The sequence below is a fragment of the Hyperolius riggenbachi genome, chromosome 8 (genome assembly GCF_040937935.1).
Source record: "Hyperolius riggenbachi isolate aHypRig1 chromosome 8, aHypRig1.pri, whole genome shotgun sequence".
NCBI classification, from domain to species: domain Eukaryota; kingdom Metazoa; phylum Chordata; class Amphibia; order Anura; family Hyperoliidae; genus Hyperolius; species Hyperolius riggenbachi.
In genome coordinates, this window is record NC_090653.1 from 76,570,548 (window position 1) to 76,642,636 (window position 72,089).

The following is a 72,089-nucleotide window of genomic DNA, read 5'->3' on the forward strand; positions in this document are numbered from 1 at the left end:
GGAGACACGAGAACAGGTTTGAAAAACATTGCATTAGGAGATTGAGACTCCGCAGGTGCTAAGAAATCGACTTTAGGTTTGTCACAGCTACGAAGGAGCACCAAAAGTACCTATACTTTGGTAGTATTATTAACTTGGGTTGAACGTTCTTTGTTACAGGTGTGCCTTCTATAAAATCCAAGGTTCATAAAACTCTGTGTAAGAAAACATATTTCTTTGGCATTAGCACCGGTAAAATTGCCGTGTTCTGCCTGAGCATGGAAAAAATTAGAGGCCTTTCATGCATCAGGCCCCATATTAGATCAGATACTTTGAAACTGAGAATCCTCCTTTACGTACATGAGGCTCCCATCCTTATAGGGTATGTAAGAGAGCGATATACAGATTAATGTTGTAATATAAGAATTTTTTGGAGTAAAAGTACAGGACAGAAAAGTAAGAAACCTCCTAAGATTTTTCTCTCTCAAAATATTGCTAAATCTGGCCCTGAAACTTTACAGGTGCAAAGAATTTGGCTACTAAGGAGCACAAAAGTACCTGTATTTTGGTAGTATTTTTAACTTGGGTTGAACTTTTCTTTGTTACAGGTGTATCTTCTATAAAATCCACAGTGTTAATAAAAGTAATTTGAAGCGAGCGCTGTAATCACAGCGCAGGAGATTTGGGTGCACACTGAGTAACTTCGGCGCCGCCAGAAGACGGAGTAGAAGTTACATTTTAAGACACTATAATTCCCCACTATCCACGTGGACCTAGAGGGGGAATAGTAATTAACATCGCCGGGACTTGTGCAGCAGCAGGATAAGCCATATACCAGCTCTATCCCAAGTCTGCCGGCGGCGATTACATATGTACCCATTTTAAGAGACCTTTCTCATATGCAATTAACTTTTTCTCCTGAGCTTTCTCCTAGGAGATAATTGTTCATCTTCTATTTAAAATAACTTTTCAGCATTTTGAAACTGAAAAAGTACCAAAAAGTAGGTGAAAAGGTACTAGCAAAAAATATTTTGAGTATTTTCTTGCTTGCTGGTGGTTTAAAAGGCATTTTATTGGCAATTTTGAAAATATCACCCAATAGAAAACTAAGGAGAAAAAGTTAATTGCATATGGGTCCATAGATTATCATGGTTAATCATTTCATAAGCATTTTACACAGCATCTTCTGTGTTTTTTGTATCGCTTGATGATTTTGACTTCTTGTAAGATGATTCATCCATATCTTCCTCCAGGGCAACCTTAAGACGAGCACTGACAGATCTTCTAAATGTCCCTTTGTAATCCTGACCCATGTATCCATAAATAACTGGATTGATACAACTGTTGACAAAGGCTAATGCAATAAAGCTTGAATTTATTTTAGCTGTGGCTGTGAATAATGCTGACGTGGATTCATTGGTAGCCAAAATGACTGTTATCACTTGGTATGGAAACCAGCAAATGAAAAACCAAACGATCACAATTAGTGCAACTTTCAGTGATTTGTTACACTGATTAAATCGTATCATAATACGTCTAAGTAGCAGGCTGTAGCAAACAGTGATGACCAGGAATGGAATGACAAAGCCCAATAGAAGTCTGTAACTGGCAATAAAATTCTCCACCTTCTGTTTGTGTTTGTGAACCAAAACATAATTGTATCCACAGATGACATTCCTTCCTGTGTCTTGATTTGTATAGCGAAATACAAAGGATGGACTGCTCATAAGGAATGCCAGGAACCATATGACCACACAAATTACATACGCTTTCTTCAGTGTTCTGTTTACGTGACACCACATAGGTATGAGGACCATGATACAACGGTCAATGCTGATCACAGTAAGGAGAAGGACACTGGCATACATGTTGACCAGCAGAAAGCTAAGAATGGACTTGCAGGCAAATAGACCTAGAGGCCAATGTTCCAGGATAGTGTCCATTATGGCAACTGGTGATGAGAGACAACACAGAAGGTCTGCCACTGCCAAGTTTATGAACCATACTGTGTGTACTGTCCTTTTCATATCAAAGATGGTAACCCACAAAACAAGGCCATTGCCAGGCACACCAAGCAGAAACACTATAACATACATGGCAATAGCAACCCAGTCAGTGGGGGAAATTTGATGAGGTTCTGGCTCGTCTTTCTTCCAAAAATTTTCATCATAGGTACCATAGTCATCTGTAGTGTTCATAGCGAATCAACTGAGTAGATCTTGTTGTGTCTTTGATAACCTGTATAATATTGATAAAGAGTAAAGGTTATTTAGGGAACTGTGAACAGTTACATATAATGATAAACAAGTCATGACTCTAATACCTAATTATCCAAAAACAGGAGTCAGGAACTGAGATTGGCAAATCACAACTTCTAGTAGCTGATCTAGATAACCAACTGCCTTGCACGCATGAAATAGTGGCATGGTGAGAAAAGGGCACAGGGTGAAGCTGAAATCATTGTTATTTTGCAATGATTAGGAAAATATCATTTTACAAGTAAATATAGGTTAAAATTAGCATTTGTTTATAACATATTTTTTATGATTTGAAGTATTGCGAAGTCAAATAGTTTAGGTGTTTTTTTAATAATTTCTTCATCTTTATCTGAAATAGAATAATACATATATTAAAATGACAACAATAAAAGAGGGTGCAGGGTGAAACCGAAATAGCAAAATATAGTATATAACAATGAAAATGAAAATATATTTATGATCATAATAAGCATAGTAAAACATTGGTAAATATTACCACTACTAAATCTAACCTTCCTCTCACACAGAACCCTCCCTCTACCAATGTCTAACCCTAAGATCCCCCCCCCCCCCCATGGTGCCTAACCCTAAGACTAACCCTAAGACCATCCCTGGTGATGCCTAACCCCAAAACCCCCCTGGTGGTGCCTAACCCTTAGACCTCCCTGGTTATGCCTAGCCCTAAATCCCCCCTTCCTGATGCCTAATCCTAAAACCCCTTTCTTTCCCTTTCTTAACCCCCTTTTTTAAGATGCAGTAATACATTTCAAAACTATAAAAGATACATTTCTAAGATAATACATTTCAAAATTATAATTTACAAAATTATAATTCTCAAAACGAATTTAAAAATGTTAAAACAGTTAAAACAGTAATTAATATTTCAAAACGAATTTCAAAATGTTAAAACAGATAAAAATGACATCATTTACATTTCAAAATGAATTTCAAAATGTTAAAATGACAATTTACATTTCAAACTGATAATTTACAAAATTATAATTCTCAAAACAAACTTCAAAATATTAAAACTGTTAAAATGATAATTTACAAAAATGATTTTTGCCAAAATGAATTTGAAAACAATATTTTACAAACCACTAATTCTCAAGACTAAAAATTTTGGTTAGACTATTTAACGGGCACCCAAATCGTCCAGATTTGGGCACGATTTAGGCACCCGTTAAATAGTTTTGCACCCAATAGCTGATATTTACCACTAGGGTTAATGGCGGCATCCAAATTGTCCAAATATCATATGCTCCCAAATTTCCTGCTTCCAACTGCTATGTTAATTGTTCAGTGATTGTCTAGCCTCTACTTCCCTTTTCTGAGTAAGTTAATTAGTACATTAAGAGATTTATTGCGTCATCACTAGATATACAGTACATACCTTTCAAAAACATAATTCTTCAACAGGCGTACATAGCTTTACTTTAGTTCAGTGATGTCATCAAACAGCTAACTAGTCCAACTAGTACATTTTCATTAGCTCTGAAAAAGTTCAACAAAAAGCATATACAGTTGCTACATAACTTCTCACCTAATTAGTGGACTGGTTCTTTTAAATCCCAGTAAATTGCCAGGACAATCTAAGAACCATCACTCAGAAGATTCGTTTAAAGAGCCGGGGTATGTGCATATTATTATTTTAAAGGATTTGATACCAACTGTTATTCGCTGCTCTGCTTACCCCACAACTATGCATATTGCCCCACAACTGTGTTTTATTAGAAAAAAAACAACAAGATTTCTGAAACTCAGATGTCATAAGCATGTTCTGTTGAAAAGGATGTTATACACCTAGACTCGAAAATAAAACACATCATTGAACATTTCATTAAAATATTTTGTTGTTACATTAGGAGATTGGAAAGTTAAAGTCAAGAGCTCCCTCCCATTCAAAAAACGTGTGTACCAGCACAGGGCTGAGGGTTGCTGTAACGATCGGTGAAGCACAGAGAGGATCTGATTACCGGTGATCTGCAGTATCACGGGGAATACAGATGTATACCAGATTATAAGTGATCTGCAGTATCACCGATAATCCGATATACCAGCTAACCTCTGTTCACCTGAGTAGAGTGTAGTGTTTGGTGTAACAGTAACACTAAGAGGACTAGGCCTCAGTGCAGCAAGGAGTACTGCACAGATTCCTTCCGCAGACCTGAGCTCTCCAAGACGGGAGGAGTCAGACTGACAGTAGGAAGGATTGTCTGAAAGTGACACTCAGGAGGAAGTGTCACTGACAGGACGGGGAACCGCCTCCAATAGTAAGGTCGGTTCTCGAGGTCGGACAAGCCAGGTCGTACACACACGGACAGATAAAGTACAAGATCAGGAGGCAAAGGCAGAGTCTAGGTACAGGCGAGGTTCGGCAACAGGGTATCAGATATATCGAGGTACAAAATCAGGAGGCAGAGGCGGAGTCTAGGAACGAGCCGGGGTTCGGCAACAGAGTATCAGAAATATCGAGGTGCAAGATCAGAGTTCAGGAGGATAGTCAGGCAGGCAAAGGGTCATAACAGATAATCACAATCAAACTAGTACTTTAGATATCAACAGAATCTAGCTAAGTGTAGGATTAAAGCTCCAGTTTACGGATCTGACTACGGATCTGGGTGCTCCCACATATGTGATCGCAATGCCAGACACCAGAGGAATGACCAGCTAGTAGTATATATACACCTGTACCTCTCCAGCACCTCCCACGGTGCTGGACCAATGAGTAATGGAGCCAGAGTCAGCTGACCAGCCTGGTCAGCTGACTACTTCTGGCTGTCATATAAACCCTGCCTGAGTGCGCGCGCGTCACTCTAAATCTAGAGGGACTACGTGTCCCAGCCACACCAGCCCCGCTCTGCGGTACCTCCGCAGCGGGGGCATGCGCACTAACCGCCGCGTCTGACACGGCGGTTTCTCCGCGCTCCGTTGAGCCCTGCACGGAGACAGCCGCCTCATACTGAGAGGAGGCGGCTGCTTCTCCGTGTGTGGCGCCACTATGCGCGGAAAGAGCCGCCTGCCGCTGGCTCATGGCGGCGGCTCTTCCGCGTTTTCTCACAGTTGCACTAACAAATTTAACAAAATATGGGACCGCTGGCTGACAAACGCCAACTCATAACTAAAAGTCATATTTTGAACTAGTGATTCCCTCTCTATATGTCTCTGCTGTTCTTGAACATAAAGTGGACCTGAACTCATAACATTCTCTCTGCTCTAAAAGATACACAACAGCATAATAGCCTTTAAACAAAAGAACATTTCTTTGTTACATCTGATACAAATCCTAAAATAAATATGCACTGTTTCTACTTCCTGATTCATGGAAGCAGACATATTGTTAACATCCTGTGCTTTCAAATGAGCTTGTCTGCCATCCCTGCCATGGCAGTCATGTGACACAGGGGAAATATCAAATTACAACTTGTGATTAGACACAGATGAGGGGGATTTAGACAGGCTAAACTCTCTAAATACATACAGGGTGCATTTCTCTCTGTTTTCCTTCTATCCTGTTCAGGTCCACTTTAACCTTTTGTCTGAGACTCTGGCTATGCCAAACTTACCTAATATCTGTCATTCCATTGAGAAATATTACTCATGCTCGGTGCTTTACTATTCTGGCTATATCAAAATTGTATACTGGACTGATTTGTATCATCATTATTTTTAACTAAAACCTTTGGTTGCTGAAAAGAAAAATATGTTGTTGTATTATCATTATTATTAATATTTAGTATTTATATGGCGCCGGCATCTTATGCAGTGCTTTACAATAATAATAATAATAATAATCCAAAACATTTGTATCGCGCTTTTCTCCTGTTGGACTCAAAGCACTCAAGAGCTACAGCCACTGGGACGCGCTCAAGAGGCCACCCAGCAGTGTTAGGGAGTCTTGCCTTGAACTCCTTACTGAATAGGTGCTGACCCTGGCCAGGATTCGAACCCTGGTCTCCCATGTCAAAGGCAGTGCCTTTAACCAGTACACTATCCAACCACTGCTTATAGAGTATATAGTGATGTCACTAACTGTCCCTCAGAGTAGCTCACAATCTAATCCTTACCATAGTCATATGTCCGTCGTAGTCTAAGGCCAATTTAGGTAAGTCAATTAACTTATCAGTATGTTTTTGGGATGTGGAAGAACATACAAATGGGGAGAGCATACAAACTCCATGCACATAGTGATCTGGCTGGGATTTGAACCAGGGACCCAGTGCTGCAAGGCGAGAGCGCTAATCACGACGCCATTTATTTCCATGGACAGTCCTGTGATTCAGTCTGGTTCTCTAGCTTCTTGACATTTGCCTTTGCACATCTTGTCCACTTTATCCCTTGACTGAAATAGTGGATATGGATATGCCCCCCCCCCCCCCCCCCCCTCTGTTTTGCCTGGGTTTCCTCTCACGTAGACTTTTTCTCAGCTGTGTAACTACAAATCACGGGGCACTCAGAAACACTCAGATCTTGCCACAATCCCCTGTTCCTGAAGTTTCTGAAGTCCCCTCCCACAATAAAGCCAGACCCCGCCCGGCCGAGCAGGGCCGCCTCACTCGTGAAGTACATAGATTTCCCCCTTACTTAGCAGTGCCACCATCCTCCCCATCTTGCAGTAAAGCCATGGATCTTCAGCAGCAACACCCATTATTCTATCAGCATCCCACACAATACCCAGGTATTGCTGTCAGAACTCTTGCGGTTTGTTCATACAGGAAAAGCTGCCATATGTATATGTTTTCGTTCATTATAAGTTTGAGTGTGCTATGCAAGATTTCTGTATAAAACTGTGAGGTTAGGATACTTCTTTAAATATGACTCTTAAACTAATGAAAATGTTAATTTGAGGCTGAGAACATTCCCAAGATTCTTTACATGTACCATACTTTCGTTACAAGGTCTCACAGCCCGCAAAAGTAAGTAGCATTTCCCAGGCAAAACATGAATGCATAAACAAATTGAAACGTTTAATACTGATGTCTTATGAAGCACTTATGCAATTTTTTATTGCAGAGAGATAAAATAATCAATAGCTCCTTATAAAAAAACTAAATAATTATTGTTAAACCCTACAATTAAATATACATTTTAATCTATATATATAAAATCAGATGTATGTGTGTATGTGCCGCGATCACTCGAAAACGCCTTGACGTGGTATACAGATCCCTTACTACCTGGGGTGATATTTTCTGGGGGTTTCATGTCCCCCCTTTCACACCTGGGCGGAGCTACAAACAGCCAATCAGATTTCACCCATTCATGTCAATGGAAAAAAATGTAAAAGGCTGCCATTCTCACAGTAATCAAGCCAGAGTCCCCACACTTGGCACAGTTGGTCACTTGGTGACAGAGGTTACAAATTCAGAAAAAGTGGGCGGAGCATAAAACAGCCAATCAAATGTCAGCCTTTCATTTTAAATGGGAAACTGTAAACTGCAGCCATAATCACACTGTTAATGGCAGGGTTTTCAAACTTGGTACACTTGGTCACTTGGTGAATGAGATTAAGATTCAGGAAAGTGGGTGGAGCCTGCAACAGCCAATCAAAATTCACCTATTGATTTTCAAGGGGAATATTTAACCTGCTGCCATTCTTACACTGTTAATGGCAGAGGCCTCAAACTTGCTAAAGTCAGTCATTGGATGACTGGGGTTCAAATTCACTAAAGGGGCGGAGCCACAAGCAGCCAATCAGATTTCCTTGGTGGATAAACTGCTTCCATTCACACATTTATGATGCCAGGAACCTAAAAGCTCACAAACTTGATCACTGAGTGACTGTGTATCAAGGTTACAAAAAGTGGGTGGAGCCAAAAACAAATTTCACTGGGAAAATATAAACTGCAGCCATTCTTACACTGTTAATGGCAGGGTTCTCAAACTTTGCACAGTTGGTCACTGGGTGACTGGGATTAATATTCAGGAAAGTGGGTGGAGCCTACAGCAGCCAATCAAAATGTGCCTGTTGATTTTCAAGGGGAATATTTAAATTGCTGCCATTCTTACACTGTCAATAGCAGATGCCTCAAACCTGGTACAGTTGATCACTGTGTGACTAGGGTTCAAATTTAAAAAGGGGGCAGAGTCACAAACAGCTATTCAGATTTGTTTAATTTCAATGGGAATATACAAATGATTGATATCAAGGACCCCAAAGCTCATAAACGTGGTAATTGAGTGACTTTATGTCAAGGTTAGAAAACGTGATAGGTGCCAGCAACCAGGGATGAGCGACGGATTAAAAACAGATGAAATCCAAATGGGTTACTGGGTGACTACAAACACTTCCCTCTTCCGGGTTGAAGGAGGAAGTGTTTGAAGTCATGTGACACAGCTTGGAGCGCAGCGTGGGAGGCACAGTGGGACGGATGGAAGAAGATGCATGCTGGGTACGTTTAACCCCCCCCCCCCCTTACACACCCGCTTAGCTGCAGTAATTAGGAGGATGAAATTTGAATGAAACTCATTCGGATTTCATCCATTTTTAATCCGTCTCGTATCCCTGCCAACAACTACATTTTTTGCATGGAAAAATATAGACTGCAGCTATTCTTACACTGTTAATGGCAGGGTTGTGAAACTTGACACAGTTGGTCACTGGGTGACTGGGATTAATATTCAGAAAAGTGGGTGGAGCCCACAACAGCCAATCAAAATTCACCTATTGATTTTCAAGGGCAATATTTACATTGCTGCCATTCTTACACTCTTAATGGCAGAGGCCTTAAACCTGATACAGCCAGTCATTGTGTGAGTGGGGTCCAAATTCACTAAAGGGGGTGGAGCCACAAAAAAGCCAGATTTATTACATTGATTTCAGCCATTCTGTTATTGGCAGGGTTCTCAAACTTGACACAGTTGGTCAATGGGTGGCTGGGATTAATATTCAGGAAAGTGGGCAAAACCTACAGAAGCCAATCAAAATTCACCTATTGATTTTCAAGGGGAATATTTACATTGCTGCCATTCTTATTTTCTTAATATCAGAGGCCTCAAATCTGGTACAGTCAGTCACTAGGAGACTTGGGTTTCAATTCTGAAAAGGGGGTGGGCCACAAACAGCCAATCAGATGTGTTTAATTGCAATGGGAAAATACAATTTATTGATGCTAATGACCCCAAAGCTCATAAAGTTGGTGATTGAGTGACTGTATGTCAAGGTTAGAAACAGTGGGCGGAGCCAAAAACAACTAACTTTTTACATGGGAAAATATAAACTGCAGCTATTCTTACACTGTTAAAGTGGAATATAACCCAGTATTTCTTCTTTGCTCTAAAAGATTATTTACAGCATATAATATACTAACACAATGTTTTTTTTTTAGTAAAACAGCATTTAAAGGGTTACATCACAGGACTGACTTTTCCTGCAGGGGCTGCGGCATCCGAACTGGTGATTAGCTTATCTTCTGTATACATTCTTTACTTGAGACAATTAAGTAAACATTCTCTGGCTGTGCAGCAACTTATGTTAATGAGTCCTGGAGTGAAACACAGGTCATAAATCACTGATGGCTGCATTTATAACAGAATTACAGCAGTTATGAATAAAATGCACCAGCAGCTTTCAAAGTAAATAAACTGAACTTTGGGAAGTTATAATTTATAAATGAATTATAATACTTGTGCACAAAAGCAAATATGATAATTGTATGGGTTATAAAAAGTAGGAAAACACATTTTTGTTGAATATTTTGTCAAAGTTTTAAAAGCAGGGTTCTCAAACTTGACAGAGTTGGTCACTGGGTGACTGGGATTAATATTTAGTAAAGTGGGTGGAGCCTATAACAGCTAATCAAAATTCACCTATTGATTTTCAAGAGGAATATTGAAACTGCTGCTATTCTTACACTGTTAATGGCAGAGGCCTCAAACTTGCTACAGTCGGTCTTTAAGTGACAGGGTTCAAAACAACTAATCAAATTTCTTTGCTGGATAAACTGCTTCCATTCACACATTTTGGTTGCCAGGAATCCGATAGCTCACAAACTTGGTCACTGAGTGACTGTGTGTCAAGGCTACAAAAAGTGAGTGGAGTCAAAAACAAATGTCCCTGGGAAAATTTAAACTGCAGCCTTTCTTCACTGTTAATGACAGTTTGCACAGTTGATTACTGGATGACTGGGATTAATATTTAGAAAAGTGGGTGGAGCCCCAAAAAGCAAATCAAAATTTGCCTGTTCATTTACAAGGGGAATATTTAAATTGCTACCATTCTTGCATTTTGTCAATGGCACAAGCCACAAACCTGGTACAGTTGGTCATTGGGTCACTGGGGTTCAAATTCATAAAAGGGGACTGAGCCACAAATAGCCAATCAGATTAGTTTCAGTTCACTGGGAAAATACAAATTATTGATGCAGGGCCCCAAAGCTCACAAACTAGATCATTGAGTAATTTAGTAATTGTGTGTTAGTGTTAGAAAAAGTGGGCAGAACCAACAGGAGCCAAAGCTAGTCCTATATAATTAAACCACAGGTGTCCCTGCATAATCAGTGTCTGTGTGTTTTTACTACTGCGCATGTGCGCATCACAGACAGCCTGGGACAGGAGCTGGATGTTCCAGGGGACTGGCCGGGTGAGCGTGTGCGCACGCAGGGAGTGCACGCGCATGCGCACTGGCATGTGCCGGCGATGACTAAAGCCCATTTTTAAACGGACTAAGGTCACTAGTGTTATATAATTTATAACTTCGAAGACATTTAAATGCTGGATTTTGTAAGTAAAGCTTGAAACACATTATTACAGCAAGAAATTGTTTATATTTCTAAGATAGTTTATAATTTCAGCTAGGACAGTACAAGGCCAAAGCACAGATTGTAGTTCAAAACAATAAGGGTTTCTCCTATTGTTTACCGGTACAGCCGATACACATAACTTCCAGTTTACAGCCTGCGCAAGCCTGCGACCCCCTGTGGCAAAGTACTGATCGGGAAATAGAAACATGTGTTCCTATTCACTAATCAGAGTGCCAGTAGTGAATAATCATCTGGCATCAATGAGATGCCAATGGTCATTCACGAAATGAAAGCAAAATACACCGTTTTATACTACTTCCTGTGTATTGAGCAGTACACGGGATAGTGTGGAGACAACTAGTGGCCAGAAAATTAAAATAAACATACATCTGTTAATACATTAAAATAAACATACATCTGTTAATACATATATTAAAACAATTTTTTTTAAATCCCCCATTTATTTTAACCCTTTATTTCCCTCTCCACTATAGTTGCCAAAAAAGGAAAGAAAGAAAGTGACAGCATAAAGAAAAAAAATAATAAATAGTCACCTTAGGGATTTAGCTTTTTTGATATGTATGTCATAAGGGTATATCACTATTATTTTTGCAGATTAAGGCTTTTAATTATAGTATAAAGAAACACAAAACTGAAAAATTACACCTTTATTTCAAAATAAAATATTGTCACCATACATTGTACATTGTACTGGGAACATAATTTTAATGTTGTAATAACCAGGACAGAATGTTGTAATAACCAGAATAAATAAAAGTATGGGTTTTAACTATAATGGCTAAAAAAATTGAAATAATATTGGTTTCCCTTTAAAATGCATTAAAAATAAAATAAATCTTAGCAAAAAAAAAGAAAAACACCCAAACAAAGCCTCATTTAAGACAAAAAAAAAAAATATATATATATATATATAGTTCATTTTGGTGTGATAATAAACAGCGATAAAGTTATTGGCGAAATGTTAAAATTGCTCTGGTTTTTAAAGGATACCCGAACTGAAATGTGACATAATGAGATAGACATGTGTATGTACAGTGCCTAGCACACAAATAACTGTGCTGTGTTCCTTTTTTTTTCTTTCTCTGTCTGAAAGAGTTAAATATCAGGTATGTAAGTGGCTGACTCAGTCCTGACTCAGACAGTAAGTGACTACAGTGTGACCCTCACTGATAAGAAATTCCTCTTTTTATCTCTTTCTTGCTCTCAGAAGCCATTTTCTGCTAGGAAAGTGTTTTATAGTCTGAATTTCTTATCAGGGAGGGTCACACTGTAGTCACTTCCTGTCTGAGTCAGGACTGAGTCAGCCACTTACATACCTGATATTTAACTCTTTCAGACAGAGAAAGAAAAAAAGGAACACAGCATAGTTATTTGTGTGCTAGGCACTGTACATACACATGTCTATCTCATCATGTCACATGTCAGTTGAGGTATCCTTTAAGGGGAAATAACCTGTGGCGGGGGAGTGATTGATAGTGGTTAATAGTAGTATATCTGCCGGCGGAAATTACTAAAGAATTGTTTGTAAAAAAAAGACAAATATACTGTATATAATGGTTTTAATGACTAATCTTATTATATGCATTTATATCTTATATGATTAATTGTTTTAAGAAGATGAATATAATTGCTTTGCATTTAAAAGAGTTTATTATAAATGAATTGAACTATAGACTATAGTTTAAAAACCAGACAAATGGAAGCTAGTGAGGGCTAAATGTTTCCCAAAAGAACATTTCTCACGCCATGAAAGACAGGATAAACATTGTTTAATATTTGAAAGTGCTAATGTTTGGGTAATTAAGTAATCAGCAGGTCAGATGGAAAGGAGTGCAGACAAGATGGCTGGTGATGTCCATTTTTAATTAACTACTTCAAACACACCTGATGGTGCCTAACCTTAAGACCCCCTAGTAGTGCCTAACCTTAATATCCCCCGATCCCTGCTAACGATAATACGATAAATTTCAATTTATTGGCAGCCACTTGCTAAATAGCGCAATGGCTTTCTATATTACGATAAGTAACAATTGTGCCCACATATATCGATAAATAAAATTGAGCCCATTTTTGGCCGCGAATTTTTTAACTGCTCCGGTTTAAAAGGCGTTGTATTGACAAGTTGTGAAAATATCACATAGGAGAAAACTCAGGTGAAAAAGTGAATTGCATATGGCCCCGGGGATTTCTTCTGAAAGACACATGCTCAGCTACAAGCCAAAAGCTACCTTCCCGCACGTGGTTCTAGATGCTGAAGAGATGACAGAGGAGAGATAATATGTTTAATACTGTATATACTCTAGTATAAGTCTAGAAATTTAGGTCTTATTCACTTCATAAAAGTATAGGTGTCAACTTATACACGAGTCATGGGCAACACTGAGCACACTGAGTAATGTGCGTCTTAATAGCAGTGGCGTAGGGACCGGGCCCGGCTCCTGAAGAGGCGGGGGAGGGGCCCGGGGGGGGCCATGTCCGTTCGGAGGGCCGTGCGGCCCGTGCGCGCTATTGGGAGGGGGGAGCCGCAGCCGCGGGGAGGGCAGCCCGACCTCTCCCTCCCTTCCTCTCCCCGGGCCCCCCCCCCCTTCAGATGCAGAGTGATGCATCTATACAGCGGGAGGAGATCAGCGGCGATTGGAACGCAGGGACGGAGGTGAGTTCTGCCTACAGCGCTTCCCGTGCGCCGCTCACTCTGCATCTGAGGGGAGGGGGCCCGGGTAGAGGAAGGGAGGGAGAGGTCGGGCTGCCCTCCCCGCGGCTCCCCCCTCCATTATGTGGGGGCAGCTACCTACCTAATCTATCCTGGGGGGAGGGCAGCTACCTAATCTATCCTGGGGGGGCAGCTACCTAATCTATCCTGGAGGGGCAGCTACCTAATCTATCCTGGGGGGCAGCTACCTACCTAATCTATGCTGGGGGGCAGCTACCTAATCTATCCTGGGGGGCAGCTACCTAATCTATAGTGGGGGGCAGCTACCTACCTAATCTATCCTGGGGGGGCAGCTACCTAATCTATCCTGGGGGGCAACTACCTACCTAATCTATCCTGGGGGCAGCTACCTAATCTATCCTGGGGGGCAGCTACCTTCCTAATCTATCCTGGGGGGGGGCAGCTACCTAATCTATCCTGGGGGGCAGCTACCTAATCTATCCTGGGGGGCAGCTACCTACCTAATCTATCCTGGGAGGCAGCTACCTAATCTATCCTGGGGGGCAGCTACCTACCTAATCTATCCTGGGAGGCAGCTACCTAATCTATCCTGGGGGGCAGCTACCTAACCTATCCTGGGTGGCAGCTACCTAATCTATCCTGGGGGGGCAGCTACCTAATCTAACCTATCCTGGGGGGGTCAGCTACCTAATCTATCCTGGGGGGGCAGCTACCTAATCTATCCTGGGGGGCAGCTACCTAATCTATCCTGGGGGGGCAGCTACCTAATCTAACCTATCCTGGGGGGGGTCAGCTACCTAATCTATCCTGGGGGGGCAGCTTCCTAATCTATCCTGGGGGGGCAGCTACCTAATCTATCCTGGGGGGCAGCTACCTAATCTATCCTGGAGGGCAGCTACCTAATCTAACCTATCCTGGGGGGCAGCTACCTAACCTATCCTGGGGGGCAACTACCTAATCTATCCTATACTGGGGGGCAGCTAACTAATCTATCCTGGGGGGCAGCTAACTAATCTATCCTGGGGGGCAGCTAACTAATCTAACCTATCCTGGGGGGCAGCTACCTAATCTAACCTATACTGGGGGCAGCTACCTAATCTAACCTATACTGGGGGGCACCTACCTAATCTAACCTATACTGGGGGGCACCTACCTAATCTAACCTTATACTGGGGGGCACCTACCTAATCTAACCTATACTGGGGGGCACCTACCTATCTAACCTATACTGGGGGGCACCTACCTATCTAACCTATACTGGGGGGCACCTACCTATCTAACCTATACTGGGGGCACTTACTTATCTAACCTGTATTGGGGGCACCTAGCTAGCATATACAGGTGGCAACTATACTGGCTACCTATATTGGAGGCACCTACCTAACTAACCTATACTGGGGGCACCTACCTATCTAACCTATGCTGGGGGCACCTACCTATCTAACCTATGCTGGGGGCAACTATTCTGGCTACCTATATTAGAGGCACCCACCTAGCTAACCTGTACTGGGGGCACCTATCTATCTAACTTATACCGGCGGCGCCTGCCTATCTAACCTATACTGGGGACAACTATACTGGCTACCTATGCTGGAGGCACCTACCTGGCTAACCTATACCGGGGGCAACTATACTGGCTTACCTATGCCTGGCTACCTATACTGGGGGGACCTATAGCTGGCTATAGGGATTCGGATATGTGTGTGCGTCGGGTGTTGCCGGTGGAGGGGGGAGCTGTTGTTGCCGTGGGGGGGCTGTTGTTGCCGGGGGGGCCCACATCCAGATTCCGCATCGGGGCCCAGAGGTTTGTAGCTACGCCACTGCTTAATAGTGACATTCCCATTTGCAGCAATGTACCAGTGATAAGTGATACTTTGAGGAAAGGAGTTACCAAGAAATCAGGTCGGAAAGTCCTGACCACAACAATTAACAAGGGAAGGGGTAGCGGGTGAAATACTTGGCTGCATAAAAAGGAGTGAATAATTGCAGCACTTAGGGGCCTGGAGGAGATATTGGCTACACCTAAGAGCCAGGAGGGGTTAATGGCTGCAATACTGAATGCAGTGCATTCATTAACCCCTCCTGGTACTCAAGTGCAGCCATTCACTTTGCTGGGTAGACTTATACTTGAGTCAGTGAAAAATTCCTGCTTAAGAGGGTTGAATATTGGAGTAGACTTATACATGAGGTTGACTCGTATTCGAGTATATACGGGTATTCTGGTGATTTAATTTATTAATATTATTTTTTTGCATTAAGTTCTGTTTAAGAGTAACTGTTAGGCATTACATATAAAATCAGTTTTCTATTTCTTGGTGTTACATAGCTAAAAAAAGGATGCTAACAAGGCAATGCAAATGTTTAAAATCATTCTTACTTTTTTCCTAAGAGGTTTTCTCTCCCCATGCCCCCAGGCTCTAACATGGTACGCAGGCGAAAAAGATAAGTGACAGGCATGCTGAATAAATTAGAGGGAAGTGCTACTTAGGATTGTTCATATTTTGTATATATGCTGTACGATAGGCAAATACATTTTTATATAAAATCAAATACTGAGTGCTCTGATTTCTTTTAAGGTATACCATCAACCTATAATTACTGTTATAGAGGGTTCAGACACAGTGGTCTATTCCAGATTTATGATAGCAACACTATAAAGGCTGGTTCCTTTACTGAGTAATCGATCATGTATAAAGGCAAGAACCCCACAGGCCTTGCTATGGTAACGCCCTTTATGCAGCATGTTACCATAGCAATTCACGCATTATCCCGATAAAGTAGAGTAATGGGCGGTGCACCTTTGGCATAAACACTGGAAAACTTGCCATGTTCTGCCTGTGCATTATAAAATTAGATTCCTTTTGTGTATCAGGCCCCATATTAGATCAGATACTTCTCAGAAACTGAGAATCCCCCTTTATGCACCTGAGGCTGCTATCCTCTACATCAGTGCTGTCCAACTTCATGGGCATGGAGGGCCATTTTTTTTTCAGACCCCATGGTGGAGGGCCGAAGGTTCTTGCTAGAGCCCCCCCCGGAAAAAATGCAATTAAAGGATAATTAGATTGGCAGCACTTTTCACAAAATGCAATTTAAAATAATGGTGAAGTTACGCGCGCCAGAAAACATGAGGGGTCCATTGGCCGAAAAATGGGTGTGGCCATGGACCAGAATGCAGGTGTGGCCACGGGTGGAGACAAATTTACATGAACTTAGCAATGTGGGACATTAGATTAGGACAGTGGTGGTGAACCTTTTGGAGGCCGAGTGTCCAAACTGCAACCCAAAAGTCACTTATCGCAAAGTGGCAACAGCAATTTAAACTACATACAAACGTTTTAACTCATACATGAACATTATGGAAAATCCAAGTTGAAAATAAACTGTGAAGATAAACAATTTCATCCATCCTACTCCTGAAAAATGTGGGTTTTTTTTAAAAAAAACCTCCCAGTTTTATTTTCCGTTTTAAAAAGCTAAAAAAGTAGGTTTAATGCTATTGTCTCATGATGACGATTCAGCTTTTCCATAGTCTCAGAGTTCGCAATCATGTGACCCCCAACAAGACAAATTCAGCAATCATGAGGCCCCCAACAAATCATGAGGCCCCCAACAAGACAAATTCAGCAATCATGATGCCCCCAACAAGACAAATTTAGCAATCATGAGGCCCCCAACAAGACACATTCAGCAATCTAGAGGCCCCCAACAAGACAAATTCAGCAATCGTGATGCCCCCAACAAATCATGAGGCCCCCAACAAGACAAATTCAGCAATCATGAGGCCCCCAACACGACAAATTCAGCAGTCATGAGGCACATAAATAGACAGCATTTCACATAAATAAGCAGAATGCCCCTTTAATATGGTAGACACCTCTCACCTGGCTTCTAAATTCTCCTCTACTGGCTGCTGTGCCTGGCAATTGTGTTTTGGGCCGGATTGGGGATGATGTGTGGGCTGAAATGCCAGGTGACAGGTGTCCCCCCAGTTGAGGTAGTGACAGGTGTCCCCCCAGCTAGATAGTGACAGGAGCACCCCCCCAGGCTAGATAGTGACAGGAGCACCCCCCCAGGGTAGATAGTGACAGGAGCACCCCCCCAGGCTAGATAGTGACAGGAGCACCCCCCCAGGCTAGATAGTGACAGGAGCACCCCCCAGCTAGATAGTGACAGGTTCCCCCCACTTAGATAGTGACAGGTGCCCCCCCCCAGCTAGATAGTGACAGGTGCCCCCCACTTAGATAGTGACAGGTGCCCCCCCCCAGCTAGATAGTGACAGGTGCCCCCCCACTTAGATAGTGACAGGTGCCCCCCACTTAGATAGTGACAGGTGCCCCCCCCAGTTAGATAGTGACAGGTGCCCCCCCAGTTAGATAGTGACAGGTGCCCCCCCAAGTTAGATAGTGACAGGTGCCTCCCCCAGCTAGATAGTGACAGGTGCCCCCCAGCTAGATAGTGACAGGTGCCCCCCACTTAGATAGTGACAGGTGCCCCCCACTTAGATAGTGACAGGTGCCCCCCCCCAGCTAGATAGTGACAGGTGCCCCCCCAGTTAGATAGTGACAGGTGCCCCCCCAGTTAGATAGTGTCAGGAGCCCCCCCAGCTAGTGACAGGTGCCCCCACCAGTAACGAGCCCGTTACCTCGGTGTCCCCGCTGGCCTCTCCGGTGTCCCCGCTGGCCTCTCCGGTGTCCCCGCTGGCCTCTCCGGTGTCCTCGCTGGCCTCTCCGGTGTCCCCGCTGACGATGCCGCTGCTGCCTCACAGATCAGACCTCACAGATCGCGGCGACTGAAGCAAGCAGAGCGCGCGCATGACACCCGCGCGGCAGAACGTCACATGCGGAAATGACTAATGATTCACTTCCGCATGTGACGTACTCCGTGCGGGTACCATGCGCCCTCTGTTTACCTCAGTCGCCGCGATCTGTGAGGTCTGATCTGTGAGGCAGCGGCAGCGGGGGGACATAGGAGAGGCCAGCGGGGACACAGGAGGCCACAATACGAGGGAGCAGGCATGGCGCCGATAGCGCAAGCCATGCCTGCATCCCAGGGACACGAGCGGGCCGCAGCAGGTGGCCTGGCGGGCCGGATGCGGCCCGCGGGCCGCCAGTTGGACAGCACTGCTCTACATATAGGATATGTAAGAGAGCGATATACAGATTAATGGTTTAATATATGATTTTTTGGGAGTAAAATTACAGGACAGAAAAGTAAGAAACCTCCTAAGATTTTTCTCTCAGACAAAATTGATAAAACTGACCCTGAAACTCCACAGGTGCAAAGAAATCATCTTTAGTTTTGTCACGGCCACTAAGGAGCACCAAAAGTACCTGTAGTTTTATTAACTTGGGTAGAACATACTTTCTTACAGTGCCGTCTATAAAATGTTCATAAAAGTCATTAATATTACCAATATATTACCATGGTTTTTCATTTCATGGGCATTTTACACAGTATCTTTTGTGTTTTGGGTATCGCTTGATGATTTTGACTTCTTGTCAGATGATTGGTCCATATCTTCCTCCAGGGCATCCTTAAGACGAGCATTGACAGATCTTCCAAATTTGCCTTTGTAATCCTGACCCATGTATCCATAAATGACTGGGTTGATACAACTGTTGACAAAGGCTAAGGCAATAAAGCTTGTATATATTTTATTTGTGGCTATGAATAATGCTGACATGGATTCGTTGGTAGCCAAAATTAATATTACCACGTGGTACGGGAGCCAGCAAATGAAAAACCCAACAATCACAATTAGGGCAACTTTCAGTGACTTGGTACACTGGTTAAATCGTATCATAATACGTCTAAGTAGCAGGCTGTAGCAAACAGTGATGACCAGGAATGGAATGACAAAGCCCAATAGAAGTCTGTAACTGCCAATAAAATCCTCCACCTTCTGTTTGTGTTTAAGAACCAAAACATAATTGAATCCACAGGTCACATTCTCTCCTGTTTCTTGATTTGTATAGCGAAATACAAAGGATGGACTGCTCATAAGGAATGCCAGGAACCATATCACCACACAAGCTACATACGCCTTCTTCAGTGTTCTGTTCATGTGACACCACACAGGTATGAGGACCATGATACAACGGTCAATGCTGATCACAGTGAGGATAAGGACACTGGCATACATGTTGACCAGCAGCAAACTTGGAATTACCTTACAGGCAAATAGACCTAGAGGCCAATGTCCCAGGATAACTTCCATTATGACAACTGGCAATGAGAGACAACACAGAAGGTCTGCCACTGCCAAGTTTATGAACCATACTGTGTGTACTGTCCTTTTCATACCAAAGATGGTGACCCACAAAACAAGGCCATTGCCAGGCACACCAAGCAGAAACACTATAACATACATGGCAATAGCAACCCAGTCAGTGGGGGAAATTTGATGAGGCTCTTGCTCGCTGACATTCCAAAAAACATCATCATAGTCACTGTAGGAAACTGTAGAGTACATAGTGAATCAACCAAGTGGATCTTATTGTGTCTTTGATAACCTGTATAATATAATTGATAAAGAGTAGAGGTTACTTTGGAAACTGCAAAATTATATACAGTGATAAACAATATTTTCCTCTAATGCTGGATACACACGGTGTGTTCCCGCACTCGATTTCCCGCTCGATTCCCGGCCGCTCGATTATTTCCGACATGTCCGATTCGCGTTTCGATGGATTGTTAGGTCGATTCGGCATACTTTACATGAGAATCGCCCTATCAATCATCAAAACGTGATCGGAAATGCTCGGAAATCATCGAGCGGACGGGAATCGAGCGGGAAATCGAGTGTGGGAACGCACCGTGTGTATCCAGTATTATACTTAATAATCCCAAACCGGGAGTCAGGAACTGAGATTAGTAAATCACAACTTCTAATAGTTGATTTAGATAACCAGCTGCTGTGTGAATTGTTCAGTGATTTTCTAGCCGCAACTTCCCCCTCCTGGGTAAGCTAATTAGTATGTTAAAGTGGACCTGAACTCTTGCACAGGACAGAAGAAAAAAGAAAGAAATGCACCCTGTATATATTTAGTGAGATTATCCTGTTTAATACCCCTCATCTGTGTCTAATCACCATTGTAATTTGATCTCTCAGCTGTGAAAGTTCAGGAATCTCCTCTGCCACAGCAGAGCAGCTAATTTGTAAACACAGGATGTTAACAATACAGTATGTCTGCTTCCATGAAAGCAGGAAGTAGACACACAGCAGATTTATTGCAGGATTATATCAGCCTTAAAGAGACTTTGTACTCAAATAAAATGCCCTTGTTGGCATACTCACCTTGGGAGGGGGAAGCCTCTGGATCCTAATGAGTCTTCCCAGTCCTCCTCCGTCCTACAGTGGTCTTTTACTGCCCCTTCGAATGCACAGCCGACAATTTGTCAGGCTGTGCAATACTTACCTTTTCTGGCTCCAACGGTGGCGCCGTTGTGGCTCTCCGCTTGGAAATAGCCAATCCCAGTCAGGTCCGCTCTACAGCGCAGGCTCAGGCCACTGAGATCGGCTATTTCTGCCTATCTCAGAGCCGAGAGCCGCTACTGCGCCTGCGCTAGAACCGGGAAAGTAAATATTTACATGCTCACTGGATTTTGCTGCTCATGGAGGCAGAGCTTTGAGGATGCAGCTCTGCCTCCATGTGCGTCAATCACCGCATGGATCTCCGCCTCCTCTCCCCCTCTCAATCTGCCTTCACAGAGAGGGGCGGGGAGAGGCGGCGATCAGCGGGGATTGACGCGCTAAGAGGCAGAGCTATAGTGCTAAGCTCTGCCTCATCAGGAAGCACTCCCCCGAGTTTGCAGAGCGTATTTGGGGGGTATAAACCCCTCATTTTGCTGCGGTAATGCAGCGGTTTAGCACTATCTATAGTGCTTCACAGTAATGACATGCTTCAAGACTTGCTTCAGAGTCTCTTTAACCACTTGACGTCCACAGTGCTAACCCCCCCTACAGACCTGGCTGTTTTTTTCAGCACTGGGCTGTGCAGGCTTTTCAGCCTCCTGCACAGCCCAGCTAAGGAGCCCAGCGATCTGACTCACCTCCCTTTTTTGTCCCTATGAGGACATGCCGCCGGAGGGGTCTGATCGCTGCAGCAGTTTGTTTATTTTTTTCCCCCAACCTCTATGAGGTTCTCTCTCTCTCCCTCCCTACCTCCTCCCTCCCCTCCGTAATCTTTATGGAATAGGACGGTAATCCGTCCTGTTCCGCCTCTCATAGGCATCAGCCTATGAGAGGACGGCGATCCCCGGCCAATCAGAGGCCGGGGATCGCTGATCTCGTACAGCGCTGCCGGAGACCGCAGGGCTGTACAGTTGTAAACAAAGGGGATTTCTTTCACCTTTCATTTACAAACAGCCTGCTAGCCACGATCGGTGGCTAGCAGGCTAATCATGGAGCTCTGCTTCATGAACTGGCAGGGAACGATTGCGCATGCGCACGGGCTGTTCCCTGTGAAACTGCAGCCCCAGGACTTGACGCCAATTGGCGTTAGGCGGTCCTGAGGCTGCCGCCGTGGTCACACCCATTGGCGTGAGGCGGTCTTTAAGTAGTTAAAGTGGGCCTGAACTGTAGTTAAGTAGTTAAAGTGGGCTGTTTCTGAACGATCCGCGCTTATCAGTCTGCAGACAGACTGTACACACGCACTACTGTCGGGAGAACGACCACCCAGCGGGAGAGTCTGATGGGCCCGTCGTTCTCTTTAGTAGTGCGTGTGTACGCACCTTTAGACTTTTTCTCAGCTGTGTAACTACAAATCATGGGGCACCTTTGTAAGACAGTAAGTAATTCACACATGCTCCCCCCTCACTTCGGATATTGCCCTAACTTTCTACATCAGGCCTGCTGTACCTCTATATATAGCGCTACATGCACACACAGCAATGAATATATATTCATTTTTTGAGGGCACTTCACACGTTTGAATATTGTCCATATAGAATACATAGAATATAGTAACTATGCAACCTCTGCACGGGGGACTGTGATAAAACTACGCAACCCTAGGACAGGGGACTATGATAAAACTACGCAACTCCAGGATGGGGGACTGTGATAAAACTATGCAACCACAGGACGGGGGACTGTGATAAAACTACGCAACCCCAGGACAGGGGACTGTGATAAAACTACGCAACCCCAGAATGGGGGACTGTGATAAAACTATGCAACCCCAGGACAGGGGATTGTGACAAAACTATGCAACCCCAGAACGGGGGACTGTGATAAAACTATCCAACCCCAGGATGGGGGACTGTGAGTAAAAACAGTGCGGACATTGTGCGCAGGACGTGATTAGTGCATCTATGGGTGGTACTTTTAAAGTTCAATTTAATTGAATTATATACATCGGAGGATATTACCTTATATACTTGCGTATAAGCCTAATTTTTCAATACAAAAAATTTGAAACGTGAGTACCACAGCTTATACACGGGTCAGCTTATATGTGAGTACATACGGTAATTATTTTATCTATATTAACTTAGAACATTGGATCCATTGTGAATCAGCCTTATTTTGTGAATCAGGTCCACCACCCCTGACGAAGATCCCCGTGGCCGATTCATGCCCTCACCTGTACTCCAAACACACAATAGCCTTAGAGTGGCACGCTTACCTTGCCACTATGCTGCCCCAACCCACAGGTGTTTTTCTCTCTTTTTCATCAATATGTCCCTGAAGATTTAAGGTGGACCTTGTGGTATATCTCAAGAGAAGAGGAATCATAAGAAAGGAAGCGCCCTAAAAAAATGTATATAAATACTCAGATCTTGCCAAAAAAAATCCAGTGTGTGAAGTCCCCTCCCACGATAAAGCCAGCAGCGGGAATTGCACCGATTTCCCCCTTAGCAGTGCCACCATCCTCCCCATCTTGCAGTAAAGCTATGGATCTTCAGCAGCACCGCCTGTTACTCTATCAGCATCCCACACATTACCCAGGTAATGCTGTCAGAATTCTTGCAGTTTATTAATGCAGGAAAAGCTACCATATGTATTTGTTGTAGTTCATTATAAGTTACAGTGTGCTATGCAAGATTTCCGTATAAAACTGTGAAGTTAAAGGGAACCTTAACTGTCACATAGAAAAAGAGTTTCACTTACTTGGGACTCCTACCAGCCCCCTCCAGCCTCCCTGTCCCGCGCCGGTCTTCAACAATCCTCCATTCCCCGCCGTGGGTTCGTTTTTGTTCTGCTGACAGATCAGTTGGCGGTCCACTGCGAGAACCTCTTACTGCGCCTGCACAGGACACATTCACTGACGTGAACACGTACAAGAATGCGTGTGGCAAGGGCCACACAGTCGCAGTGGACCGCCAACTGATCAGTCGGCAGAACCTAAACTAAGCCACAGCGGGGGAATGGAGGATCGTTGCGGACCGGTGCGGGAAAGGACGGCTGCAGGGGGCTGGTATAAGCCCCAGGTAAGTGAAACTCTTTTTCTATGCTACAGTTAAGGTTCCCTTCCCTTTAAAGAGAAACTCCAACCTAGAATTGAACTTTATCCCAATCAGTAGCTGATACCCCCTTTTACATGAGAAATATAATGATTTTCACAAACAGACCATCAGGGGGCGCTGTATGACTGATTTTGTGCTGAAACCCCTCCCACAAGAAGCTCTGAGTACCGCGGTACTCTGGGCAAACTGCCACAATGTAACAATGTTCACAGACAGGAATTAGCTGTTTACAGCTTTCTCTAACAGCCAAAACAGCTAGGAACAGCTACATAACCTGCCCACAGTAAAAATGTCACCATGTAATGCATGTCAGAATGTGAATCTGGGAGAGGAAAGATTTTACAATGAGCAAACACTGACTAAATCATTTATCCATAATTATGGTAAAAAATGAAGCACTTTTTTTACTACATTATTTTCACTGGAGTTCCTCTTTAAGGTACTTCTTTACCCTTTTACCAGACACATAAAGTAAGACTTTATGTGGCTGCAGGGCCAAATGTTTTCTGCCACTGGGGAAGTGTGCCATGGCAGGGTACGCAGGCTATGCAGAGCCGCTCCGGAAACTGGACCGGCTTCCTCTGTTCATCCACCTGCGGAGTTGCACTCCAAACATCCTCTTCTGATTTCCGATCACATGTTGTTACATGTGATCAGGGCTCAGAAGGTAGTGTCACAAGTGCAGCGCCACCCGGTGGTTGAAGAGGGGTAATGGCAGAGAACCAATGGGCCTGGGAATCTGAAATTTGACATGGGAGCAGACTCACAGTTCCCCATCCTACCCTAAAAATCTGGGGTCTTTAACACAGCACAAACTAATAAAATTTCCTCAGTACATGTGTACCCAAAACAGTTAGTGATCAGCTGTTTCAGAGAACACAGTGCAACTGCGCGTGACGTCATGCTTCATATTGCGCATGCTCCTAAATCCTAGCAGCGCAGGATGCTACATCAAAATCAGACATGGCCTTCCATCACATAGAAATAAGCAATCCAACAACTCAACAAAACATTTCTCCATGAAAAGATACTGCATCAAACATATATTAGACGTGACTAATGTGTTCATATGTACACAGATAAGGACAGAAAAGTACACTGACCTTGCCCTCACAGATCGTACAGCTCAATGTTTTGGTCTTTGGATCTGGTAGTATTGATGGGTGAATTTCCGATGGTGCAATTTGCCATGTGACCGGTGAACATGCTGAGGTCCATTCACAAACGATGCTGGAGAATTCACATGCAAACAAACATGCATAAAGGATGCATGCAACTGTACATGCACATATGACCTTGATTTCCCCGTGATGAGCTCCATCCTTGCTAGACTCGTGGCACTGAGAGAGCATCTCCAGGCCATATTGCAGAAAGCAAGAGCTTTTCTAAGTGTAAAACACAGCGTTCTGACTCTGAATTCTATTGCTCTATTACTGTATTTGATACTTGTATTTGGCTAGCTAGCCAGTGATTAACTAAAGTTAGTTGTAGTCAGTGTAGTCTTTAGTGACAGTCTACTAAGTGCTGTGCAGCTTAGTGCAGGGCTGCACGCAGGTGTACACTGATTTTACTGCTCTATTACTGTATTTGATACTGGTATTTTGCCAGCCAGTGGCAGTGAGTGATCAACTTAAGTTAGTTGTTGTTATTCAGTGTAGTCAGTGACATTGTACTGTGACAGCGTGCAGTTACTTTGCTGTGCGTAGTGCAGGCAGACCTGTGTTCACGGTTCACTGATTTTCATGCTCCATTACTGTTGTTGATACTCGTATTTAGCTAACCAGCCAGTGATCAACTTAAGTTAGTTGTAGTCAGTCATTCAGTGTAGTCAGTGAGATTGTACTGTGCCAGCGTGCAGTTACTTTGCTGTGCGTAGTGCAGGCAGTCCGGCGACTCTGTTAACAAACTCACCTTCCTCAAAATTAACCAGGCATGGGTGGAAGGTGATTTCCTGGCCCCTTCTGTTGGCGGCAGGGGGACATGAATTTGAATAATCCCTGCCTTTCCAACCTACTCCTAATTGGCCTGGTTCATTAAATTTTTTGCTGTGGTGCCACCCGTCATGTCCCATGGCCTCATATGCTGCTGCTGACACATGCTGCTCCTCCTGCTGCGGCATTTCCTACTGGCAGGGTCCACGGATGCATATCATTTTTAGGCAGCATTATTATGCTGTGGTACCACCAGTGATGTGCCACAGTCATCTGTGCTGCCACTGACTGCTTAGTCCTCCTCCTGCTTCCGCTGATGTTGTAATTCACTACTAAAGTCTGTGTTCACACTACCAAGGCCACTCTGCTGCCATGGAATTGCTGTAACTGCAAAAAGAAAAAAAAAACGATGTTTTTTTTTGTGGTGTCGTCCGCTCATCCACCCCCAGTGGTACCACCGCCAGGTGCCATTGGGACTCATCACCTGCTGCATGGTTGTAGTTGCTTAGGGACTCCCTGTTTAAAACCATTTATTAGCAATTAATAGCCACATTTAAAGTGTTAATTTAACTTTAAAATCGATTTTCTCAAAAATTAAAAGTTCGTTTTGAATCTTCTTTTTTTAAGTTGTAGCCACTGCTCTCCTGTATAATCCATGCAATTTCAGTGATTGTAGCATGTATTGTGGCTTTGCTATTAACATTAAAGCCAAATCCGTGATCCCGGCGTGATCACGGATTCTTCATGCAATCACATCTAAAATCCGCATCGAATTAGGAAGTCCGCATCAAACCCGATCACTATCATGGTTTATCCGGATTTGGATTCCACCGTGGCCGGATTTACTCAAATCTGTGATCAAGGGGTATCCGAGCAACACTAATTGTAGCACATTTTATTTTAATACTATAATGATTGAAAACTGAGAAATAGTGTTTTTTGTTTTTTTTTCATTTTTTTTGTCTTCTTCTTCCCTTTAAAATGCATTTAAAATAAAATAAATCTTAGCAAAAAATATTACACAAAGAAAGCCTAATTTTTGACAAAAAAAAACAAAACTATATAGATCATTTTAGTGTGATAAACGGTGAATGAATGGGAGGAGCATGAAATGTTAAAATTGCTCTAATTTTTAAGGGGAAATAATGTGACACCTGCCAGCGGAAATTACTAAAGAATTGTTTGTTCATAAAAAAAGAGAAATATATACAATGGTTTTAAATGACTGATTTTATAATATGCATTTATTTACTGTATATCTTATATGATTAATTGTTTTAAGAAGACAAATATAGTTGCTTTGCATTTAAAAGAGTTTATTATAAATGAATTAAAGTATAGACTATAGTTTCAAAACCAGACTAAATGGAGGCTAGTGAGAAGATAATTGTTTCCTAGAGAACATTTCTCACATCATGAAAGATAGAATAAACATTGTTTAATATTTATAAGTGCTAATGTCCAGGGCAATTAAGTTAATCAGCAGGTCAGAGAGAAGGAAACGCACACAAGATGCCTGGTCAAGTCCATTTTTAATTAAATACGTCAAGCACACCTGATAACCAAATGTCAGCATGTGTAAATATACCAAACTATGCAAATTCCCACTGATAAGTTAAATAAGGAATTTCTAAATTAAAAATAGTATGGCTGAAAAACAGTATGGCTTAGATGTCAGATATAAAAAATAAACAATTATTGAAACTAGGGAAATTTCAGACAATCAGTACTAGATATTAATGGAAATTCAAAATGATTCAGCCATATTGAATGAATTGCTTTAAAGAGATACTGAAGCGGAAAAAAAAATTTATGATATTATGATTTGTATGTGTAGTACAGCTAAGAAATAAAACATTAAGATCAGATACATCAGTCTAATTGTTTCCAGTACAGGAAGAGTTGAGAAACTCCAGTTGTTATCTCTATGCAAACAAGCCATTAAGCTCTCCGACTAAGTTAGTCATGCTCTGTCTGCTTCTAATGACGAGCAGTCCTGTGACGTCGACTGAGTATGGGAGAGGAGCTGGACGAGCATCTTATTGCACAACGATGTCTGCGCTGTGCTGAAAGCTATCTACTGAATTCTTGGGCAGAGAGTGGGGGCTGCGGGGACCTGGTCAGCCGAGAGATAGCAAAGAATTTATGGCAGTTGGGAAAGACTGGGGCCGAGGGAAGGATTATACCATCAGTTACTTAGTTTGGTTACAACATCTGACCAGGCTTCCCCTGTGATGGATTTATAGATACAGAAGTCCGTCAGCGGGAGTGCAGGGATTGACGTGTGCAGTATACAGTGTCATATGGATCTTTAAAGAGACACTGAAGCGAAAAAAAAATTATGATATTATGATTTGTATGTGTAGTACAGCTAAGAAATAAAACATTAAGATCAGATACATCAGTCTAATTGTTTCCAGTACAGGAAGAGTTGAGAAACTCCAGTTGTTATCTCTATGCAAACAAGCCATTAAGCTCTCTGACTAATGCTGGGAATACACGATGCGTTTTTGCGTTCGTTTTTGCCGTCGTTTTCGCTTTCGTTCGATTCTACTCTCGATTCACTGCTCGATTCTCCTCTCGATTCCTTATCTTTTCTTATCAATTACATTCACTTGAATGAGGAGAATCGAAACGAAAGTAGAATCGACCAGATCCAACAGGTTGGAATTTATCTATCGAACCCATCTATCTAAAGTAAAAACGTAACGTGTATTCCCAGCATAAGTTAGTCGTGGAGAGGGCTGTTATCTGACTTTTATTATCTCAACTGTAAGTGAACTGTTTACTTTTTCTCTGCTAGAGGAGAGGTCATTACTTCACAGACTGCTCTGAAAGACTCATTTTGAATGCTGAGTGTTGTGTAATCTGCACATATTATAGAATAATGCAATGTTAGAAAAAACACTATATACCTGAAAATAAAAGTATAAGAATATTTTCTTTGCTGCTAATCTTCTAGTAATTATTCATAGTACACAACCAATTCATTATATCATATTTTTTTTTTCGCTTCAGTGTCTCTTTAAAGCGGAATATAACCCTGCATCTCAACTTTGCTCTAAAACATTATTTACAGTATATTATATGCAACCAGCATTTTTTTTTTTACTAGACCAGCATTGGAAGGGTTACACAGAGCTTTAAAGTTCCTGGACAGAACTGCAGACGCATCCGAAGCTGACATAGATACATTTTGTTTACATAAATGTATCTAAGTGTGGCATGTGACTCACTCTCTCTGACTGAGAAGGAGTTGGAGGACAGCCAAAGAGTGTGTAACATTTATCACTTGTTACATTCTATTTAGTTAAATGTATCCATCTGAACTTCTGCATATCTCTCCAAGGAAATCTTTAAACCTCTGTGTTTAACCCTTCCAATGCTGGTCTAGTAAAAAAAAAAATGCTGGTTGCATATAATATGCTGTAAATAATGTTTTAGAGCAAAGTTGAAATGCAGGGTTATATTCCGCTTTAAAATAGGTGGTTTGAGAGTTATTAACATCCTGCGCCGCTCAGGAGGTTTTGCAGCCTAGAGTCCCCCAGTATAAATGTAACAGATCCCATGCCTGTAAAAGCTTTAGCTAGCACTAAGCTAGCTAGGCTGCACTGATCGCTGGATCCAGGCTGGGTAATGTATTAGCGGGGGGATCAGGGGGGATTAGTAGCGATCGGGGGATGCCGGCCACCTGTACTATTCAGCCTAGTGCTAGCTAAAGCTTTTACAGGCATGGGATCTGTTAAATTTATACTGGGGGACTCCTAGTACCAGCGAGCGTTGGGAATACCACTAAGGAAGAACTCCTAGGGCCACAGTGTTGGGTATACCGCTAAGGAGGGACTCCTAGGGCCACAGTGTTGGGTATACCGCTAAGGAGGGACTCCTAGGGCCACAGTGTTGGTTATACCGCTAAGGAGGGACTCCTAGGACCACAGTGTTGGGTATACCGCTAAGGAGGGACTCCTAGGGCCACAGTGCTGGGTATACCGCTAAGGAAGAACTCCTAGGGCCACAGTGTTGGGTATACCGCTAAGGAGGGACTCCTAGGGCCACAGTGTTGGGTATACCGCTAAGGAGGGACTCCTAGGGCCACAGTGTTGGTTATACCGCTAAGGAGGGACTCCTAGGACCACAGTGTTGGGTATACCGCTAAGGAGGGACTCCTAGGGCCACAGTGTTGGGTATGTCGCTAAGGAGGGACTCCTAGGGCCACAGTGTTGGGTATACCGCTAAGGAGGTTAAAAGGCATTGTGTTTACAGGTTGCAGAAATATCACCTAGGAGAAAACTCAGGTGAAAAAGTGAATTGCATTACATGTGGCCCTGGGGATCTCTTCTGAAAGACACCTACTCAGCCACAGGCCAGAAGCTACCTTCCCACACGTGGTTCTAGATGCTGAAGAGATGACAGAGGAGGGATAATATTTAAATATGTTTATTTACTTTATTATCTTTTCAGCATTAAGTTGTTTTAAGATGTTAGCAAAACGATCTGCTGGGAGTTTTTATTTTATGGTTTTTTTTTCTTCAAGAAGATAAGTATAAATATGACACAGCTACTAGTACAGCTTAGACAATTTTTTTTATCCTATTGTACATAGCACAGTTGTTATAATTCTTTTTTTGAATGTGCTTAGAAGGTTCATGATTGCTTTACTATAAAGGCCTGATCAGATGGAAAATTATTAGAGGGAAGTGCTACTTGGGACTGTTCATATTTTGTATATATGCTGTATGATAGGCAAATACATTTTTGTATACAATCAAATACTAAGTGCTCTGATTCCTTTCAAGGTAAATCGTCAATCTATAATTACTGTTATAGAGGGTTCAGACACCACTATTCCAGATCTATGAATAGCCAGGGCCCGTTCTCTCATGAAGCAAGGTAAAAGATTTGCATCAGGCGCAGAGATTTCAGGGCCCCGGGGCAGCATTTTTGTACTGTGTGTACCTTCTCAAGGAGGAATGGAGTAGCTGAGGGTGAGCAATGTGTTTGTCACAGACTCACAGCCAGCCTGTGTGATTGTGTTGAGCTGCAGCAAGTCATGTGAGAACATTAAATGAAGCAGAGTAAATTGTTGGGTGCTATGCGATTATTCCAAATCGGTTGGGGGGGGGGGGGGCGCATCCTCACAAGTTTGCCTCAGGCAGCAAGAAGTTTAGAACCGGTCCTGATGATAGCAACACTATTAGGGCTGGTTCCTTTACTGAGTAAGGGATTATGTATAAAGGCAAGAACCCCACAGGCCTTGCTATGTTAATAACGTGCATTATGCAGCATGTTATCATAGCAATGCACACATTATCCTGGTAAAGATTAATGGGCGGTGCTTCTTTGCCATTAGCACAGGTAAAGTTGCCGTGCTCTGCCTGTGCATGGAAACATTTGATTCCTTCCGTGTTTCAGGCCCCATATTAGATCAGATACTTTTGCACTGAGAATTTGCCTTTATGCACCTGAGGCTCCTATCCTTATAGGATATGTAAGAGAGCGATACGCAGATTAATGGTATAATATATGAATTTTTGGGAGTAAAATTACAGGACAGAAAAGTAAGAAACCTCCTAAGATTTTTCTCTCAGAAAATATTGATAAATCTGTCTCTGAGACTCCACGACTACTAGGGAAGAACCAAAAGTAACTGCTCTTTGGTAGTATTATTAACGTACGTTGAACATTCTTTGTTACAGGTGTGCCTTCTATAAATTCCACAATGTTCATTAAAGTCATTTTAAGAGGTCATATATTACCATGGTTCATCATTTCATGGACATTTTACACAGTATCTTCAGTGTTTTTGGTATTGCTTGATGATTTAGACTTCTTGTCAGATGATTCATCCATATCTTCCTCCAGGGCAACCTTAAGGCGAGCACTGACAGATCTTCTAAATTTCCCTTTGTAATCCTGACCCATGTATCCATAAATAACTGGGTTGATACAACTGTTGACAAAGGCTAATGCAATAAAACTTGAATGTATTTTAGCTGTGGCTGTGAATAATGCTGACGTGGATTCATTGGTAGCCAAAATTACTGTTACCACGTGGTATGGAAGCCAGCAAATGAAAAACCCAACTATCACAATTAGGGCAACTTTCAGTGATTTGTTACACTGATTAAATCGAATCATAATACGTCTAAGTAGCAGGCTGTAGCAAACAGTGATGACCAGGAATGGAATGACAAAGCCCAATAGAAATCTAGAACTGCCAATAAAATCCTCCACCTTCTTTTTGTATTTGTGAACAAAAACATAATTGTATCCACAGGTCACATCTCCCCTTAGGTCTGGATTTGTATAGCGAAATACAAAGGAAGGACTGCTCATAAGGAACGCCAGGAACCATATGACCACACAAGCTACATACGCTTTCTTCAGTGTTCTGTTTACGTGACACCACATAGGTATGAGGACCATGATGCAACGGTCAATGCTGATCACAGTGAGGAGAAGGACACTGGCATACATGTTGACCAGCAGCAAGCTTGGAATAACTTTACAGGCAAATAGACCTAGAGGCCAATGTTCCACGACAGTGTCCATTATGGCAACTGGCGATGAGAGACAACACAAAAGGTCTGCCACTGCCAAGTTTATGAACCATACTGTGTGTATTGTCCTTTTCATATCAAAGATGGTAACCCACAAAACAAGGCCATTGCCAGGCACACCAAGCAGAAACACTACAGCATACATGACAATAGCAACCCAGTCATTGGTGTAAATTTGATGAGGTTCTGGCTTGTGTTCCTTCCAAAAATGTTCAGGATATTCACCATAGTCATCAGTAGTATTCATAGCGATTCAACCAAGTGGATCTTATTGTGTCTTTGATAACCTGTATAATATAATTGATAAAAAGTAGAGGTTGGTTTAGAAACTGTGAACAATTACATACAGTGATAAACAAGATGTTCCTCTAATACCTAGTTATCCCAAACCAGGAGCCAGGAACTGAGATTGGCAAATCACAACATTAATTGTTTAGTGATCTAATTAGTATGATAAAGTGATAAAGTGGGCCTGAACTCTTGCACAGGACAGAAAGAAAACAGAGAAATATACCCTGTATTTGTATTTAGAGAGATTAGCTTGTTTAATCCCCTCATCTGTGCCTAATCACCAATGTAATTTAATCTCTCAGCTGTGTAATGCTGGATCCACACGGTGCGTTCGCGCACTCGATTTCCCGCTAGATTCCCGTCGATTACCCTCGATTTGTTTATTTCCAACATGTCCGATTTGGATTTCGATGGATCGTTAGGTCGATTCGCATGCAAAGTATGCCAAATCGACCTAACAATCCATTGAAATCCAAATCGGACATGTTGGAAATAAACTAATCGGCGGGAAATCGAGTGCGCGAACGCACCGTGTGGATCCAGCATAAGATCAGGAATCTCCTCTGCCACAGCAGAGCAGCTAATTTGTAAACACAGGATGTTAACTATACAGTATGTCTGTTTCCATGAAATCAGGAAGTAGACACACTGCAGATTGATTGCAGGATTTGTATCAGCTGTAACAAATAAATGTTTTTCTGTAAAGGTTATTATGCTAAAATATGCTAAAATATAAAAATATGGTAATTCACACATGCTCCCCCTCACTTCTGATATTGCCCTAACTTTCTAGATCAGGCCTGCTGCACCTCTATATAGCGCTACATGCACACACAGCAATTAATATATATACAGTTTTTGAGAGCGCTTCACACTTTTGAATATTGTCCACATAGAATACGTAGAATACGTAGTAACTACGCAACTCCAGGATGGGGGACTGTGATAAAACTATGCAACCTCAGAACAGGGGACTGTGATAAAACTACGCAACCCCAGAACAGAGGACTGTGATAAAACTACGCAACCCCAGAACAGGGGACTGTGATAAAACTACGCAACCCCAGAACAGGGGACTGTGATAAAACTACGCAACTCCAGGACAGGGGTCTGTGATAAAACTATGCAACGACAGGACGTGGGACTGTGATAAAACTATGCAACCCCAGGACAGTGACAAAACTACACAACCCCAGGACGGGGGACTGTGATAAAACTATGCAACCCCAGGACAGATGACTGTGATAAAACTATGCAATCCCAGGACAGGGGACTGTGATAAAAGTACGCAACCCCAGGACAGGGGACTGTGATAAAAGTACGCAACCCCAGGACGGGGGACTGTGATAAAACTATGCAACCCCAGGATGGGGGACTGTGATAAAACTATGCAACCCCAGGACGGGGGACTGTGATAAAAGTACACAACCCCAGGACGGGGGACTGTGATAAAACTATGCAACCCCAGGACAGGGGACTGTGATAAAACTATGCAAGCCCAGGACAATGGACTGTGATAAAAGTACGCAACCCCAGGACGGGGGACTGTGATAAAACTATACAACCTCAGGACAGGGGACTGTGATAAAACTATGCAACCCCAGGACAGGGGACTGTGATAAAAGTACACAACCACAGGACGGGGGACTGTGATAAAACTATGCAACCCCAGGACAGGGGACTGTGATAAAATTATGCAACCCCAGGACAGGGGACTGTGATAAAACTATGCAAACCCAGGATGGGGGACTATGATAAAACTATGCACCCCCAGGACAGGGGACTGTGATAAAACTATGCAACCCCAGGACAGGGGACTGTGATAAAACTATGCAAACCCAGGATGGGGGACTGTGATAAAACTACGCAACCCCAGGACGGGGGACTGTGATAAAACTATGCAACCCCAGGACAGGGGACTGTGAGAAAAAACAGTGCAAACTGTTTTTTTGTAGCACTATGAAGGCGGACACTGTGCGCAGGACGTGATTAGTGCATCTATGGGTGGTACATTTAAAATGCAATTTAATTGAACTATGTACATCGGAGGATATTACCTTATATACTCGTGTATAAGCCTAATTTTTCAGAACAAAAAATGTGATGAAAAGTTTCCCCCTCGACTTATATGCAAGTCAGTGGAGCAGAACGGATGTTGGAGCAGGTTTTGTTACTGGCAGAGGAGAGTAAGGATTGTACTATCATCCTTGGGTCACATTTGGCTATGGGGAGGGGGTTGACTTGTACTGGGGGAACATCTGGCTTCTGTGGGGGGGGGGGGGCTATACTGGGGAGGGCTTATATGTGAATCAATCATTTTTTCTTAGTTTCTGAGGGAGAAGTGGGTACCTCGGCTTATACACGGGTCAACTTATAAGCGAGTTTATACAGTATTTATTTTATCTATATTGACTTACAACATTGGATCCGTTGTGAATCAGCCACATTTTGTGAATCAGGTCCACCACCCCTGATGAAGTCTCCCGTGGCTGATTTATGGGATCACCAGTCTTCACCCGTACTCCAAACACACAACAGCCTTAGAGTGGCATGCTCACCTTGCCACTATGCTGCCCTGACCCACAGGTGTTTTTCTCTTTTTTCATCTATATGTCCCTGAAGATTTAAGGTGGACTTTGTGGTATATCCCAAGAAAAGAGGAATCACAAGTCTCTGGGCACACCTATTCTGTGTGGACAATATTCATAAATGGGAAGCACCCTAAAAAAACTGTATGTAAATACTCAGATCTTGCCAAAATCCTGTGTCTGAAGTCCCCTCCCACGATAAAGCCAGCAGGGGGAAATCAGTGAATTGCACCGATTTCCCCCTTACCAGTGCCAACATCCTCCCCATTCTGCATTAAAGCCATGAATCTTCAGTAGCACTGCCCGTTACTCTATCAGCATCCCACACATTACCCAGGTAATTATGTCAGAATTCTTGCAGTTTATTAATGCAGGAAAAGCTGCCATATGTATAGGTTTCAGCTCTAGGACACGGCGGACAGGTGAGCCGTTAGGGAGGGATCCCCGTGGGAGGGATGCCTTCTCGGCGCAGTCCTGCTAGTGACGCAACCTTGCGATTGCATCCAACTGAAGACTCCCACCTGAATGCTAATGGCTGCTAGATGTGGTATGGCAGGTAAAGGGTGTATGACAGTGCATCCTGATTGGCTGACGAGCGCCTGCTAACCATTTAAATGTAGCTGGATGCATGTACTGCTGTGTTCTATTGCTTGTGTGTGTCGAATTTAGCATTCAGTATGGAGGCAGTGTTGGTGGGTTTTCTGGATGTGAGAGGTCCAGAGCCTGGGTGTGAGAGGTCCGGGCCCACCTGCACTCCCCTCCAGGTATTGCATGTTGGCCTTGGGGCCCCGGCCAGTGAGAGAGGTCCGGGGCCCCTGGCCATCGTGTGAACCAATCTTGTGTTTTTATATGTATAGGTTGTAGTTCATTGTAAGTTGCAGTGTGCTATGCAAGATTTCCGTATAAAACTGTGAAGTTAAAGGGAACCTTAACTATCGCATAGAAAAAGAGTTTCACTTACCTGGGGATTCTACCAGCCCCCCGCAGCCGTCCTGTCCCGTGCAGGTCTTAAACAATCCTCCGTCCCCCGCCGTAGGTTAGTTTTGGTTCTGCCGACTGATCAGTTGGCGGTCCACTGAGAGAACCTCTTACTGCGCCTGCACAGGACACGTTCTCTGACGTGAATGCGTACAAGAATGCGCGTCGCAGTGGACCGCCAACTGATCAGTCGGCAGAATCGAAACTAAGCCACAGCAAGGGAATGGAGGATCGTTGAAGACCGGTACGGGAAAGGACAGCTGGTAGAAGCCCCAAGTAAGTGAAACTCCTTTTCTATGCGACAGTTAAAGTTCCCTTCTTTAACCTTTTACCAGACACATAAAGTAAGACTTTATGTGACTGCAGGACCAAATGTTTCCTGCCGCTGGGGAAGTGTGCCATGGCAGGGTACGCAGGCTATGCAGAGCGGGCGGCAGGGAGCGGTTATAGTTACCTGTTGCAGACACTGGACCGGCTTCCTCTGTTCATCCACCTGCGGCATTGCACTCCCAACATCCTCTTCTGATTTCCGATCACACGTTGTCAGTCGTGCAGCGCCACCCGGTGGTTGAAGATGGGTAATGGCAGAGAACCAATGGGCCTGGGGATCTGAAATTTGACATAGAAGCAGACTCATGGTTCCCCACCCTACCCTGAAAATCTGGGGTCTTTAGCACAGCACAAACTAATGAAAATTTCCTCAGTACATGTGTACCCAAAACAGCTAGTGATCAGCTCTTTCAGAAAACACAGTGCACCTGCGCCTGACGTCATGCTTCATATTGCGTATGCTTAAATCCTAGCAGCGCAGGAGGCTACATCAAAATCAGACATGGCCTTCCATCACATAGAAATAAGCAATCCAATAACTCAATAAAACATTTCTTCATGAAAACATACTGCATCAAACATATATTAGAGGTAACTGATGTGTCCATATGTACACAGATAAGACAGAAAAGTACACTAACCTTGCCCTCACAGGTCGTACTGCTCAGTGTTTTGGTCTTTGGATCTGGTAGTATTGATGGGTGAATTTCCGATCAGGTGACCGGCGAACATGCTGGTGTCCGTTCACAAACGATCCTGAAGAATTCACACGCAAACAAACATGCATAAAAGATGCATGCAACTGTGCATGCACATATGACCTTGATTGCTATTGTCCATTCCTGCCCAGATAACCTTAATTGAAAGGTCTTGATGGTCATTATAGGAAAAAAAAAATCTTGTCACTGACCCGTGAAACACACGCATCAGAAGGCAAACCTATCCCTATCAAGTCGCTCCTCAAAAACATACTGAAGCAGTATCCTTTAGTAAAGCATGGCATCCATTTTTCCCATCCTTTAGCAGAACGGCAGCAAATCTAGTGAAACTCAGCCATAAGCTCTTGGCTGAAGGTTTGCTGTCTCACGAGAGTAAACAGCGTTTTATTTTTCTTTGGAAATACTCCAATAGCTTTATTGGGCAAACAACTCTGGTTGAACTCGATGGACGTCTGTCTTTTTTCAACCAAAATAACTATGTAACTATGTAACCAAGGCAAAGCAAGCATAAAGGTAGCCAGACATCTAGCGATGATGGGAAGATTCGACCAAGAGACCAATCTCTCTCTAATCGATTCTGATTAGAGAGAGAGATCTGTTGCCTGTCCATACACTGCAGGCCAATTCCCGTACGATTTCAGCATGAAATATCTCGGGAATCGGCCGAGTCTGCCGCATCCTCTGCCTCGTCGCTGTGTGTGTATGAATGTATGGGTGTGTGTAATGTATAAAGTGCTGTAATGTGCGTTTACACATTACCTGTCCTGTGTCACGGTACCCGTCCATCTTTCGCCTCTCTTCAATTAGCCACATACACACTTCTAGCATGACGCGTGTGACATCACGCGTGCTGTGCGCCGGCTGCTTGTATGTGGCTAATAGAAGAGCAGCAGAAGATAGACGGGCACTGCGACACAGGATAGGTAATGTATAAACGCACATTACATCACACATTACAAACACACATACACATTGTGGTAACAGCACATGGATTGTCCCGATATCGCTCGCTGTTACCGCTGCGCACCCGATCGAGCAAGTCGGCCCGACATCTGTCAGAATGTCTCACCGATTAATGTGACCAATGTCGAAACAGGCATGCACTTGGTTGCACCAATTTTTATCCGATTCCGATTGTAATAATTGAATTGGATGGTTGATCAGCCACCTGACGTATGGCCACCTTTACTCCCCCTCAGGACACAAAGCTCCACATGCTATAGGAAAAAAACAGCTACTCAAGCTAGGTACACACGGTGAGATTTTCTGTCAGATTTACTTTATTTCCGACAGGTCTGATCTGATTTCCGATTGATTTTCCATAGATGTGATAGGAAATTGATCAGAAAATCTATCAGAAATCAGATCTGACCTGTCAAAAAAAAAATCGATCTGACAGTAAATCTGGCAGAAAATCTCATTGTGTGTACCAGGCATAAGGCTCCTTTCCCACCCTGGCCTCAATTCACTAAGCTTACCTCCTGTCTTTAACCACTTGAGGACCGCAGTGTTAAACCCCCCTAGTGACCAGGCCATTTTTTACTAAATGGGCCACTGCAGCTTTAAGGCCTCTCTGCAGGGCCAACTCAGCATACAAGTGATTCCCCCCCCCCCCCCCTTTTCTCCTCACCAACAGAGCTTTCTGTTGGTGGGGTCTGATCGCTCCCCCACTGTTTATTTATTTTTAAATAAATATTTATTTGATTATTTTTTATTTAATTTGCCTATTTTTTTTTCTTTGTTTAAATCACCTCTCCCTCCTCCCCCTGCCAGCCAATCAGCGTGATCAGCTGTCATAGCTTCAGCCTATGATAGCAGATCACTTCCCGGCCTCTAGAGGGGACAGCCGTGTCATCCGGCTGTTTCCAGTACAGCGCTGCCTTAGATTGTAGCACTGTACAGGGTTTTGCCATCTAACAGTCTCTGCTGGGAGACTGAAGGCGGAGCTCCGTCATCAAAGCGGAGATTTCCTGCAAGTCCCATAGAAAGTCACTCACACCAATCGGCGTGGAGTGGTCCTGGGGCTGCTGCCACATTCACGCCAATTGGTGTGGAGCGGTCAGCAGGTAGTTAATAACATTTATGAGCTGTTTCTAGAGTTATCACCATAATGATGAGGCATGTAGTAAACTTAACTCTTCTGTCTTTAAGGACCACTATCGTGAAAAAAGTAGGCAGTTAAAATCTGACAGAACCGACAGGTTTTGGGCCAGTCTATCTCTTCATGGGGGATTCTCTGGGTTTTCTTTGTTTTCAACAGCATTTCCTGAAAATCAGTTGCAAAGTCTAACTGACAAAATAGTGTGGAAGTGATTAGGGAGGCTGGCTGGTATCTTACTATTTTGGCAGCAAAACTGCTGTTCAGGAAATGCTGTTGAAAACAAAGAAAATCCTGAGAATCCCCCATGAAGAGATGGACTGCCCCAAAACCTGTCAGTTCTGTCAGATTTTAACTGCCTACTTTTTTTACGATAGTGGTATTTTAAGAAGAGATCTCTAAAGTTAACATTTCAATCCTTAAAAGATACCCGAAGTGACATGTGACATGATGAGATAGACATGTGTATGTACAGTGCCTAGCACACAAATAACGATGCTGTCTTCCTTTTTTTCTTTCTATGTCTGAAAGAGTTAAATATCAGGTATGTAAGTGGGTGACTCAATCCTGACTCAGACAGGAAATGACTACAGTGTGACCCTCACTGATAAGAAATTCTAACTATAAAACACTTTCCAAGCAGAAAATGGATTCTGAGAGCAAGAAAGAGATAAAAAAAGGGGAATTTCTTATCAGTGAGGGTCACACTGTAGTCACTTCTTGTCTGAGTCAAGACTGAGTCAGCCACTTGCATACTTGATATTTAACTCTTTCAGGCAGAGAAAGAAAAAAAGGAACACAGCATAGTTATTTGTGTGCTAGGCACTGTACATACACATGTCTATCTCATCATGTCACATGTCACTTCGGGTACCCTTTAAAATAACTACCAAATTCTAAAGTTAAAGACAGGCTGTTAATGACTGCATGTGAAAATAACTACAGAGAAGGTAACTTAAATAGACTCAGAGATGAGTCATACTGCCATTTTTTTTACTTACCCAGGGCTTCCTCCAGCCCCATAAGCATGGATGTGTCCCTCGCCTTCCTCCTTAGCGCCTCTGCTAAGACGCTATGTTCTCTGGTAAGCGGCTCAGTGACGTCAGCGGGGGGCGTTCTGCGCAAGCACAGAAGGCCCCGACTGACGTCACCCAGTCAGATTGAGCCCAACTGTGCCGCGTCCCGAGGGTTGACTGCGAGAGGAAGGCGAGGGACACAGCCATGCTTATAGGGCTGTAGGAAGCCCCGGGTAAGTAAAAAACGGCAGTATGACTCATCTCTGAGTTTCTTTAACCACTTGAGGACCGCAGTGTTAAACCCCCTAAAGACACGGCCATTTTCTGTAAATGGGCCACTGCCGCTTTAAGGCCTCGCTGCAGGGCCGCACAATTCAGCACACAAGTGATCCCCAAACCCCACACGGCTGTCCCCAGTACAGCGCTGCAGTAGATCGCAGCGCTATACAGCAATAAAAGACGGCGGTTTCGCCGTCTACCAGTCTCCCAACAAGATCGATGTGTGGTGGTAAGTTTTCTCTTGCCTTACTATCTCCAGCATGATCTTAGTGAATTGAGGCCAATGTCCATTGTGATACTTCCTAACAGACAATATCATTGCATCACAACACGATGTAATGATATTCCTATGGAGCTATCACACCGATTGGGTGCAATGTGAGGGGTTACATCAGGATAATGTGCTGCATGCAGTGGGTTTACAGGGTAACGTGCGTGTTTACAGTGGCAGTGAGGCATACTTTCATTACACTGTATGTTTCACTGTATAGTTGCACGGCAACAATAAACATGCAATGTAGTTTTTCAGCTGTGTGATTCAAACACTACTGCAGCATGAAAGATCAACAGGAGGCCAGGCAACTGGAAATAAATATGGCAGCCTCCAAATCCCTTTCACTTCAGGTGTCCTTTGAAGGACACCCAAGGTGAAAATAAACTAATGAAATAAACAATTGTATCTATCTGCCTTCTCCTACAAATTACTTTTTAAAATATTCCACAGTTTTATTTTGTTTAAATCGACTTTTCAAGTTTTAACTGTTTTATTGTTTTTGCTCAATGACACATTCATTGAAGTATGCAAGAGCTAAAATCTATGAACTATTGACCCTTTTTTATCTCTTTCCTGCTCTCAGAAGCCATTTTCTGCTAGAACAGTGTTTTATAGTTGGAATTTCTTATCAGTGAGGGTCACACTGTAGTCACTTCCTGATTTTTAACTCTTTCAGGCAGAGAAAGAAAAAAAAGGAACACAGCATATTTATTTCTGTGCTAGGCACTGTACATACACATGTCTATCTCTTTATGCCACATGTCACCTCGAGTATCTATTAAATTTAAAAGACGAAAATAAATACCTGACTAAACGAACATTATTAGGTAAAAAGCAAGAGTTTATTCAGGCACTTTGCAATGATATGCAGGTAATACATACACAGACAGACACAGTGATATAGCAGTGATATACAGTACGTATAATAATAACAAATTACAAATATTTTCCCTCCTTTAGGGGATAAAACTTAACGTTCATAATAATAATAACAGGCAGATATTGCCAAAGTAGACAAGTTACAATGATATGCAAATAATACCAATGACAAGCAGATAACACCAACAAAGTACAGATAGCAATGACATGAAGTTTACTTCATCAAAGCCAGGTTGCTGTCCCTACTTTAAGTAACTGCACTCACTGTGACTATTATGTTCCTGGCTGCATGAAAACACACAAAAGCCAGCTTAGAAGTAATGTTATGCTCAAGCAAAGACACACAAGCTAGCCATTGCTTTCTGTCTAATACATTTAAGCAGTGCCAAGACAAGGTCTTCCAGCACCCAAGGCTGAGACACCAGAGTGCGCCCCTCCATCCCTCCCTCCCCAGCCTTCACACACTGATTGCGATTAGACTTATGCTGGGCACACACAATACGTTTTTTCCGCTCGATTTTCCACCCAATCGTTTTTTCCGCTCGATTCTGCGCTGGATTCTCTTATCTTCCACTAATTTTTCTTATCTTTTTCTATTTACTTCTATGGAAATCGAGCCAAAAAATGATAGGAAGGAAGGATTATCGGACATGTCAGAAAGTATCTATCGAGCCCACCTATCGGTGGTTAAAAAGGTATGGTGAATTTCCAGCATAAGAGGCACCCCAGAGCCCCCCCAACCCTTTAATCTCTAGTTATCTGGATTACAGTCACTGCCATGTATCCCTTTCTCATATTTCTCTCTTCTTCAAACACAATAGGGGAATGATAGCTGAGTGAGTTGTGTGCCCCCTCCTACACTGCTGGAGCCTCTCTCGCCTCTGCCTCGCCCTGGCCCTTGCATTTAAGCCCCGTTCACAGTGGTGCATTACAGTGTGGGATAACGGCCACTCTGTATCATGGCTTGTCGCACTGCAACGCACCACCTATGCGACGTTCACAGTGCAGGGGGTGCATTACAGTACAACCGGTTGCTGTATGGTAAAGCACCAACAAAGCAGTACATAAACTACAAATATCCTTCTCTTGAACAACCAAACAGGTTGGTGGCTTAAAGTCTGTTGCATATGCGCATATTTTAACAAAGCATCACCTTAAAGGCGCGTACACACGCCGCATTTTAGCAAACTACAGGTCCGTCAGACCCTTCCTTGGAGCGGTCGTTCTGCCGAAAGTAGGACGTGAGTACAGGCTGTCGGCAGACTGATAAGACTGTTTTTGCTCAAAAACGTATTAGTCTTATTAGTCTGCCGACAGCCCGTACTCCCGTCCTACTGCTGGCAGAACGACCTCTCCGCGGGAAGGTTTGACCGGCCCGTCGTTTGCTAAAATACGGCGTGTGTACGCGCCTTAAGATTCTAGGGTTCAAATGAAACGTTGCTTTTCCATTGTAACACGCATTGCAATGGAAACATTGTTTTGCTTTTCATTAGAAGTTGTATCTTATCTATGCTAACAATGTCCATGTGGTTTTGAGGGCTGGCATGTAACAACAGTAGATAAAGTTACTGCATACTAGGCTTCTAATTTTAAGGAAGACACTCTGAAAACTGAAATGTTAAACTACAAATTCATGCAAAATAAGACTACAATGTATGCTTCAATGCAAAAAATAAACATTGACATGTGAGACCTGATAGATCATTGATTGTGACTGTACTGAAATATGTTGCATAAGACATAGATTTATACTGTATATGTTGTTGAGCATTACCTTCTCCATGGATTTGTGTAGGACCTCATAAGCAATGGTTGGCTCAACATAGGATATAACATGATGTTGTAGTAGATATTCATATATTATGAACATAGAATGTAAAGGTTCCAAGGAAAACCATTTCTTGCTATTTCACTCATTTTGTTTAACTTTTTTTATAAGGACACTGGGGAGGGGTGGAAAGAGTAAATTCTATATTACACGCTGGGCTTGAAGGAACTAGACAGGTAATTATGGTAAGACTCAGGGACACCAAGGATCTGTAAAGATCCAGGGCACCAACAAAGGAAGGAAAGTACGGTGTGTGAAGCGTGTCGCATGTCGCATTAAAAAACTGGCCATATCCATGACAGTATTCCCTGGTGGTCTATTGGCCCCCCATCCCTGTATAGCTTCACTGGTTGTCTAGTGGTCCCTCCTCCCCTTACAGTAGACCCTGGTGGTCTATTGGCCTCCCCATCCCTGTATAGCTTCACTGTAGTGTAGTACATCCCCTATCCCCAATATCATTCCCTGGTAGTCTACTCTAGTGGACCTTTTATCCCCATATCACTTCCCTGCTGGTCTAGTGGCCTCCTTCTGAGCTCACCTTTAAGCAAAGTAGCAGCAGCTGTGGTACTTTAAGAAGAGTCTTATCTGCTCCAGCACAGGGGTCTCCCGTCTGATCCATCCTCCACAACAGCTGTGCGCTGTTTTCCTGCCTTGGTCTTCTGCACATCACAGGAATAAATGGGGGGCATACCGTGATTACAAAACCAGGTACTGTGTTTCCCCTAAAGTAAGACATCCCCTGAGAATAAGACCTAGCAGGAATTCCTAGCATGCTTGAAATATAAGACATCCTCCGAATGTAAGCCCTAAGAGCAGCCCACATAACACCAGCAAGTTACGCTCAATGCAAAGCCTGGATACAGGTGAGCAGCAGTATAATGTGAGTTCTACAGGCCTGAAGCAAAATTAATATAAGACAGAGTCTTATTTTCGGGGAAACACGATAGTGGAGAGTGAACGGCATCTGTAGAGGATAGATCAGATGGGACACCCAGCTCTGGTGAAGGTGAGACTCTTATTGAAGTACCATCACTGACACTACTCTGCTTATAGGGGAGGAGGCACGCTTTTTACATGCATTTCTGAAAGCAGTGCACGCAAACGCATGCCAATACAAGTCTATTGATGCTTAGCAAAAGGGCAAGGTGTTGTGCTTTTGCATGCGCTTTGGAGGCGCGTTTAGCTGGATATATTGGTGGTTTCCGGCATTATGTACTTGCATACAAATCTTGCATACAACCCCCATCACCCCCATATATTTCCTCGTTAGTCTCCAGATATCTCCCCGCCTGGTTCCTCCGTTCCTCACAGGAGACCCTTTTGTCCTCTAGCCTAGTCAACTCCTCTCACTCTCGCATTCAGGACTTCTCATGGGCTGACCCTTTCCTTTGGAACGCTCACCCTCAGCCGGTTCTTCATGCCCCGAGTCTGGAAACCTTCAAACATACAGTACTCTGAAAACAAACCTGTTCAAACAAGCCTCACCCAGACAAGGCACACTGCCTCACCCACTAACCCCTGTGTTTCTTTCCCTATTGTTTCCTCCCCACAGAATAAATGGAGGTGCCTAGGAAGAGCTTTTCGACTGAGGAGCTCATAGTGAAGGTGCCGGAGCACCCCAAACTGTATGACAAGGGCCAAGCTTTATATAAAGATGTGAAAGAAAAATACAAACACATCTTTATTACCTACACATTCATAATGTACAAAGCGCATTCAAGCGTAAGGTGAAAACTTGTACCAACATGTGCGTTTTTCTCTGTGAATTTTGATGCTTTTATCTGCGTTTTCAAAAAGCAGACAATGTGATTGAGGCCTCAAGGTGTCCATACATGGTACAACGTTTTCATTTTTTTCCGACTAGATAATTTAATTTGATTATTTTATTAGATTGAATATAAGGGCCAGTTTCCACTATCGCGAATACGCATGCGTTGCCCACATGCGGATTCGCACAGCCAGTACAAGTGGATGGGACTGTTTCCACTTGTGCGTTTTTCTGTACGTTTTTCTGTGCAGAAAAAATCTGCATGGTAGGGCCCTCAGAATTTGCCTGCGTGTGGAATGCAGGCGAATCGCACGCAATGTATTTAATAGGGAAATCGCATGCGTTTTCCCCATGCGTTTTTTGCCGCGATTTCGCATGCGATTTCGCATAGGTACCCATGTTAATTCACACAGGCAGTGACATGGTTAAAATCGCATTACCCTAACCTATGCGAAATCGCATGCGAAATCGCGGCAAAAAACGCATGCGGAATCGCACCCGCATGCGATTTCGCCTCCGGTGATTTGCCAGCGATTCCCCAACGCAATAGTGGAAACGGGCCCTAAAGACTTTTCCAACTTCTGATCAGATTTTTATTGAAACGATGGGATCATCGTTCGTTTTTCTTTGATCGAAAAAAATATTCTTTTCAACTTTCATTCGGTTAGATCATTTTGGTCAAATACATGGGAAAATTGAAAACAAAAATATATATTTTTTTAGATTAGATCATTTTGTTTGATAAGTCTATTAGGTCGAATAGAAAGATTTTCCAACATGTCCAATCGAATTTTTATAAAAAAAAAAAAAAAAAAAAATGAGGTAATACATCTTTTTTTCTTGATCGAATAAAAGATTATTTTTGACTTTCCTTCGATTTGATCTTTTTGTTTGAATAAATGGGAAAATCAAATGTTTTTATTGTACCGTGTATGGGTACCATTACATCCATATGTAAATTCCCCAGAAAAAAACATTTATTCTGATTCCCATTTACTGACCACCTAAAGACATAAAAAATAAAAAAAAATAACATTCGGGGGGTCTGTTTTCGCAGCAGTGAATGTTAGATGTGCTAGGCATCAGATTAGACTATTTATCATCCATGAATGATGATGCTCTAAAGAATTCAACAAGTGCCTTTATAAATAACAGTGAATTTTGGCAGCGAATAGCAGCAAATATAAACTAGAGAGTTTAAACTGTCATCATGACATGTAAACGGTACAAGTCAAAATACTCACCAAGCAAGAGAGTGCGCAGTGTTAGCTTTCCAGCTGAAGGATAAATATCTCTCTTCCTAGTATGGTCTTCTGTACACCAGAGTTTGGGAGTTAGTTTTAGAGGAAGGTTCTTAATCCACTGTGTTTACATTTCATCTGCTGCTATTTGCCAAAGTATACAGAAGAAAAAAGTAGCTTGAGGAATGGGCTGAAACCAGCGTGCAGCCAATGAGGAGGGGGTTAGAGAGATGGTTGCTGTGACTGCTGAGGGAAGTGCTGTGGGAAGATAAGGGAATGTGATGAGCACCAGAGGTAGGAGTTAAAGTGGACCTGAACTCTTGCACAGTACACAAGGAAAACATAACAAATGCACCCTGTATGTATTTAACCCCTTCAGCGCCACAGGGTTTTTTGCTTAAAAACCAGAGCAATTTTCACATTTCAGCGCTCCTCCCATTCATTCACCAATAACTTTACTGCTACTCATCAGATGTAAATGATCTATATCTTGTTTTTTTTGCCACAGATTATGCTTTGTGAGGGTGACATTTGCTTTTAGTAATTATGTTATTATCTGTGCATTTTAAAGGGAAAAATGAGAAAAAAAAAGAAAAAATACACTATTTCTCTATTTCCATCCATTATAGTTTTCAAATAAACAATGTTACCATAGGTAAAACCCACACATTGTATTTGCTAATTTGTCCTGGTTATCTCAACATTTAAATAATGTTCCTAGTACAATGTATGGCGATAATATACGGTATTAGTTGGGAATAAAGGAGTATTTTTTCTGGTTTGTGTTTTTTGTTTTCTCATTGTACTCTATCAGTAATTAAAAGCCCTTATCTTCATGATCAACAGTAATCCACTCTCATGGCATACATATTTTAAAAGCTAAGTCCCTAGGGTAACTATTTATGTATTCTCTTTTCAATAGTGTCACTTTTGGGTATTTTTACAAGTATTTATTTGGGGGTACAGAGTATATGAAAATAACAGTTTTATTGCTTTTCATTCAGTTTTCTGGTAAAAAAAATCACATGACTTAGCCCTCAGTTGTCAAACACCACAAAATCTATTCTCTCACTTGTCACGGTTAAAATGATACCCTATATACATAATCAGATAGCTTATTGGGCATACAGCACACTGTTAACCACAAGTAGCGCCAATGGATTTTTCAAGGCCATTTTTTGCATCAAAAGTAATACAGTCACTCTTTCTTTGCAAAGCCCATGGAGCGTCTGAACAATCAAGGAAAGCCATAAATGTTACCATTCTGAAAACTAGAGACCCCGGCCTATACAGATATACATATTTTGTAACATTTGAACTTATGTGGTTTTGCTGAAATTGCACCATAACTTTGAAAATTGTATTTGTTTGCGTTTTTTCCACTTTGGCACTTATAAAAATTCATATGACATAGGGCCTCAGCCCTCAAACACCACAAATTCTATTCTCACACTTGTCACAGTAAAAATGATATACCACATACATAATCAGATAGCTTTTTTGGCACACAAGTAGCACCAATGACTTACTCAAGGTCGCTTTTTTACCAAAGTGTCAATCTTTTTTTTTACCACAACCATATAGTATGAGGGCTGATTGTGAATACTATGAACAGATTGTGTAGGCAACCTCTCATACTAAATAAGAATACAGAAAAGTTTCCAAACATAAACACAATTAGTACTCACCATTTTAGAAGCTGTAGAAAGGTGTTCAGCAGTCATGCCAGAGGGTGGTTCGACATCCATGCCGGGAGGGTGGTTCGACATCCATGCCAGAAGTCAAAGGGTTCTTTGGCATCTATGCCAGAGGTCAGAGGGTGGTTTTACATCCACGCCAGAAGTCAGAGGGTTGTTTGGCATCCATGCCAGCAGTCAGGTGGTTATTTGGCATCCATGCCAAAGGGCAAAGGGTGGTTCAGCATCCATACCAGAGGTCAACGGGTGGTCCGGAATCCATGCCAGAGGTCAGAGGGTAGTTGTTATGCCAGGTGGTCAAATTGTAAAGAGTGGCTAGCCATGCCAGAGCTCAGATCCGGAAGGTGATATTAAAGTCCAGTGGTAAAATAAAAATGTGGGCAGTGAAAGAAAGAATAAGAACAAAAAAAAAAAAAACTAATAATTTACAGCTGTGTGGTATATTTCAAAGCAGGGATTGAGGCACAATCCTGCTTTTGATGGGCATTTCGGACAGTGGTACCGCGTTTCCCTTCTAACTCCACTTCTCCGGCAAATTTTGCACCTTTTTGGGGGGAATTTCTTTGATGCAGTCGGGGGGATTAGGGCAAGAAAATGATTCCTCTGAAGTCTTATGACATTTTCGGACTGAAGTTGGTCTGGGTTTGGGGCAGGGTGTCCAGATTTGTAGATCAATGTCTGTATAATTCTCCGCTGGTACTGTAAGAAGCTGTCCCTGTGCCCGGATTTTTCATAGAGAACAAAGGCCTTCTGGAGACAGATCTGGAACAATTGTAATGCCACCTTTTTGTACCAGGTCTTACTCTTTCTATCCATCCTGTACGGTGCCAGCATCTGGTCGGCCAGGTCTACTGCCCCCATAGATTTATTGTATGCAACAATGGCCACAGGTTTTATTATGTTCTCTCTACGACTACGAGACCTGACGGTTGTTGTGGCCTCGGAGTGGATGGTGGTCAGGACGAATACATCCCTCTTGTCTCTAAATTTGAGGGCAAACAGCTCGTCACTCCGTTGGCTGACGATCTCTCCTTTCTTCAGCTTTTTGCTGACAACTTGTGGTGGCAAGCCCTTCCTGTTAGATCTAACTGTGCCACATGCTGGAGTCTGGGCAGAAAACAAAAATTTGAAAAGTGGGACACTTGTATAGAAATTGTCCACATACAAGTGGTAGCCCTGGTGGAGTAAAGGGTGGATTAAGTCCAGGACAATCCTCTCACTTGTGCTCATGTAGGGAGGGCATACAGCAGGCTCTATCAAACTGTCTTTTCCTTCATAGATGGTAAATTTGTAAGTGTACCCACTCCCACTTTCGCACAGTCTGTAGACCTTTATGCCATACCGGGATCTTTTGCTTGGAATGTACTGTTTGAAAGAAAGTCTGCCATGGAAAGGGACTAGGGACTCGTCAACGGCTATGTTCTGTTCTGGGGTATATACTTCAGAAAATGTTTTATTTAGGTGGTCAAGGAGGGGCCGCAATTTAAACAATCGATCGTGGGCTGGGTTGTCACGGGCGAGTTGATGTGCATTGTTGTTGAAATGCATGCAAGACATCAGCAATTGAAAGCGGCATCTCGTCATGGTGGCAGAGAAAATGGGCATGCTGTCAATTGGATCTCTTGACCAATACATTTGTTGTTGTGGTCTTGGGCAAAGGGCCATGTTAAAAATCAAGCCCAAAAAAACCTTGAACTCAGGGGGTGTTGTAGGGGTCCAATGTGCCGCTAGTGTTGAGGTGGGCTTTTTTGCTATAGATTGGAGGGCATAGATGTTTGTCTGCTCGCAAACATGCTGCAGAAAATTTTCCGGGAAAAACAAATAAAAAAAATCAGTTGGCTGCATGGCGCTAGTGTCCACTTGTATGCCACTCCTGGCTGTGAAGGGAGGGAGATTAGGGGCCTCCATATTGGGTGGTGACCACTGTGGGTGGAGTAGTTTATAGGGTAGCGGTTGTTGTCTTCCCTGGCGTGCTACCCTCGCTGGCATGCTCTGCCTTGGCCTGGCAGCCCTCTGACCTCTGGCATTGTCACTGCTGGTAGTAGCCACAGGTGATCCCTCTTCCGATGCTGAGTCGCTGTCACTAGTGGCCCTCATCTCCCCCTCTCTCCTAGGTTGCTGAGCGGTTGACGGCCCAGCAGAATCAGTATCTGAGTCACTTTCTGTACAGAAAGACGACTCTGAGTCGGGTATCCAGTCAGCGTCTGACTCCTCCAACTCCTCCTCTTCGCTGCTGCTGCTGCTGTCCTGCTGCATTATGTCGGCCACCTCCTGTGCGGAATAGAGCCTCTTCGCCATCTTGCCCCCTTGCTCCCAAATAGCCAATATGGTGATAGTGGCTATAGTGGCGTAGTGGCTAGGCAGGTCAGGTAGGTGATAGTGGCTATAGTGGCGTAGTGGCTAGGTAGGTCAGGGGTCAAATTATTATTATTTTTTTAAGTACCACAGTTATATCCCACAGATGTATGTCTGTGGTATAAATATATATATTACTGTATAGGGGGAAGTGCCTGATTGGCAAAAAAAAGTGCCTAAATGTAAAAAAAAAAAAATGACAGGTGGGAGAAGGGAGTCAAAGGGAGGCAGGGGTTAATCAGGGCTGGCAGGGGTTAATAAATGTAGTAATTTTAATAAAAATGCTGTTTGTCAGAACACTCACAGTGAGCAGATGCAGTTCTCTGAGATCCCTCTCATGAGTGATCTCAAAGAAACTGTATCTGCTTCACTACAGATACATTGTTTATAAACATTTCTAATGAATGAACTCTGCCATTGGCTTTTGGCAGAGCTCATTCATTATAAGGGGGGCTATGATTGGCTATGGGAAGGTCTCTTCCCACTTGCCAATGTTTGACTTTAGAGGCCGGGGGCGCGCATGCGCACGTGAACGCGCGCGATAGCGCGCCAGCCGCACATAAAAGTGCATTTATTGTAATGTTTACATTAAATGAGCTCTGCCATCGGCTTTGGCAGAGCTCATTCATACTGTGGGGCAGTACAATTGGCTTTGAAAAGGTTTCTTTCCATTCGCCAATTCGCCAAAAAATGACAGGTGGGAGAAGGGAGTCAAAGGGAGGCAGGGGTTAATCAGGGCTGGCAGGGGTTAATAAATGTAGTAATTTTAATAAAAATGCTGTTTGTCAGAACACTCACAGTGAGCAGATGCAGTTCTCTGAGATCCCTCTCATGAGTGATCTCAAAGAAACTGTATCTGCTTCACTACAGATACATTGTTTATAAACATTTCTAATGAATGAACTCTGCCATTGGCTTTTGGCAGAGCTCATTCATTATAAGGGGGGCTATGATTGGCTATGGGAAGGTCTCTTCCCACTTGCCAATGTTTGACTTTAGAGGCCGGGGGCGCGCATGCGCACGTGAACGCGCGCGATAGCGCGCCAGCCGCACATAAAAGTGCATTTATTGTAATGTTTACATTAAATGAGCTCTGCCATCGGCTTTGGCAGAGCTCATTCATACTGTGGGGCAGTACAATTGGCTTTGAAAAGGTTTCTTTCCATTCGCCAATTGCGGAGGGACCTTCAGGGTGCGCGCGCGCTCACGTGACAGCGCGCGATCGCGCGCCCGCCGCACATTTATGGCTGCTGCTGTAATTTACTTTGAATGAGCTCTGCCATCGGCTTTGGCAGAGCTCATTCATACTGTGGGGCAGTACAATTGGCTTTGGGAAGGTTTCTTCCCATTCGCCAATATAAGACGTTGGTTGTTACGATAAAAAATGTCAGTTAACTATATCATATAGGAGACACACACAGGGATATTTGAGAAGTGAAATTAAGTTTATTGCATTTACAGAAAGTGCGCAATAATTGTTTAAACAAATTTAGTCAGGTGCATACGTTTGGCCACCACAAAAAAAGAAATGAAATCAATATTTAGTAGATCCTCCTTTTGCAGAAATTACAGCCTCTAAACACTTCCTGTAGGTTCCAATGAGAGTCTGTATTCTGGTTGAAGGTATTTTGAACCATTCCTCTTTATAAAACATCTCTAGTTCATTCAGGTTTGATGGCTTCCGAGCATGGACAGCTGTCTTTAACTCACACCACAGATTTCTAATTATATTTAGGTCTGGGGACTGTAAGGTGGCCATATTTTCATTTCCAAAAAAGAGGACGATCGGCCTCCAGACGTGTGTCTGTGTCACTCTCTGCTCTGATCTCTGGCCTGTCTGCAGACTGCACTGCTCCCTGTCTGTGTCTGTTTCGCTCTCTGCTCTGATCCCTGGCCTGTCTGCAGTCTGCACTGCTCCCTGTCTGTGTCTGTTTTGCTCTCTGCTTCGATCCCTGGCCTGTCTGCAGTCTGCACTGCTCCCTGTCTGTGTCTGTGTCGCTCTCTGCTCTGATCCCTGGCCTGTCTGCAGTCTGCACTGCTCCCTGTCTGTGTCGCAGATTGTGCAGCTCTGTTGGTACTGCGCATGCTCCTGCACAACGTGCGGGCTATGTCATCCTCCACCGCAGCAGCGTATAAATCATTACTGCTCCCACAGCCCAGCGTGACTTCACTATACTCCGCCCCTCGCTGCCGCCCCTCTGCTCTGCAATTTAAATGATTGTGTAAGGATTGTGGAACTTTCTCCGTGATCAGCGCACAACGCGTGCGCTGATACGGCGGAAATCCTCCACAAGCGTATATTTGCAGGCACCCAGCAAAAGGTGCTACGCACCCGTAGAGGGAAAATTCCTGTCGGCAGATGGTGCTGGGGAGTGCAGAGGAACCAATCCTCTGTACCTCCACAAATGCCAGACAGGAATTGTACGAAGCGCAGAACGCAATCGCAAGAGAGGCGATTGCGAATGAGACGAGCAAAGGGACAGGTTGTATGTGTGTGCGCCAACCTAGTCGCCACCCCGCGACAGTGCACACACAACAGCAGATATGAAACAGGAACGCGATCGCGAGAGGTGCGATCGCCAGACGTGACACAAGGCAGATCAGGACAGAATACGAGGTTAGCAAAGGCACAGCAAATAACACAATGAGGAGATACGGAAAATAACAAACACTAGCTAACCGCGAACACCGCACTCATTCGCAACAGTGCACGCGGTTATGCGCGGTCTCCACGTGATAAGCACAATAGAGACAAGCACGCCTAACTAACCATCGACAGAAAAACATGAAACAGAGGACGCGAACGCTTGCTTAACGGTTACCTCACCGAGCCTCCAGCAAGCGTCCGTAGCAGACAAGACAGACACACGAAAACAGGGACAGGCGAGAGATAGGATCCACAGCACTAGCAGAAAGTGGCTAGCGCGATCCCAGGAGACAGAACAGAAGGATCCACAGCGCTAGCGAAAAGTGGCTAGCGCGATCCCAGGAGACAGAACAGAAGGATCCACAGCGCTAGCGAAAAGTGGCTAGCGCGATCCAAAGAGACAGATCAGAAGAGATAGCTGGTAGCAACCGCTGCACCAGCTATACTCCAAGAACAGAGATCAGAACCATTTCCTGTCGACCACCATTGGGACAGGACAATGGCAACAGAACAAACAAACAGATAAACAATCCTAACTGCACTAGCGAAAACCTGCCTAGCGCAGATTCAGGAATTACTCTAAGCTGATCTTCAAACAGAGAGTAAGGCTGACACCCCACCAGGAGTGTTACATAGGACGAAACCTTATGAACAGCAAAGCATTGTGGGACACACATACCGTCTTTCCCCGAATATAAGACACTGTCTTATATTCTTTTTGGGGAGGAAATGTCTGCTAGGGCTTATTTTCGGGGGTGGGAGGGGCTAGACGCTGTGTGTATGGGCAGGTGCGTGGTCTCTTACCGCACCTCCCTTGTGGCTGCGTCCCCCTCCGTTCCTGGTAATTCCTCCGGTGGCGGCGGCATAGTAATCCATCTGTGAGGGCGCCCTGTGACCCTCACGCAGTACGCTAGGCCAGCTCTGCGCTGGCGCTCTCTTCCTGTCATCATGTGCGCCCGGCAGATGCGTCCCAAGCGCACACTGATTAATCAATGTGCGCCTGGGACGCATCTGCCGGGCGCACATGATGACAGGAAGAGGGCGCCAGTGCAGAGCCGGCCTAGCGTACTGCGTGAGGGTCACAGGGCGCCCTCACAGATGGATTACTATGCCGCCGCCACCGGAGGAATTACCAGGAACGGAGGGGGACGCAGCCACAAGGGAGGTGCGGTAAGAGACCACGCACCTCCCCATACACACAGCGCCCCGCCCCCAGCTAGGCCTTATTTTCGGGGTAGGCCTTATATTTCAAGCATGCTTGAAATATAAGGGAGGCCTTACTTTCGGGGTAGGTCTTACTTTAGGGGAAAGACGGTAGTACTTATAGTACACGCCTCCAATGAATGTGGCCAGGCAATTTGCATGACAACGTATGCAAATTCCTCAGCAAGCACAAGCTGCAAAACTGACAGAAGCTCTTCTTTCCAGAGTCCTGCAGCATGCAAACCTACACAATGGTCAAAAAGCTGCCTGCCTGCACAGGCAGCTGAGCAAATCATCACAGTACCCCCCCCCCCCCCCCTCCAGGGTCGACTTCCAGACGACCCTCAAAAGTGCTATTAGCAACAGACTCAAACTGAAGACTCATGAAGGTCGGGACAGCCCGACAAAGTCCAATTCCAGAGTCAGTCCACCCGAAACCGACCTCATCGGAAACAGAAGCCACCGAAACATGCCCATCAGCACTACAAGTCTCAGCGTAACACCCATCAGGACTGTGGATACCAGAGAAGAAGCCACCGAAACCCTCCAGACAATACCCACCACCTTCCAAGGAGCGTCCAAAAATACCAAATCTGCCACAAAACCTGTTCGAAGTGTCCCTTACAACACAAAAGCCACCGTTGATCTTATCCAGGGTACCAAGCAAAATTTCTCCCGGAATCTCCCAGAACGTTTTGAGGCTCCACAGAGATCCCAAGAGGGCAGAACAGTCACCAGGCTCACATAGAGAACTATCAAGAACCCCTATGGAACCAATGACAATTCCAGACTCAGAATTACGAGGACACCCATCAAGATCAAGACTTTCAGGGACCACTTCTGGGCATGCAAGCAGGCAGGCTAAATCAGAACATGCCTCCACCGAGGAAGCATCTGAGTATGCTGGTAACCGAGGCACACTTGGGCTTTCTGGGTCACAGAGCATATTGGGGTACACCAGCACAGGAGAAACCTCAGGACATGTTGGGGAACTGCCAACCTCAGAGTCCGACACGAGGAAACCAAAACCAGGACCGGGCAGAGAATCATCACGAGCAATGGTCTCAAGCACTGGACTTTCAAAAGAAGACTCGGATTCAAATTCGGAAATTTCTGTGACTGCAATATCATCATTGACTACACATGACTAAAGCTCCAGCAGAGCTGAAAGGTAGCCAGCAAGGCAGCAATGCCTACGGAAGAGGGCAACACCTCAGAAGGACTTGGGGGGCAGGAGACATCTCTTACAAGTTCTGCACCCTTTGGGAGGAACTCGGAGACCTCCAGAACATCAAACAAGACCTCAGGAACATCATTTTTCAAGTTTTCTAAGAAGGATTCTGTACTATCCATGTTACAGGGCAAAACTGGAACTTTATTTTGTGAACAGGGCAGATGTCCCAGGGAAGGTTCCACCATAAACTGAGACTGAATTTCATCATCATGAGTGGAACGTACAGGTATATTAACTGGACCACACACTGACTCCCTAACTTTAATCTCGCTGCACCCAGAATTCTGCGTAGCAGTCAAACTCGCTTGCAACTCCAAAACTGCAGAAAAACAGGTAAAAATAGCAGCAATACCTAGACGAGCCTCTAGAGGCAGGGCAGGAGATATTGTACAAGGCAATATTGACTCATCCAGAGTACAGGGTGAAGAGTCAGAACTTTCTTCAAAGCAAGAAAGGGACTCCCCAATGTCAGTGTGATTGGACATCATTTTGTTATTCATGGTACAAGGCAGGCTCAGAGAAAGCGTCTCTGAATAAGGCAAAGAAGGTTCAGCATCAGATTCGCAAAACCGAAGCGCTGTCTCACTCTTAGATTCGGCTAACAATGTCGAATCCGAGGAACCAGAACGCAAAACCTGCGAATCAAAATTCACTTTAGGTTGTGAAACTGACGCTTCCATAGCGCAAACCTCCGCGATCTGCGGAGCAGACTGCAAGGCATCTAGGACCGAAACACTGGAGCAACTGTCACCAGGCAACGGGCCCTTACAGGTGTGAACAGGGTGAGACAGAGACTCATCTGTAGAAGAAATAGCGACATCAACAGGATAAACTTTATTAGGCATATTAATTTTACTTTTGACGCTGCATAGTCGAGAAATTTTCCCCATAGCAGGGTCACAGACGGAAGATCTCAAAGATCTGTTTCTAAATGACAAAGGATCCCACACATCCTTGAGGAAACCGGCAGACTCATGCCGATCACAATCTGCAAGAACATCCGAGAAACAGGCATCAGATCGCACAGATTCAAACTGCACACTGTCAGGAGCTAATCCTTCAGGATTCGCACAGGAATCAACCACAGCGGCACACTCATTCATTTCAGATTGCACAAAGTCAAGACTCACATGCTTTACCCCAGAAAGGCAGGAACAATCATCCGAGAACGATGTCTTTTTATTGGAATCAATCGGTTGGTGTGTGTGCAACTCATCCAAAATGGTTTGCCATACATAGATCACCAGATCCACATCATCCTTGTCACATTCATCGGAATTAATCAGAAGGTACATTGAATCGAGACAAGCATTCAAGACATTTTCGCTTTTTGCGATGTAAAAATCGCAAAAGGCTTTCCAATCAAAATTGAATTCCTCCAATAAGGCCCCAACATCCCATGAGGCAAATGGAGGTTCAAACAGGCCAGTATCCAGATAATCTCCATATGGGTGGAATTCAGGAACAAGAACAGATTTTTTAACTGCTTTAATATAGTGTGCGATCCTACCTATAGCAGGATCCACATAAGCTCTGGATTGAGACAAAAAAACAGGAGACAGATCAACATCATTGTTATATTGAATGGTTTTGCACATTTCAGACTTGACAGAAATAACCTCTTTATTTGTGGTTGCTATGGGCAACGGATCTTTCCGCTGGGAAGCCTTCCTAGATCTTTTACGTTTAGACTTTGGATGGCTGCTTTTTAAAACCTGAAGTGGCAACTGACACATTGAACTGATTGTCATACTGAAAGGTTTTGCATGGAAGGGAAAGATCAGCTGACTTATCAGCAGCTACACAATCAATCAGAGCAGGTGGTAAGCCAGGCAGTTTAAACCAGTAAAAAAATATCACTGCAAGAAACTGATACAGATTATCATTCCAAGAATTGGTTTTTAGCACATCATATGCCCAGGTGAACAAATCGTTTTTTAAGAGCACATAGGCAAACAGAAGAGCCGACGTGGACGGATCAGAAATCTGAAAGGTAGGATTCAGACAAAACCTCACACATTCAGAAAGAAATTCCGCCTTGGTCTCTGAATTAAGCCTTTTAAATCTCTTAAAGACACAGGACCCAAACTCGACAAAATCGTACAAATCGGAATTTCCGTCTACACTGGGGTTTTAGGTTGGGCTGGTCATACTGTAACGATTGTGGAACTTTCTCCGTGATCAGCGCACAACGCGTGCGCTGATACGGCGGAAATCCTCCACAAGCGTATATTTGCAGGCACCCAGCAAAAGGTGCTACGCACCCGTAGAGGGAAAATTCCTGTCGGCAGATGGTGCTGGGGAGTGCAGAGGAACCAATCCTCTGTACCTCCACAAATGCCAGACAGGAATTTGTACGAAGCGCAGAACGCAATCGCAAGAGAGGCGATTGCGAATGAGACGAGCAAAGGGACAGGTTGTATGTGTGTGCGCCAACCTAGTCACCACCCCGCGACAGTGCACACACAACAGCAGATATGAAACAGGAACGCGATCGTGAGAGGTGCGATCGCCAGACGTGACACAAGGCAGATCAGGACAGAATACGAGGTTAGCAAAGGCACAGCAAATAACACAATGAGGAGATACGGAAAATAACAAACGCTAACTAACCGCGAACACTGCACTCATTCGCAACAGTGCACGCGGTTATGCGCGGTCTCCACGTGATAAGCACAATAGAGACAAGCACGCCTAACTAACCATAGACAGACACACATGAAACAGAGGACGCGAACGCTTGCTTAACGGTTACCTCACCGAGCCTCCAGCAATCGTCCGTAGCAGACAAGACAGACACACGAAAACAGGGACAGGCGAGAGATAGGATCCACAGCACTAGCAGAAAGTGGCTAGTGCGATCCCAGGAGACAGAACAGAAGGATCCACAGCGCTAGCGAAAAGTGGCTAGCGCGATCCCAGGAGACAGAACAGAAGGATCCACAGCGCTAGCGAAAAGTGGCTAGCGCGATCCAAAGAGACAGATCAGAAGAGATAGCTGGTAGCAACCGCTGCACCAGCTATACTCCAAGAACAGAGATCAGAACCATTTCCTGTTGACCACCATTGGGACAGGACAATGGCAACAGAACAAACAGATAAACAATCCTAACTGCACTAGGGAAAACCTGCCTAGCGCAGATTCAGGAATTACTCTAAGCTGATCTTCAAACAGAGAGTAAGGCTGACACCAGGAGTGTTACATAGGACGAAACCTTATGAACAGCAAAGCATTGTGGGACACACATAGTACTTATTGTACACGCCTCCAATGAATGTGGCCAGGCAATTTGCATGACAACGTATGCAAATTCCTCAGCAAGCACAAGCTGCAAAACTGACAGAAGCTCTTCTTTCCAGAGTCCTGCAGCATGCAAACCTACACAATGGTCAAAAAGCTGCCTGCCTGCACAGGCAGCTGAGCAAATCATCACAGATTGTTTTTATTACTTCACATTTTTACACACTAGAAAGAAACATTCATAAACACTGCAGCAGATGAAAGTCGGGCATACACTGTAATTTGTCCAGTTCTGATGACGTGTATGTGATGATTTTTCACTTAAGCGTGCTGGGCTGCTCTCGGGCTGCTCATTCTGTCATTACACTGGACATTTTTGTGAATTTCTAAAACCTGCCAGGACGCCCCGGACAAGACGTAAAAAGTGGACATATCCGGGCAAAAGAGGACGCTTGGTCACCCTAGGGGACTGAGATGGCCATTCCAGAACATTGTACTTGTTTCTCTGCATGAATGCCTTAGTGGATTTTGAGCAGTGTTTAGGGTCTTTGTCTTGATGAAAGATCCAGCCCCGTCGCAGCTTCAGCTTTGTCACGGATTCCTGGACATTGGTCTCAAGAATTTGCTGATACTGAGTGGAATCCATGCGTCCCTCCACTTTGACAAGATTCCCAGTGCCTGCACTGGCCACACAGCCCCACAGCATGATGGAACCACCACCATATTTTAATGTAGGTAGCAGGTGTTTTTCTTGGAATGCTGTGTTCTTTTTCCTCCATGCATAACGTTCCTTGTTATGCCCAAATAACTTAATTTTAGTTTCATCAGTCCACGGCACCCTATCAGAAAGTGAAGCTGGCTTGTCCAAGTGTGCTTTAGCATACCTCAAGCGGCTCTCTTTGTGCTGTGGGCAGAGAAAAGGCTTCCTCTGCATCACTCTCACATACAGCATCTCCTTGTGTAAAGTGCGCCAAATGGATGAACGATGCACAGTGACTCCATCTGCAGCAAGATGATGTTGTAGGTCTTTGGTGCTGGTCTGTGGGTTGACTCTGACTGTTCTCACCATTCGTTGCTTCTTTCTATCCGAGATTTTTCTTGGTCTGCCACTTCGAGCCTTAACTTGAACTGAGCCTGTGGTCTTCCATTTCCTCAATATGTTCCTAACTGTGGAAACAGATAGCTGAAATCTCTCTGAGACAGCTTTCTGTATCCTTCCCCTAAACCGTGATGGTGAACAATCTTTGTCTTCAGGTCATTTGAGAGCTGTTTTGAGCTACTCTTCTGTTTTGAGCTACTCTTCGTGAGAAAATTAAAAAAGGGGGGAAACTTATAATTGACCCTCTTAAATACTCTTTCTCATAATTGGATTCACCTGTGTATGTAGGTCAGAGGTCACTGAGCTTACCAAGCCAATTTGAGTTCCAATAATTAGTTCTAAAGGTTTTGTAATCAATAAAATGACAACAGTGCCAAAATGTATGCACCTGCCTAATTGTATTTAAACAATTATTGCACGCTTTCTGAAAATCCAATAAACTTAATTTCACTACTCAAATATTGCTGTGTGTGTCTCCTATATGATATATTTAACTGACATTTTTTATCGTAACAACCAATTATTTATACAGGAAAATCATAACGATTAAAAAGGTTGCCCAAACTTTCACATCCCACTGTATATGTGTCTGTGTGTGTGCCCCCCATGCCCGTGTGCAGTGTTGAATGCCACCTGTCACGCTGGTGGGAACCCTGGCTTTCTCTGGAGTCCAGTGTCACCGCGAGTGCCTGTACCACGTGACACCGGCGTATGTAGTGACGTCACTACATGCGTTGGTGTCACATGGTACAGGTGCTCATGGGGACTTCGGACACCGGAGGAGGCCAGGATTTGCGCCAGCGGGACAGATGAGTCTTCTCCGCTGTTCTAACAGCTAAGCTACACTGCACTATGCTACACTAACACTGCACTGCACTGCACTAACATTACACTGCATTACACTATGCTACACTAACCCTGCACTGCACTAACATTACACTGCACTACACTAACACTGCACTGCACTGCTCTAACATTACACTGCACTACGCTACCACTACACTACACTGTAATGCACTAACATTACACTGCACTACACTAACACTGCACTGCACTAACATTACACTGCACTACGCTACCACTACACTACACTGTAATGCACTAACATTACACTGCACTACACTAACACTGCACTGCACTAATATTACACTGCACTACACTAACACTGCACTGCACTAACATTACACTGCACTACGCTACCACTACACTACACTGTAATGCACTAACACTACACTACACTACACCAACACTTTAATACTGTACATGATCCTGCCGCAGCGCTCCTCCCCCTCGCTCCGGTCCTGTTGATGTAGACGGATTTCTCTTCTCCTTCTGCAGCTGGCTATATATCAGCACACTGCAGCTATACAGCTCCGGGTCCTCCATAATTCCTGGTGCTGTACTTCCTCAGTAGAGGTTCTGCTACTGTAGCAGAGGTAGGAGTTAAGTCAGCACGTCATACTTTACCACAGTGCAGGTGCACCGCTGGAGATACAGTAACAGAACCACTAAATAGGAAGTACGGCAGCAGGGCCACTATTACCAGCGCAGTCTTGTTGTAAAATGGTTAAAACAATATGTTAGAGGCTTTTTTTAAAAAAATTGCTCACTGTAGTTATTATTATTTTATAGGTGTGTGTGTGTGTGTGCGTGCGTGCGTGCGTGCGTGTGTTTTTTCTATAGAATGCTTGAAGCGATAGGCAAAGTGCAAAATGTCTGTTTCGTTACGTACTTTGCCTAGGCATTCTATAGAATACCTGAAGTTCTCTATACAATGCCTGCTTTTTTTCCACACTTTGACTGTAACAGCTGCATACCTATGCTGTCAGTGAGGCTAGTGATGATGATGGGTGCATGCATGCTGATATTTCACTGTTTGTGGAAAGTGCTGCTGTGAAGAAGGAGCCTTCAGGTGCTGCCACCAGGCGGAGCCCATGAGCAGGAAAGAGGAGAGAAAAGCTGAACATGTGCAGGGGAAAACAGGCAGTTGGGTTTTGGCAGTTGAAGGCTAGTAAGGGGAAGCAGCCTGAAAAGCCCATGATGCAGCAAAAAAAAAAAAAAAATAAGTTTACAGTCATGATACTTGCAGCAAGAAATAAGCATGATTTTTTTTGTGAGAAAATAGAGGCAGAGACTAAAGAAGAGATCAGCCATTGGTGAGACTGACAAAGCAAAGCAGAGGCACAGACAAGAGAGCCAGTGGCGGACACAGGCAGCAGTGGGCCCCTGTGCAAAATATCAATTGTGGGCCCCCCTGACGCAAAAAATGGGTGCGGCTATAACCTGCGGTGCGCTTTGCGCGCCGCGGCAAAAAATGGGCGTGGATAGAACCCGCGGCAAAAAATGGGCGTGGCAATGACCGGATAAGGGCGGAGCTAACTGTAATTTAAAGTGATCCCGGGGTGAGAGTGATATGGAGGCTGCCATATTTATTTCCTTTTAAACAATACTAGTTGCCTGGCGGCCCTGCTGATCTATTTGGCTGCAGTAATAAACTGAATTACACCAGCAACAAGCATGCAGCTTAATCTTCTCAGTTCTGACAATATTGTCAGAAACCCCTGACCTGCTGCATGCTTGTTTAGGGTCTATGGTTGAAAGAATAAGAGGCAGAGGACCAGAACGGCAACCAGGCAACTGGTATTGCTTAAAAGGAGAGAAATATGGCAGCCTCAATATTATTCTCACCTCAGGTTCCCTTGAAAAGTGCAACACAAAGACAGTGGGCCCAAGTTTTGGTGACCCTTTCCCTAGAAAATTCACATAATTGTGCAGGTTTTCTCAAGAAAATACACATAATGTGAGCAGATTTGCCCAGAAAATACATTCAATCATGTCGGCAGATTTGCCCAGAAAATACGTGCAATGATGTCGGCAGATATGCCCAGAAAATACGTGCAATGATGTCGGCAGATATGCCCAGAAAATACGTGCAATGATGTCGGCAGATATGCCCAGAAAATACGTGCAATGATGTCGGCAGATATGCCCAGAAAATACGTGCAATGATGTCGGCAGATATGCCCAGAAAATACGTGCAATCATGTCGGCAGATATGCCCAGAAAATACGTGCAATCATGTCGGCAGATATGCCCAGAAAATACCTGCAATCATGTCGGCAGATATGCCCAGAAAATACCTGCAATCATGTCGGCAGATATGCCCAGAAAATACCTGCAATCATGTCGGCAGATATGCCCAGAAAATACGTGCAATCATGTCGGCAGATTTGCCCAGAAAACACATGCAATCATGTAGCAAATTTGCCCAGAACATACACGCAATCATGTGGCAGACCTGCCCAGAAATACACGCAATCATGTGGCAGACCTGCCCAGAACATACACCTGCTAAAATAAATAATAAAAAAAAACATTTACTCACCTGCAGCAGCAGACCTCCTGTCCCAGCCTCCATCCGGCGCGCAGCTCCCATGGGTGGTTGGGTGGATAGGTAGCCTGGTGGGTAGGTAGGCAGCCGGGTGGGTAGGTAGGTAGCCCTTAGCCGGGTGGGTAAGTAGCCTGGTGGGTGACTGGGTAGCCGGGTGGGTAGCCTGGTGGGTGGCTGGGTAGGCGGGTGGGTAGGTAGCCTGGTGGGTGGGTAGGTGGGTGGTTAGGTAGCTGGGTGGGTGGGTAGGTAGCCTGGTGGGTTGGTAGGTAGCCGGGTGGGTAGGTAGGTAGGTAGCCTGGTGGGTAGGTAGGTAGCCGGGTGGGTGTGTAGGTAGCCGGGTGGGTGGTTAGGTATCCGGGTGGGTAGGTAGCCGGGTGGGTGGGTAGGTAGCCGGGTAGGTAGCCGGGTGGGTGTGTAGGTATCCGGGTGGGTAGGTAGCCGGGTAGGTAGCCGGGTGGGTGTGTAGGTATCCGGGTGGGTAGGTAGCCGGGTAGGTAGGTAACCGGCAGGGTGGTTAGGTAGCCGGGTGGGTAGCTAGGTAGCCGGGTGGTTAGGCAGCCGGGTGGGTAGGTAGGTATCCGGGTGGGTAGGTAGCCGGGTGGGTGGTTAGGTAGCCGGGTGGGTGGGTAAGGTAGCCGGGTGGGTGGGTAGGTAGCCGGGTGGGTGTGTAGGTAGCCGGGTGGGTGGGTAGGTAGCCGGGTAGGTAGCCGGGTGGGTGGTTAGGTAGCGGGGTAGGTAGCCGGGTGGGTGGGTAAGGTAGCCGGGTGGGTGGGTAGGTAGCCGGGTGGGTGGGTAGGTAGCCGGGTAGGTAGGTAGCCGGCAGGGTGGTTAGGTAGCCGGGTGGGTAGCTAGGTAGCCGGGTGGGTAGGTAGCCGGGTGGGTAGGTAGCCAGGTAGATAGCCGGCAGGGTGGTTAGGTAGCCGGGTGGGTAGCTAGGTAGCCGGGTGGGTAGGTAGCCAGGTAGATAGCCGGCAGGGTGGTTAGGTAGCCGGGTGGGTAGCTAGGTAGCCGGGTGGGTGTGTAGGTAGCCGGGTGGGTGGGTAGGTAGCCAGGTAGGTAGGTAGCCGGCAGGGTGGTTAGGTAGCCGGGTGGGTAGCTAGGTAGCCGGGTGGGTAGGTAGCCGGGTGGGTAGGTAGCCAGGTAGATAGCCGGCAGGGTGGTTAGGTAGCCGGGTGGGTAGCTAGGTAGCCGGGTGGGTAGGTAGCCGGGTGGGTAGGTAGCCAGGTAGATAGCCGGCAGGGTGGTTAGGTAGCCGGGTGGGTAGCTAGGTAGCCGGGTGGGTAGGTAGCCAGGTAGTTAGCCGGCAGGGTGGTTAGGTAGCCGGGTGGGTAGCTAGGTAGCCGGGTGGGTAGGTAGCCGGGTGGGTAGGTAGCCAGGTAGATAGCCGGCAGGGTGGTTAGGTAGCCGGGTGGGTAGCTAGGTAGCCGGGTGGGTAGGTAGCCAGGTAGATAGCCGGCAGGGTGGTTAGGTAGCCGGGTGGGTAGCTAGGTAGCCGGGTGGGTGGGTAGGTAGCCTGGTTAGGTAGCCGGGTAGGTAGCCGGGTGGATGGTTAGGTAGCGGGGTAGGTAGCCGGGTGGGTGGGTAAGGTAGCCGGGTGGGTGTGTAGGTAGCCGGGTGGGTGGGTAGGTAGCCAGGTAGGTAGGTAGCCGGCAGGGTGGTTAGGTAGCCGGGTGGGTAGCTAGGTAGCCGGGTGGGTAGGTAGCCGGGTGGGTAGGTAGCCAGGTAGATAGCCGGCAGGGTGGTTAGGTAGCCCGGGTGGGTAGCTAGGTAGCCGGGTGGGTAGGTAGCCGGGTGGGTAGGTAGCCAGGTAGATAGCCGGCAGGGTGGTTAGGTAGCCGGGTGGGTAGCTAGGTAGCCGGGTGGGTAGGTAGCCAGGTAGGTAGCCGGCAGGGTGGTTAGGTAGCCGGGTGGGTAGCTAGGTAGCCGGGTGGGTAGGTAGCCGGGTGGGTAGGTAGCCAGGTAGATAGCCGGCAGGGTGGTTAGGTAGCCGGGTGGGTAGGTAGCCAGGTAGATAGCCGGCAGAGTGGTTAGGTAGCCGGGTGGGTAGCTAGGTAGCCGGGTGGGTGGGTAGGTAGCCTGGTTAGGTAGCCGGGTAGGTACCTGGGTGGATGGTTAGGTAGCGGGGTAGGTAGCCGGGTGGGTGGGTAAGGTAGCCGGGTGGGTAGCTATCCGGGTGGGGGGCCCGACTCCTATCCTCCCTCACTCACCTCGGGGCCCCCCTCCCGGTATGCGCTGCAGCCGGCGGGAGAGCAGAAAATACAGGAAGTCTCCGGCCGGGGCTGCAGCAGACGCTAGAGGCAGCTGCTGCTTAGTTTCCGATATGTCTCCAAGTTGGAGACCAAGCGGCAGCTGCCGCCCCGGCCGGAGACTTCTTGTATTTTCCGCTCTCCCGCCGCATGAGGGGGGGAGGGGCGAGGTGAGGGGGGAGGACAGGAGTTGGGCCCCCCAGGTTAAAAAAATAAAACATAAAAAAAAAAAAATTAAATAAAAAAAACCTGCAATACTTAATGGGCCCCTGAAGCAGCGGAACTTCAGGGGCCCTCGTGCGGCGGCACGGCCTGCACGGCCGTATGTCCGCCACTGAAGAGAGCACTACTTAAAAACTAAAGCAAGGAAGAGAAAGAGAGCTGCAGACATAACAGGAGAGGAGAGAGACCGCTCACATCTACAGGTGGTCGGTTGTACATTCACTGTATACAGTATGTTACGAAATTCGGGCATTCTATAGAATGCCTTGGCAAAGTACGTAACAAAAACACACATTTTGTACTATGCCTAAAATGGTCAGGCTAGGCATTCTGTAGAATGCCTGAATTTCGTACTTTGCCTGTAACATATATATATATATATATATATATATATATATATATATATATATATATATATATATATATATATACATTTTATATATATATATATATATATATATATATATATACATTTTATATATATATATATATATTTTTATATATATATATATATATATATATATATATCCACACCTAAAGGATTATTAGGATCACCATACTAATACGGTGTTTGACCCCCTTTCGCCTTCAGAACTGCCTTAATTCTACATGGCATTGATTCAACAAGGTGCTAAAAGCATTCTTTAGAAATGTTGCTCATATTGATAGGATAGCATCTTGCAGCTGATGGAGATTTGTGGGAAGCACATCCAGGGCACGAAGCTCCCGTTCCATCACATCCCAAAGATGCTCTATTGGTTTGAGATCTGGTGACTGTGGGGGCCATTTTAGTACAGTGAACTCATTGTCATATTCAAGAAACCAATTTGAAATGATTCAAGCTTTGTGACATGGTGCATTATCCTGCTGGAAGTAGCCATCAGAAGATGGGTACATGGTGGTCATGAAGGGATGGACATGGTCAGAAACAATGATCAGGTAACCCGTGGCATTTAAACGATGCCCAATTGGCACTAAGGGGCCTAAAGTGTGCCAAGAAAACATCCCCTACACCATTACACCACCCCCAGCCTGCACAGTGGTAAAAAGGCATGATGGATCCATTTTCTCATTCTGTTTATGCCAAATTCTGACACTACCATTTGAATGTCTCAACAGAAATCGAGACTCATCAGACCAGGCAACATTTTTCCAGGCTTCAACTGTCCAATTTTGGTGAGCTTTTGCAAATTGTAGCCTCTTTTTCCTATTTGTAGTGGAGATGAGTGGTACCCGGTGGGGTCTTCTGCTGTTGCAGCCCATCCGCCTCAAGGTTGTGCATGTTGTGGCTTCACAAATGCTTTGCTGCATACCTCGGTTGTAACGAGTGGTTATTTCAGTCAACATTGCTCTTCTATCAGCTTGAATCTGTTGGCCCATTCTCCTCTGACCTCTAGCATCAACAAAGCATTTTCGACCACAGGACTGCCGCATATTAGATGTTTTTCCATTTTCACACCATTCTTTGTAAACCCTAGAAATGGTTGTGCGTGCAAATATTAGTAACTGAGCAGATTGTGAAATACTCAGACCGGCCCGTCTGGCACCAACAACCATGCCACGCTCAAAATTGCTTAAATCACCTTTCTTTCCCATTCTCACATTCAGTTTGGAGTTCAGGAGATAGTCTTGACCAGGACCACACCCCTAAATGCATTGAAGCAACTGCCATGTGATTGTTTGATTAGATAACTGCATTAATGAGAAATTGAGCAGGTGTTCCTAATAATCCTTTATGTGAGTGTATATATATATATATATATATATATATATATATATATATATATATATATATATATATATATATATGCAGTATATATATATATGCCGCTGACATCTTCCGCAGTTCTTTACAGAGTACATATTAATGTCATTAAAGGGACCCTGTACAGGTTAAAAAAACAGAATTTACACTTACCTGCGGCTTCCTCCAGCCCACTGTAGGCAGCGAGGTCCCCTGGCGTCCTTCTGGTTCCTTCCCTGGTCCCGGTTACACGACAACTTCGGCCTGAAGTCGTCAAGTCTGCTTCCCGCCGTGGACGATTGCTGCATTACGCCGGCCGGCTATGCATCATCACGCCGGCTGCCATTAGAGTCCTGCTCATGCACGGTCCAATCTTAGAGAATGACGTGATCGTCCGCAGCAGGAAGCAGACCTGACAACTTCAGGCTGAAGTCGATGTGTAACCGGAGACGGGACCAGGGTAGGAGCCAGGAAGACGCCGGGGATCTTACGGCTACGGTGGGCGGGAGAAAGCCCCAGGTAAGTGTAAATTCTGTTTTTACAACCTGCTCAGAGTCCCTTTAACTGTCCCTAAGAGGATTTACAATCTAATCCCTACTATAGTACTATGTCTATCCTAGTCTATGGCCAATTTGGGGGGGAAGGGCGGGGGGATTCACTTATATGTGTGTTTTGGGGTGTGGGAGAAAACCGGAGGGCCCGAAGGAAACCCACAAACGAAAAAGGAGAACTTTGTGCAGATAGAACCCAGCACAAGTTAAAGTGCTATCCACTTCACCACTGCTTTACTGATAGGATTGTTGAAGCTTTACATTGCTTACACACAGTTTCATCTTAATGCGCATGCGTGGCTATACTCATGCAGGCACAATACAGATGTGCTGCTCATACACAGCAGGGAGCACAGCCACGAAAACATTTCCGACAAGCTCCTGTCGGATATATTCATAGAGTCTGTACGTGGTAACGGCAGGGGTAGAGGAAGCAATCTATTTTTTTTGTGCCACCTCAGTTTCACTTTAAAGAGGAACTACAATGAAAAAAGTACTTACCTCAGGAGGGAGAAGCCTCTGGATTCATCTTCTGGGAACTTCATCCTCGGGGATCCATCGCTGGCACCCCCGGAACCAGCGTTGGATTTACCATAGACAACAGTAAGCACGTTACTACAGGTGCCTGATGATGGAAAGAAGGCTCACGTCCCTCCCTGAGTGCCTTTCTCCCTCCTTTCCTATGCAGAGTACCAATGAGAGTGTAATCGAGAGGTTACTCACCCAGCTCTCAGCATTCCACCGACAAGATCTCCCTTCAGTCAGAGTACCTCTAGCTCCTTAATACTTAGGTTCTCCTAGCTACCTAATACTTGGGGGCACCTCCAGCTACTTAATATTTAGGGTACTTCTGGCTAACTAATACTAAGGGGCACCTATGTCGGCTAAGGGAAGTAAGGGAGAAGTCACAGCTGAGACAGCCAGCACACTTGTGGTGCAGTTTTATGGGGGTTGTAGTTTCATGGAGGATGAAATCTAGGGTGCCAGGACATCTGTGCCTATATATAGGCTCCTGTGAGGTAAATCCGGGCCAGCCCGGAACCGTGTGCGGCATACATACCAATCCATGCTCCTGCGCAGGCTCAGTACGAGCGTCTCTTCGTGATCCGGTGGAAATAGATGAGCCTGAAGGGGTCCACTCTACTGCGCAGATGTGAGTTTGCACCTGCACAGTAGAGCAGACCTGATTGGGCTTGGGTATTTCCGCCGAAGTCTGAGGGGAAGGTTGAAATGCGCCTGTGCAGGAGCACGGATTGGTAAATATTGTCACGTGCTGAAGCCCCTACTGCCCCTGCGACAAGTTTGTTACCGAATTTTCAGGGGCAGCCAGAGCTGGATGCCCAAGGCTTTCCCCTCCTGAGGTAAGTACCCAATAGGGGCACTTTTTCCCTTACCGATTTATTTTAAACATCAGGAAAGTACTACTCTCCTAATTCAGCAGACTCATTCCTTCTGAACTACCGGCTGTGCTTTCAGCTCCCTGTACTGTCTGTGAGCTGAATCTGTGAGGGAAACTCTGTAGACATAGGCCTCGATTCATCAAGACTTATCAAATCAATTACCGACAGCTCGGTAAAATACCGAACTCGATAAGTTGATTTCAGGATTCATCAAAGTTATCTACAGCTGTTAACGAGCATTCGGTAATCATTCGGTAATGATGCGATAAAACGGAAGAAAGTGCAATTCATTAAAATGAAAGTGGGTGTGGTTTAGCATTAAATTTAGGATTAGTTATCTCCTTCACTGCTCTGTCGTTATTCCCGTCAGATCATTGCCGACCAGGGCCGGATTTGGACTTCCTAGTGCCCTAGGCCCGGTACCATCAACCACCCCTGCCCCCCCCCTCCACACACACACACACACACACACACACACACACACACACACACACACACACACACACACACACACACACACACACACACACACACACAAACTCACACTCACTCACAGGGTGCATACACACATCAGACTATAGTCTTTGGAAAATGAAAGATCACAGACCAATTTTACCCCCTTCCATGTAGTATGAGAGCCATACCTACACAGTCTATTCTATGGAGCTGAACTCCCCATCAGATAGAAATCTTTGCAAGACGCTGCACACAAAGATGCTGTACACATGCAACAGATCAGTATCTGCAAAAGATCTGTTCCTGCAACAGATCAGTATCTGCAAAAGATCTGTTCCTGCAAAAGATCTGTTCCTGCAAAATGCATTCATAGTCTATGATATCTGCAGATCATCATACACACCTTGTTTAACAGACATTCATCTGCAGATCAGATCCACCAGAATGGATCTTCAGATCTGCAGATGATTGTCTGATCTGCAGATGAGTGTCAGTTAAAGGCCTCTTGCACAATGCACGCGATTCCGATTCAGATTCCGCTTTTTAATCAGTTTTTACATCCGATTCAGATTCAGGTTTGCAGTTTGCTCCCTGCACGCTGCAAATCGGAATCTGAATCGGATGTAAAAACAGATTAAAAAGCGGAATCTGAATCGGAATTGCTTGCAGTGTGCAAGAGGCCAAACAAGGTGTGTATGATGATCTGCATATTTCATAGACTATGAATGCATTTTGCAGGAACAGATCTTTTGCAGGAACAGATCTTTTGTAGATATTGATCTTTTGAATGTGTACAGCATCTTTGTGTTCAGCATCTTGCAAAGATTTCTATCTGATGGGGAGATCAGCTCAATAGAATAGACTGTGTAGGTATGGCTCTCATACTACATGGAAGGGGGTAAATTTGGTCTGTGATCTTTCATTTTTCAAAGACTATGGTCTGATGTGTGTATGCACCTTCACTGAATATCATTCTGTCCAACATCCTGACTAAAGGCTCATACACACATCAGACCATAGTCTTTGGCCACATACACACATCAGACACAGACCAATTTTACCCCCTTCCATGTAGTATGACAGCCATACCTACACAGTCTATTCTATGGAGCTGAACTCCCCAAAAGACAGAAATCTTGAGATGCTGCACACAAAGATGCTGTAGACATTCAAAAGATCAGTATCTGCAAAAGATCAGTTCCTGCAAAAGATCCGTTCCTGCAAAATGCATTCATAGTCTATGATATCTGCAGATCATCATACACACCTTGTTTAACAGACATTCATCTGCTGAAAAAAAACCCTTATCTTTCTGTTTAAGATTTACAATCCAGGGGGAGAGAGGAGAAGGAATGGCTCAAGTCATTAACAGAGTCTGACTAGCAATACATTGTTTAGCCCAGTTGTAAAGTGGAAATAATTCTGTTACAATGGTTACCTTACTGGATCAGAAATTGTCTACATTGTGATCCATGTTTCTATCACCCCTGGCAATAAACTGAAGCTTGTATGTCTCATCGCACACCACGAAGTAAGGAAAATACACGGAGCTCTGGAATTCTGACTGTGTGCAGCAAAGCCGGGGCGCTTCGGAGCAGGAGAAATGATTTATTTTGACATGCAGCCTCTTATCTCTCTCAGGTCCTGCCGCCCTTTTATCCTTCTGATTTTTTTCCGCCC

At 44.5% G+C, this 72,089-nt stretch overlaps 2 protein-coding genes across 3 annotated transcripts; both read right to left on the reverse strand.

Moving 5' to 3' along the window:
* Window positions 1–1,151: 1,151 nt before the first annotated feature.
* Window positions 1,152–47,048, reverse strand: LOC137528210 (C5a anaphylatoxin chemotactic receptor 1-like). 2 transcript variants are annotated; one of them, XM_068249477.1, is made up of 2 exons: window positions 46,927–47,048; window positions 1,152–2,217 (listed from the first exon to the last, which is right to left on the reverse strand). In XM_068249477.1, the coding sequence occupies exon 2, from the start codon at window positions 2,175–2,177 to the stop codon at window positions 1,152–1,154; it is 1,026 nt and encodes a 341-aa protein (XP_068105578.1). In that variant the 5' UTR covers window positions 2,178–2,217; window positions 46,927–47,048. The 2 variants fall into 2 exon arrangements, with proteins under 2 accessions (XP_068105578.1, XP_068105579.1); XM_068249478.1 differs by lacking the exon at window positions 1,152–2,217 and adding an exon at window positions 31,687–32,921.
* LOC137527361 (C5a anaphylatoxin chemotactic receptor 1-like) lies at window positions 19,120–20,145 on the reverse strand. The gene has a single exon (XM_068247871.1). It carries the CDS (start codon window positions 20,143–20,145, stop codon window positions 19,120–19,122), a length of 1,026 nt encoding a protein of 341 aa, XP_068103972.1.
* Window positions 47,049–72,089: the final 25,041 nt, after the last annotated feature.

Coding starts and splice junctions, on each gene's coding strand:
- LOC137528210 (XM_068249477.1), bottom strand. CDS start 2,177: ATGAACACTACAGATGACTATGGTACCTATGATGAAAATTTTTGGAAG.
- LOC137527361 (XM_068247871.1), bottom strand. CDS start 20,145: ATGTACTCTACAGTTTCCTACAGTGACTATGATGATGTTTTTTGGAAT.